The 63,404-nt window shown below is 42.1% G+C and overlaps 1 protein-coding gene across 1 annotated transcript; it reads right to left on the reverse strand.

Annotated features, from left to right (window-relative positions):
- Nucleotides 1–17,333: 17,333 nt before the first annotated feature.
- LOC106604155 (tetraspanin-17) lies at nt 17,334–60,649 on the reverse strand. The gene is made up of 8 exons (XM_014198571.3): nt 60,144–60,649; nt 39,831–39,881; nt 32,787–32,933; nt 27,200–27,370; nt 25,617–25,742; nt 25,447–25,494; nt 20,527–20,643; nt 17,334–19,299 (listed from the first exon to the last, which is right to left on the reverse strand). Exons 1-8 carry the CDS (start codon nt 60,243–60,245, stop codon nt 19,234–19,236), a joined length of 828 nt encoding a protein of 275 aa, XP_014054046.1. The 5' UTR covers nt 60,246–60,649; the 3' UTR covers nt 17,334–19,233.
- Between the last annotated feature and the right edge of the window lie 2,755 nt (nt 60,650–63,404).

The raw sequence follows: 63,404 nt of genomic DNA on the forward strand, positions 1-63,404 counted from the left end.
AAAAAAAAAATAATAATAATAATAATATATATATATATATATATATATATATATTATTATGGTTTGGGATGAAAAAAAAAAATAATAATAATAATAATAATAATAATAATAATAATAAATATATATATATATATATATATATATATATATATATATATATATATATATATTATTATGGTTTGGGATGAGTTAAAAAAAAAAAAAAAATAATAATAATAATAATAATAATAATAATATATATATATATTTAACCTTTATTTAACTAGGCAACTCAGTTAAGAACAAATTCTTATTTTACAATGACGGCCTACCCCGGTCAAACCCAGACAACGCTGGGACAATTGTGCACCGCCCTATGGGACTCCCAATCACGGTTGGATGTGATACAGCCTAGATTCGAACCAGGGACTGTAGTGACGCCTCTTGCACTGAGATGCAGTGCCTTAGACTGCTGCTCCACTGCAGAGTGAAGAAAAGCAGCCAACAAGTGCTCAGCATATGTGGAAAGTCCTTAAAGACTGTTGGAAAAGCATTCCAGGTGAAGCTGGTTGAGAGAATGCCAAGAGTGTGCAAAGCTGTCATCAAGGCAAAGGGTGGCTAAGTTGAAGAATCTCAAATAGAAAATATTTTAATTTGTTTCTCACTTTTTTAGTTACTACGTGATTCCATATGTGTTATTTCATAGTTTTGATGTCTTCACTATTATTCTACAATGTAGAAAATAGTAAAAAATAAAGTAAACCTTTGAATGAGTAGGTGTGTCCAAACTTTTGACTGGTACTGTAAGTGTCTGTTTCAGGACTAAACTTCTGCTACAAATAATAACGTTGGTTATATAGGGTTTCTATTCATGTAGTAAAAATAGCAAAGTTATTTGAAGTTGGAATGTTGACGCTAAAAAGCCACAGTGACCAATAACAACAATGAAGCTTCACCACTACATTCTGGAACGTTCTTTCAAGCCACTCAACTGCAACTGTTACTAAGTAACATGTTCTCCGCAAACACAACCTGACCTAGTCCTTATACTGTATGAACCCTGGCAGACCTAGTCTAGTCTTTTCTAAGCATCAGCCTTGTCAAAACCAATAACTTCTTCTTGTCCCTCTCATATTCCCTCTTCTTTTTATTATGCTGCCCTGGTTAGTTACGGTTCAGAAAGAAAATGTATTTTCAATAACAAATCTCTCTCTCTCTCTCTCTCTCAGCCCTTTAGTTATCTCTCCATATATAAAGCAGGGGTTTACTGGCATCATGTGATGGCTGCATCTCCCAGCTGAATGACGCAGATGTGACGACACACAGATTGAATGGGTGCGCTCCGCCAGGACGCTACAAGCTGCTCACAGATAAATGAACTGGTTTCCAGATCAACACGGTAATGACCATGGTTCTCTCTCTGCTGGGGGCCATTTTAACTCCCCTGAGGGTCCCTGCTTTCTTTGGATGGGTCTCAAATCACACCCTATTGCTCTTACAGTATAGTACAGTGTTTATTAATCACGATCCTGGGGACCCAAATGGGCTACGGTTTTATATTTGCCTGGATTTACATGGTGATGAGTTGATTAGTTGAATAAAGTTTATCAGTGCTAGGGCAAAACCAAAAAAGTGCACTACTTTAGTCCAGAGCCCTATTCCCTGTTCACCCTGTTACCCATAGTGCACTACTTTAGTCCAGAGCCCTATTCCCTGTTCACCCTGTTACCCATAGTGCACTACTTTAGACCAGAGCCCTATTCCCTGTTCACCCTGTTACCCATAGTGCACTACTTTAGACCAGAGCCCTATTCCCTGTTCACCCTGTTACCCATAGTGCACTACTTTAGACCAGAGCCCTATTCCCTGTTCACCCTGTTACCCATAGTGCACTACTTTAGACCAGAGCCGTATTCCCTGTTCACCCTGTTACCCATAGTGCACTACTTTAGACCAGAGCCCTATTCCCTGTTCACCCTGTTACCCATAGTGCACTACTTTAGACCAGAGCCCTATTCCCTGTTCACCCTGTTACCCATAGTGCACTACTTTAGACCAGAGCCGTATTCCCTGTTCACCCTGTTACCCATAGTGCACTACTTTAGTCCAGAGCCCTATTCCCTGTTACCCATAGTGCACTACTTTAGACCAGAGCCCTATTCCCTGTTCACCCTGTTACCCATAGTGCACTACTTTAGTCCAGAGCCCTATTCCCTGTTCACCCTGTTACCCATAGTGCACTACTTTAGACCAGAGCCCTATTCCCTGTTCACCCTGTTACCCATAGTGCACTACTTTAGACCAGAGCCCTATTCCCTGTTCACCCTGTTACCCATAGTGCACTACTTTAGTCCAGAGCCCTATTCCCTGTTCACCCTGTTACCCATAGTGCACTACTTTAGACCAGAGCCCTATTCCCTGTTCACCCTGTTACCCATAGTGCACTACTTTAGACCAGAGCCCTATTCCCTGTTCACCCTGTTACCCATAGTGCACTACTTTAGACCAGAGCCGTATTCCCTGTTCACCCTGTTACCCATAGTGCACTACTTTAGACCAGAGCCGTATTCCCTGTTCACCCTGTTACCCATAGTGCACTACTTTAGTCCAGAGCCCTATTCCCTGTTACCCATAGTGCACTACTTTAGACCAGAGCCCTATTCCCTGTTCACCCTGTTACCCATAGTGCACTACTTTAGTCCAGAGCCCTATTCCCTGTTCACCCTGTTACCCATAGTGCACTACTTTAGACCAGAGCCCTATTCCCTGTTCACCCTGTTACCCATAGTGCACTACTTTAGACCAGAGCCCTATTCCCTGTTCACCCTGTTACCCATAGTGCACTACTTTAGTCCAGAGCCCTATTCCCTGTTCACCCTGTTACCCATAGTGCACTACTTTAGACCAGAGCCCTATTCCCTGTTCACCCTGTTACCCATAGTGCACTACTTTAGACCAGAGCCCTATTCCCTGTTCACCCTGTTACCCATAGTGCACTACTTTAGACCAGAGCCCTATTCCCTGTTCACCCTGTTACCCATAGTGCACTACTTTAGACCAGAGCCCTATTCCCTGTTCACCCTGTTACCCATAGTGCACTACTTTAGACCAGAGCCCTATTCCCTGTTCACCCTGTTACCCATAGTGCACTACTTTTGACCAGAGCCCTATTCCCTGTTCACCCTGTTACCCATAGTGCACTACTTTAGTCCAGAGCCCTATTCCCTGTTCACCCTGTTACCCATAGTGCACTACTTTAGACCAGAGCCCTATTCCCTGTTCACCCTGTTACCCATAGTGCACTACTTTAGACCAGAGCCGTATTCCCTGTTCACCCTGTTACCCATAGTGCACTACTTTAGTCCAGAGCCCTATTCCCTGTTCACCCTGTTACCCATAGTGCACTACTTTAGACCAGAGCCCTATTCCCTGTTCACCCTGTTACCCATAGTGCACTACTTTAGACCAGAGCCGTATTCCCTGTTCACCCTGTTACCCATAGTGCACTACTTTAGTCCAGAGCCCTATTCCCTGTTCACCCTGTTACCCATAGTGCACTACTTTAGTCCAGAGCCCTATTCCCTGTTCACCCTGTTACCCATAGTGCACTACTTTAGACCAGAGCCCTATTCCCTGTTCACCCTGTTACCCATAGTGCACTACTTTAGACCAGAGCCGTATTCCCTGTTCACCCTGTTACCCATAGTGCACTACTTTAGTCCAGAGCCCTATTCCCTGTTCACCCTGTTACCCATAGTGCACTACTTTAGACCAGAGCCGTATTCCCTGTTCACCCTGTTACCCATAGTGCACTACTTTAGACCAGAGCCCTATTCCCTGTTACCCATAGTGCACTACTTTAGACCAGAGCCCTATTCCCTGTCACCCTGTTCCAATTTTTACCCCCATTTTTTTTCTCCACAATAACCTCAAACGCAACAACAAAGCAGTCTTGAAGGAGTTCCCACATATGCTGAGCACTTGTTAGAGGCTTTTCCTTCACTCTGCGGTCCAACTCATAACAAACCATCTCAGTTGGGTTGAGGTCGAGTGATTGTGGATTGCCAGGTCATCTGATGCAGCACTCCATCACTCTCCTTCTTGGTTAAATAGCGCACCCTAAAAAAATTACATATTAGTAAAACTGGGTATTTTCTCCATACAGATCTACATTTTTTGTTGTTGTCAGACGCTCTTATCTAGAGCAAATTATCTAGAGCAACGTAGCGAGTGCAATACATTTCCGTTTGTACTGGTCCCCTGCGGGAATCGAACCCACAACCCTGATTGTTCTACTTTGAAGCTGCCCCATAAAAGAAGCTTGATGTTGATGAAATGTCAGCAAAAAATATACATTAAAAACAAAACAATGAGACTACAGAGGACAATTCGCACAGCACAGCACAGTGATAAAGACAATTCACTCATTTGATTCAATTACATCCATACGATCTACACAGAATGGCATGTGAAGTTTTAAAAGTAATATTTGAGAAGATTGGGAAAAATGCCAATCATTTATAACCAATTTGTAACTTGAGTTATAGACTTTTACATGAAAAATGCAGTGATGTTGATTTGGGTGTACCATACAGTATCTTTAGTTAACCTGTTAGGGCTAGGGGGCAGTATTGACACGGCTGGATAAAAAACGTACCCGATTTAATCTGGTTACTACTCCTGCCCAGTAACTAGAATATGCATATAATTATTGGCTTTGGATAGAAAACACTCCAAATTTTCTAAAACTGTTTGAATGGTGTCTGTGAGTATAACAGAACTCAAATGGCAGGTCAAAACCTGAGAGATTCCTTTACAGGAAGTGGCCTGTCTGACCATTTATTGTCTTTCTTTGACATCTCATTCCATTACAAAGGATCTCTGCGGTAACGTGACACTTCCCACGGCTCCAATAGGCTCTCAGAGCCCGGGAAAAACCTGAATGTCGTCATTCCAGCCCCAGGCTGAAACACATTATCGCCTTTCTCAAGTGGCCGATCAAGGGACTGTGGGCTTAGGCGCGTGCACTGGCCGCCCCCGTCTTTGTGTTTTTTCCTCTGTTTACCAAAAAGGAGATTCCCGGTCGGAATATTATCGTTTTTTTACGAGATAAATTGCATAAAAATTGATTTTAAACAGCGGTTGACATGCTTCGAAGTACGGTAATGGAATATTTAGAATTTTTTTGTCACGAATTGCGCGTGACCCTGATTTACCATTTCGGATAGTTTCTGGAACGCACGAACAAAACGCCGCTATTCGGATATAACGATGGATTATTTGGGACCAAACCAACATTTGTTATTGAAGTAGAAGTCCTGGGAGTGCATTCTGACGAAGACAACAAAGGTAATAACATTTTTGTTATAGTAAATCTGATTTTGGTGAAGGCTAAACTTGCCGGGTGTCTAAATAGCTAGCTTGTGATGGCTGGGCTATGTATTTAGAATATTGCAAAATGTGCTTTCACCAAAAAGCTATTTTAAAATCGGACATATCGAGTGCATAGAGGAGTTCTGTATCTATAATTCTTAAAATAATTGTTATGCTTTTTGTGAACGTTTATCGTGAGTAATTTAGTAAATTGTTAGTAAATTCCCCGGAAGTTTGCGGGGGGTATGCTAGTTCTGAACGTCACATGCTAATGTAAAAAGCTGTTTTTTTATATAAATATGAACTTGATTGAACAAAACATGCATGTATTGTATAACATAATGTCCTAGGATTGTCATCTGATGAAGATCATCAAAGGTTAGTGCTGCATTTAGCTGTCTTCTGGGTTTTTGTGACATTATATGCTAGCTTGAAAAATGGGTGTCTGATTATTTCTGGCTGGGTACTCTGCTGACATAATCTAATGTTTTGCTTTCGTTGTAAAGCCTTTTTGAAATCGGACAGTGTGGTTAGATTAACGAGAGTCTTGTCTTTAAATAGCTGTAAAATAGTCATATGTTTGAGAAATTGAAGTAATAGGATTTTTAAGGTATTTGAAAATCGCGCCACAGGATTCAACTGGCTGTTACGTAGGTGGGACGAATTCGTCCCGCCTGCCCTAGAGAGGTTAAAAGGGTAGAGAGACATTTTGGCAATTAAGTCCTTTTTTCTACTTACCCAGAATCAGGTCAAATCATAGATACCATTTTAATGTCTTAAATGAGTCATACTGAGTTTCCAAAATCTTTTCCAAATATTTATGGGAGATGGCATCACTTTCTTTTTGGACTACATGACTTTACCCAGATGAACACCCCATTCCATAGAGGCCTTTATACTACATGACTTTACCCAGATGAACACCCCATTCCATAGAGGCTACATGACTTTACCCAGATGAACACCCCATTCCATAGAGGCTACATGACTTTACCCAGATGAACACCCCCATTCCATAGAGGCCTTTATACTACATGTCTTTACCCAGATGAACACCCCATTCCATAGAGGCCTTTATACTACATGACTTTACCCAGATGAACACCCCCATTCCATAGAGGCTACATGACTTTACCCAGATGAACACCCCATTCCATAGAGGCCTTTATACTACATGTCTTTACCCAGATGAACACCCCATTCCATAGAGGCCTTTATACTACATGTCTTTACCCAGATGAACACCCCATTCCATACAGGCCTTTATACTACATGTCTTTACCCAGATGAACACCCCATTCCATAGAGGCCTTTATACTACATGTCTTTACCCAGATGAACACCCCATTCCATAGAGGCCTTTATACTACATGTCTTTACCCAGATGAACACCCCATTCCATAGAGGCTACATGACTTTACCCAGATGAACACCCCATTCCATAGAGGCCTTTATACTACATGACTTTACCCAGATGAACACCCCATTCCATACAGGCCTTTATACTACATGACTTTACCCAGATGAACACCCCATTCCATAGAGGCCTTTATACTACATGTCTTTACCCAGATGAACACCCCATTCCATAGAGGCTACATGACTTTACCCAGATGAACACCCCCATTCCATAGAGGCTACATGACTTTACCCAGATGAACACCCCATTCCATAGAGGCCTTTATACTACATGTCTTTACCCAGATGAACACCCCATTCCATAGAGGCTACATGACTTTACCCAGATGAACACCCCATTCCATAGAGGCCTTTATACTACATGTCTTTACCCAGATGAACACCCCATTCCATAGAGGCTACATGACTTTACCCAGATGAACACCCCATTCCATAGAGGCCTTTATACTACATGTCTTTACCCAGATGAACACCCCATTCCATAGAGGCTACATGACTTTACCCAGATGAACACTCCATTCCATAGAGGCTACATGACTTTACCCAGATGAACACCCCATTCCATAGAGGCCTTTATACTACATGTCTTTACCCAGATGAACACCCCATTCCATAGAGGCTACATGACTTTACCCAGATGAACACTCCATTCCATAGAGGCTACATGACTTTACCCAGATGAACACCCCATTCCATAGAGGCTACATGACTTTACCCAGATGAACACCCCATTCCATAGAAGTCTTCATTAGTGCAGACACTTCAAAATGACTCATAACATCTATGTTGAAATCAGACCTGGGTTTGAAAACTATTTGAAATATTTGTAAAGCTTTTGTTGTTTGTCAGATGAGAAGAGTTTGCCGTTTTGGGACACTTTTATTGCAACAGTCAAGCTCAATTTAAGCTCAGGTAAAGTAATTAACATTAATTCAAATTAATAAAAATAATATTTGAACCCAGGTCAAATCAAATCACATTTTATTTGTCACATGTGCCGAATACAACAGGTGTAGACCTTACTGTGAAATTCTTACTTACAAGCCCTTAAGCAACAATGCAGTTTTGAGAAAATAAAGTTAAGAAAATATTTACGAAATAAACTAAAGTAAATAAATAAATACAAATAAAAAGTAACACAATAAAATAACAATAATGAGGCTATATACAGGTGGTACAGATACCAAGTCAATGTGTGGGGGTACAGGTTAGTCGAGGTAATTTGTACATGTAGGTAGAGGTAAAGTGACTATGCATTGATAAACAGCGAGCAGCAGCAGTGTAAAATAGTCTGGGTAGGCCATTTGATTAATTGTTCAGCAGTCTTATGGCTTGGGGGTAGAAGCTGTTAAGGAGCCTTTTGGACCAAGACTTGCCGAGTAGCAGAGAGAACAGTCTATGACTTGGGTGACTGGAGTCTTTGACAATCTTTATGGCCTTCCTCTGACACCGCCTGGTATGTAGGTCCTGGATGGGAGGAAGCTTGGCCCCAGTGATGTACTGGGCCGTACGCATTACCCTCTGTAGCGCCTTACGGTCAGATGCTGAGCAGTTGCCATACCAGGTGGTGAAGCAACCGGTCAGGATGCTCTTGATGGTGCAGCTGTAGAACTTTTTGAGGATCTGGGGACCCATGCCAAATCTTTTCAGTCTCCTGAGGGGGAAAAAGTTTTGTTGTGCCCTCTTCACAACTTTCTTGGTGTGTTTGGACCATGATAGTTCGTTGGTGATGTGGACACCAATGAACTTGAAACTCTCGGCCCGCTCCACTGCAGCCCCGTCAATGTTAATGGGGGCCTGTTTGGGCCGCATTTTCCTGTAGTCCACGATCATCTCCTTTGTCTTGCTCACACTGAGGGAGAAGTTGTTGTTGTCTCTGACCTCCTCCCTATAAGCTGTCTCGTCGTTGTCGGTGATCAGGCCTACTACTACTGTGTCATCAGCAAACTTAACGATGGCGTTGGAGTCAAGATTTGCCATGCAGTCGTGGGTGAACAGGGAGTACAGGAGGGGACTAAGCACACACCCGAGGGGCCCCCGTGTTGAGGATCAGTGTGGCAGAGGTCTGGGTGAAACCAGAGGAAGGCCAGTGTCCTGTGTTGATATTGGGTCTAGGTCTGTGTTGTAAAGAGAAATCCACTTAGATGACTTGCTATCGGATGGAACAGTAATTCACAGTGTGTTACATAGAGAGTTTCTTCAGTCTTCCCAATACGACTTATGGACTGTGTCCCAAATGGCACCCTATTGCCTATATACTGTATTCCCTACACCCTATTCCCTATGGACCATAGTCAAAAGCAATGCACTATATAGGGAATAGGGAGCCACTTGGGATGCATCCCTAACCATCTGTGCAGAAAGCAGAGAAGGTGTGTGTCCTGTGTTGGTCTTGTCTCCAGGTCTGTGTTGCATTACAGATCTGATTCAGATCACAACTGACTCAATGGACATAAACAGGAAATGGCTCCGTTCCTTCAAGAGAAAGAGAGCATAAACAGGAAATGGCTCCGTTCCTTCCTTCCTTCAAGAGAAAGAGAGCATAAACAGGAAATGGCTCCGTTCCTTCCTTCCTTCAAGAGAAAGAGAGCATAAACAGGAAATGGCTCCGTTCCTTCCTTCCTTCCTTCAAGAGAAAGAGAGCATAAACAGGAAATGGCTCCGTTCCTTCCTTCCTTCCTTCCTTCCTTAAAGAGAAAGAGAGCATAAACAGGAAATGGCTCCGTTCCTTCCTTCCTTCAAGAGAAAGAGAGCATAAACAGGAAATGGCTCCGTTCCTTCCTTCCTTAAAGAGAAAGAGAGCATAAACAGGAAATGGCTCCGTTCCTTCCTTCCTTAAAGAGAAAGATCTTTCCTTCCATCTCATTGGCATTCATACTGCAACCCCACCAGTTTATCCATCAAATGAAATGATCTAGTCTTCGTCTGTCGGCTGGTGGATCTATAATAATGAAATGATCTAGTCTTCGTCTGTCGGCTGGTGGATCTATAATAAACTGATCATATTTTAAGAACAAATTTGTTTACATCCCTGTTAGTGAGCATTTCTCCTTTGCCAAGATAATCCATCCACCTGACAGGTGTGGCATATCAAGAAGCTGATTAAACAGCATGATCATTACACAGGTGCAACTTGTGCTGGGGGACAATAAAAGGGCACTCTAGAATGTGCAGTTTTGTCACACAACACAATACCACAGACGTCTCAAGATTTGAGGGAGTGTTCAATTGGCATGCTGACTACAGGAATGTCCACCAGAGCTGTTGCCAGAGAATTTAATGTTCATTTCTCTACCATAAGCTGCCTCCAACATAATTTTAGAGAATTTGGCAGTTCGTCCAACCGGCTTCACAACAGCAGACCGTGTGTATGGCATCGTGTGGGCGAGCGGTTAGCTGATGTCAACGTTGTGAACAGAGTGCCCCATGGGGTTATGGTATGGGGCAGGCATAAACTACAGACAATGAACACAATTGCATTTTATCAATGGCAATTTCAATGCACAGAGATACCGTGATGAGATCCTGAGGCCCATTGTCGTGCCATTCATCCACAACCATCACCTCATGTTTCAGCATGATAATGCACTGCCCAATGTCGCAAGGATCTGTACACAATCTCTGGAAGCTGACCATTTCCCAGTTCTTCCACTGCGTGCATACTCACCAGGATATGTCATGTTTGGGATGCTCTGGATCTGTGTGTTCAACAGTTTGTACCAGTTCCCGCCAATATCCAGCAAATTCACACAGCCGTTGAAGAGTGGGACAACATTCCACAGGCCACGATCAACTCTATGTGAAGGAGATGTGTTGTGCTGCATGAGAAAAATGACAGGTTTTTTAAGGTATCTGTGACCAACAGATGCATATCTGTATTCCCAGTCATGTGAAAATCCATAGATTAGGGTCTAATGAATTTATTTCAGTTGACTGATTTCCTTATATGAACTGTAACTCAGTAAAATCTTTGAAAATCTTTGTCTTCCGTATATATTGCTTCTGAAGCTAAGCAGGGTTGGTCCTGGTCAGTCCCTGGATGGGAGACCAGATGCTGCTGGAAGTGGTATTGGAGGGCCAGTAGGAAGCACTCTTTCCTCTGGTCTAAAAATAATATCCCAATGCCCCAGGGCTGTGATTGGGGACAATGCCCTATATAGGGTGCTGTCTTTCGGATGGGACGTTTGTCCTGACTCTCTGTGGTCACTGAAGATCCCATGGCACTTATTGTAACAGTAGGGGTATTAACCCCGGTGTCCTGGCTAAATCCCCAATCTGGCCCTCATACCATCACGGCCACCTAATCATCCCCAGTTTACAATTGGCTCATTCATCCCCCTTCTCTCCCCTGTAACTATTCCCCAGGTTGTTGCTGTAAATGAGAATGTGTTCTCAGTCAACTTACCTGGTAAAATAACAGTAAAATATGTAAAACAATATGTAAAAAAAATAATAATAATAATAATAATTAAACTACAAAGAAATGAACTCTTGCACCGAGCCTATGGCCTATCTGGGAAAAGGGAGCTAATTTAATGCAGAATGTATGCAGAATGCAGGGTGTAGAGGTCAGACATGTTAGCTGGGTATCTTCTGGCATGTTTAGTCTCACATTGCCACACTTCCAAATGGTGTTAACTCTGGTTCAGAGTGAAATCTCTCAAAAGTTTTTTTTTTTTCTCTCCCCTTTCACCTCTTGAACTCAAGGTCTCTAAAGCATTTTCACCTAAATAAACCTATCGACATGACCAGACAAAGACCGTGTCTGTCAAAACATTGTTTATGTCCTGCCTTGGTTTAATTTAAAGATCCCTTATAACAAAAAACAAACAGACATGGCTCTTCTCTATAGAGGCTCTTCTATTTAACTCCTCTGCAGAGTTGAATGTGTGCAAAACGCAATGCAAACTCCACAAGGTTACCACCCCACAGGTCCTATTTAAAAACAGCTAAACACACCCTGTCACAGCATTTAATCCAAGTCTGCAAAAGTGTCATTCTTAAAAAAATTCTTTCACCTTGTAAAACCCTTTACTAACATCAGCCCCTACATCCTGATTCAGGATCAGTTTTACCTGATCAGATTACATGACCAGGGGAGGGAGGACATGGTCCTAGATCAGCGCTCCTACTCTGACACACGCTGCATACAGTACCACCTCAGCCGAGCAGAGCTATTCTTTAAGTGTCGCCCTCTAGTGGCACATTTAAGACATTTCATTTAAAATAAACCTACATTCTGGTTAATACCGCCTAGCATTTCTCTCTCCAAGCCAATAAATAAACAGACAGACTGTACATGCATAAAGACATAAAATGATGTACAGTATCTCACAAAAGTGAGTACACCCCTCACATTTTTGTAATATATTTGAGTATATCTTTTCATGTGACAACACTGAAGAAATGACACTTTTGCTACAATGTAAAGTAGTGAGTGTACAGCTTGTATAAGAGTGTAAATTTGCTGTCCCCCTCAAAATAACTCAACACACAGCCATTAATGTCTAAACCGCTGGCAACAAAAGTGAGTACACCCCTCACATTTTTGTAATATATTTGAGTATATCTTTTCATGTGACAACACTGAAGAAATGACACTTTTGCTACAATGTAAAGTAGTGAGTGTACAGCTTGTATAAGAGTGTAAATTTGCTGTCCCCCTCAAAATAACTCAACACACAGCCATTAATGTCTAAACCGCGGGCAACAAAAGTGAGAACACCCCTAAGTGAAAATGTCCAAATTAGGCCCAATTAGCCATTTTCCCTCCCCGGTGTCATGTGACTCGTTAGTGTTACAAGGTCTCAGGTGTGAATGGGGAGCAGGTGTGTTAAATTTGGTGTCATCGCTCTCACACTCCCTCATACTGACTGGTCACTGGAAGTTCAACATGGCACCTCATGGCAAAGAACTCTCTGAGGATCTGGAAAAAAAGGATTGTTGCTGTACATAAAGATGGCCTGGGCTATAAGAAGATTGCCAAAACCCTGAAACTGAGCTGCAGCACGGTGGCCAAGACCATACAGCGGTTTAACAGGACAGGTTCCACTCAGAACAGGCCTCGCCATGGTCGACCAAAGAAGTTGAGTGCACGTGCTCAGTGTCATATCCAGAGGTTGTCTTTGGGAAATAGACGTATGAGTGCTGCCAGCATTGCTGCAGAGGTTTAAGGGGTGCGGGGGGTCAGCCTGTCAGTGCTCAGACCATACGCCGCACACTGCATCAAATTGGTCTGCATGGCTGTCGTCCCAGAAGGAAGCCTCTTCTAAAGATGATGCACTAGAAAGCCCGCAAACAGTTTGCTGAAGACAAGCAGACTAAAGACATGGATTAGTGGAACCATGTCCTGTGGTCTGATGAGACCCAGATACATTTATTTGGTTCAGATGGTGTCAAGCGTGTGTGGCGGCAACCAGGTGAGGAGTACAAAGACAAGTGTGTCTTGCCTACAGTCCAGCATGGTGGTGGGAGTGTCATGGTCTGGGGCTGCATGAGTGCTGCCGGCACTGGGGAGCTACAGTTCATTGAGGGAACCATGAATGCCAACATGTACTGTGACATACTGAAGCAGAGCATGATCCCTCTCCCTTCGGAGACTGGGCCGCAGGGCAGTATTCCAACATGATAACGACCCCAAACACACCTCCAAGACGACCACTGCCTTGCTAAAGAAGCTTGAGGGTAAAGGTGATGGACTGGCCAAGCATGTCTCCAGACCTAAACCCTATTGAGCATCGGTGGGGCATCCTCAAACGGAAGGTGGAGGAGTGGAAGGTCTCTAACATCCACCAGCTCCGTGATGTCGTCATGAAGGAGTGGAAGAGGACTCCAGTGGCAACCTGTGAAGCTCTGGTGAACTACATGCTCAAGAGGGTTAAGGCAGTGCTGGAAAATGATGGTGGCCACACTAAATATTGACACTTTGGGCCCAATTTGGATATTTTCACTTAGGGGTGTACTCACTTTTGTTGCCAGCGGTTTAGACATTAATGGCTGTGTGTTGTGTTATTTTGAGGGGACAGCAAATTTACACTGTTATACAAGCTGTACACTCACTACTTTACATTGTAGAAAAGTGTCATTTCTTCAGTGTCGTCACACATGAAAAGATATATTCAAATATTTACAAAAATGTGAGGGGTGTACTCACTTTTGTGAGATACTGTATGTTGACACATCGATGGAGGCCAGATGTTTTTAATAAATCATTTTTTATTTAATATGAAAAATAAGTATATTTGTAACACAATGTAAAGTGTAAGAAACCATGTCCCACAATCAGTCATTTTACTCGTTTTCAGCATTTCTTTACAATATAACCCTTCAAGATGTTAACAAGTTGAAAATCAAAACCTTGCTTAAAAAAAAAATCAAATGAAGGGTAATGTAAGGAGTTCTGTTACTCGTTTACATTCCAGCTGTATTGATGACAACATGGAATTCAAGAAATGAAGACAAAAAAGCATCTTCAACATTTCTCCCATCAAAAACACATGAATGCTACATTTTTCAACATAAGAAGAAGAGCATGATACAGGAAATATCCTTTTGAATTATCTTAAATGGAATGGCTATGGTACTGTCACTGCGGTGATAGAAATTACACACAATGCCATTTTCCAGTTCAGGACAAACTTTTCACTTATAAAACCTTAATCGCCATACTGTAACTTTTCATTGAAACTATGTTCTCAGAAAGTACAAATAAAACTATGACCTACTGGCTTTCTGTCATGGCGCTGTTACAGGTATTACCAAACTGTTAAGAGATTCTCTGCACCTCTCAGCGTCTTTCTGACAGGCGACGGAACATATCCAACCACTAGCTTTAAAAGGACATCTCTCTAAGATGGAGGTAGACTCCGGAAATGTTCCAAGCTATGAGGGGAACGTAAAATAAAATATCTTAAAAAGGCTTTCAGATAAAATTAAAAACTCCCAACAAACTGGTTAGTTACAGACGGCAGTAACCACAGACAGCCCTTTATGTTATAAAACAGAGAAAGAAATCAGTCATGTTCTGTGAAAACACCAGACACCACCAACCCAGTGTGTACTAGAAATCCTAAGAATCATTGATAAAATGCACATTTCGGGTTCGCGAACTTAAAACACGAAGACAATATTGTGTATCTTTAATAGATCAGTCTTGTCTTATGAGGAGAAGACCATAGCTGACATCCGGAACTTGGGTAGACATAGAGCCTCACTCAGGCCTAGACACGCTTTGAAATCGACCAATCACTCATGAAGCAGTTGTGTTGTAATAAAATGTGAAAAGCACCAAAATGTTGCAGATTCATTTATCTGAGATGAAGTGGTTGGAAAAGACAATGCACATACACAGGAAGTAACACGGGATGTAACACAGGAAATAACACAGGAAATAACACAGGAAGTAGCACAGGAAATAACACAGGAAGTAACACAGGAAATAACACAGGAAGTAACACAGGAAATAACACAGGAAATAACCGGAAGTAACACGGGATGTAGCACAGGAAATAACACAGGAAGTAGCACAGGAAGTAACACAGGAAAGAAAGGAAGTAAATCAAACCCCTTGAAAATGGAATGTAACTCTTTGATATGGAGCCTCTATATAGTTTCCTGTCTACCCATCCACATGGCTCCAGCCAGACGCCACACCCACCAAGGTTTCTTCTCCACCATGAGTCTGGCTTCCTCCCAGAGGACTTCTCAAACGCAAACACATTCAAACCGTTCTGATTGGTCCAAGAAACCGATGGGTTGAACCCGAGCTGGCCTACATGAATTATAAATCGCGTCATTTTAACGTCAGCACAGACTCATTTGATAGAGAGAATAACGGCTGCATTGAAACTTTAAAACAAATATCCTGTTCTAATATCAACTGTAATCTTTCATTTTGTCTACATAAAAACCTGGCCTGGCACACTAATTGACAGTTGTCATATTCAGGCAAACCATCGAGGAACTGATTGGTAAAGAAATAGCCGTTAGCTATAGTCTGGTTGTCATTATCAAGGCGATACCCTGATGGTTGTCATATTCAGGCCAACCATCGTTCGAGGCTACTTGAAGAACGACAGTAGTGTTCCTTAAAAACACCCAGGGCCCATGCTGCTGGACTGCAGCATATAAGAGTGGGACATGGAGTTTGTCTGACAAGCAGGGACGTAAATGACACAGAATCAAGCCTGTTATTACAACAATCAACCAACTAGGGAGAATCCCAAAAAGAGGAGTTACAGGCTCCTACATATAGGCCTTGTATATACCACAGGAAGAGCGAGACCTTGGTAGGGTGTAGCTAGGGGACCCTGACCACTCCCGAAGGCTACCACAAAGAGGAGGCTATAAATGGGTAGAAAGAGCTGACATTTTGGGTGGCTACTGGGACGAAGACGGACGCTGCAGGGAATGTCTTCACGCCAGACAAATCCCAGTAAATACAATGAATTCAATGTAAAACATATACTGCTACAAATCTGATAATGTGCTGAAAAATGTACTGGGATGCACAGTGTAAACTCTGTATGAAAAATGTACTGGGATGCACAGTGTAAACTCTGTATTGAAAATGTACTGGGATGCACAGTGTAAACTCTGTATTGAAAAATGTACTGGGATGCACAGTGTAAACTCTGTATTGAAAATGTACTGGGATGCACAGTGTAAACTCTGTATTGAAAAATGTACTGGGATGCACAGTGTAAACTCTGTATTGAAAATGTAATAATAAAAATCAGAATAATAACAATTTACATGTCACCATGGTTACTGATAACGTACTGTACTAACAGGGAATGAAACATTCTGTTAACTTTCCCAGAAATCCCAGTTGGAAGATTCCCAGAATCAGGAAGGAATAGTCAGGAAATACAGTATCCTACAACCAGGATTCATGGAAAACATGGGAAATGTACCCGGAAACTCTACTTACTAATAGAAATCCTCTAAGAAGCAAAAATGATAAAGTAGCATTCATGTCATATTGAGAAAATGTGTTAATATTTCAATATAAAGATATTAACAAGTATTTGTTATTTCATATAAACAAATGAAAAACCAGTCCAACGAAGACAGACAACAAACACAAGGAGATTTTTTTTAGTTTTTGTTGATGAGACATAAGAATAACAACAGGGGTGTAATGTAATTCAAGCTTCCAAAAGGTGGGATTCCAGAAGAGACAGAATAAACGCATCAAACGGAATAAACGCATCAAACAGAATAAACGCATCAAACGGAATAAACGCATCAAACAGAATAAACGCATCAAACGGAATAAACGCATCAAACGGAATAAACGCATCAAACGGAATAAACGCATCAAACCAACCTCCGTATAACAGAGATTCAACCTCAGCATAACAGAGATTTAACATCAGTATAAGGTTAAAGTTTAGATCAAGTAAAAGGTCCAAAGCTTCAAGAACGCTGGGAGAGAAACATAATCTCTCCATATTTGTCTGTCTGTCTGTCTGCTGTTTGATTAAACTCAAAACGTCGACAGACAGACTGAAAATAAATTCATATATATATATATATATATATATATATATATATATATATGTTTGAACATGCCGTTCAAAAACAGGCGGTTAAAGACATGCATCCGTAGCAAGGCCTTGCTAACCTGAATTTTCTGAACGTGAAATGGAATACTCCCATTTCCTTACTTTGCGCTAACAGGAAGTGCGCTTTATGTCTTTCAGTGGTCATAGAATAATGGAAAAAACGCCACCCTGTCAGCCAGCCAGTAGGTCAGTCAGCAGCCCACTCTGCGTGGGATAGTAGGTATCTAACAAGCAGCTCTGGAAGGCCTTTCTGAAGGGGTGATTTGAAATCCTAGTGGTAGTAGGGTTGAAGTGACACCAGGTGAAATAGACTGATACTGTATGTGACTGAATAAAATAAGAGAGTTGTATATATATATATATATATCTCTCCTCTCATCCTCTTCTCAGCTTTGAGAAGACTGGATGCAGTCTATCACAGTGCCATCCGTTTTGTCACCAAAGCCCCATATACTACCCACCATTGCGACCTGTATGCACTCTTTGGCTGGTCCTCGCTTCATACTCGTCACCAAACCCACTGGCTCCAGGTCATCTACAAGACCCTGCTAGGTAAAGTCCCCCCTTATCTCAGCTCACTGGTCACCATAGCAGCACCCACCTGTAGCACGCGCTCCAGCAGGTATATCTCTCTGGTCACCCCCAAAGCCAATTCCTCCTTCGGTCATCTTTCCTTCCAGTTCTCTGCTGCCAATGACTGGAACGAACTGCAAAAATCCCTGAAGCTGGAGACTCATATCTCCCTCACTAGCTTTAAGCACCAGCTGTCAGAGCAGCTCACAGATCACTGCACCTGTACATAGGCCATCTGTAAACAGCCCATCCAACTACCTCATCCTCATACTGTATTTATTTATTTGTCTTGCTCCTTTGCACCCCAGTATCTCTACTTGCACATTCATCTTCTGCACATCTACCACTCCCAGAGTTTAATTGCTATATTGTAATTACTTCCCCACCATGGCCTATTTATTGTCTTAACTTACCTCATTTGCACTCACTGTATATAGACTTTTTGTTTTATTTTGTTCTACTGTTTTATTGACTGTATGTTTTGTTTATTCCATGTGTTACTCTGTGTTGTTGTATGTGTCGAATTGCTGTGCTTTATCTTGGCCAGGTCGCAGTTGTAAATGAGAACTTGTTCTCAACTAGCCGACCTGGTTAAATAAAGATGAAATAAAAATGTTAAAAAATAAAAGCTTTTACCCAGGTCCTCTATCTGTTTATTTGTCTTTCTATTCATCTCCCCAGCCAATGGGTGCATCTTCCTGGAGCAGGTAAACACACCCAGTGGAATTAAAGTGTAAACAACAGAGAGTCCAGTTTCTCAAGTCAGATCAGTTGAGCTAGACATCCGCATGAGTCCCCTGTGTGTCCATATGTACTTGTGTGTGTAAGTCCCCAGACCAGAGTGGTAATAAACGGTGTGTGTGTGTGTGTGTGTGTGTGTGTGTGTGTGTGTGTGTGTGTGTGTGTGTGTGTGTGTGTGTGTGGGACAGTAAACAATGTTTTGTGTGGTAGCTCCCGAGCCCGGCAGGTCCAGAGGTAAACAGCTGTTTGTGTTTCCACCTCTCAGCCCGGCAGGACCAGAGGTAAACAGCTGTTTGTGTTTCCACCTCTCAGCCCGGCAGGACCAGAGGTAAACAGCTGTTTGTGTTTCCAACTCTCAGCCCGGCAGGACCAGAGATAAACAGCTGTTTGTGTTTCCAACTCTCAGCCCGGCAGGACCAGAGGTAAACAGCTGTTTGTGTTTCCAACTCTCAGCCCGGCAGGACCAGAGGTAAACAGCTGTTTGTGTTTCCATCTCTCAGCGGTTCAGCGGGAGGTGAGCTGGATGTTGGGGGTCAAAGGTCAGAGTACGCCCCCCCCCCCCCCCACCAAGGTCCTGGGGTCACCAGTTGGCCTTCACGGCCTTGACGTCACTCACCAGGTTCTGAGCCAGGCAGATCCCAAATATCTAAACAGGAAATGACATCACAGGTTAGCTAAATTCCATTTCCTCTCTGCCAGCCTCTGACACATAGCTGACATTTATAGCATAGGTTCTCTGATTTAGAGCGACACACAGAGAAAAGGAAGTAATCATGATTCTCGCCAGCAGATGGCAGTCTCAAACTAAATGGACACTCCCAGCAGGGTTTCCTTTAGGAAAATGTCGGGGCAAACCGTAACCGGGAAGATTTTGATTTAACAGCCATTTGAGAAATTTACCGGACCCATATGCAGTGGGTGGATAACCAATTAGGGCGTCCACCACGGTGCTCATAATGACAGAAATCACATTTACAATATGGTAATGATATGAAACAGAACATTTACATTATGGTAATGATCTTAACAGAACATGCAACTCATGTAATAAAGCAGCCAATAAAACGTCATTTTCAAACATTCGCCAAAATGCAACTCTGTGGGAAAACACCACTTTAAACAGGGCTCCTGGAAAGAACAATGGAAGTTATAGGCCTACTGCTGCATTGGCCTATAGGCTATGAGTTCCATGAGCTAATTTCTTTAGCTGCCACTGGATCACAGTGTATCAATGTGTTTATATGGCAAAGACTGATGACCTCACATTAGTTGAATTATAACTTTTCCCGATTTTTATCATTTTAATTCAGATTTTTTTTTTATTAATCGCGTGATAGAAACAAAAAAACGTTATTGAAATAAAACTGTTCCATGAAAATACGCATATGAATATCATAACTGGCAAGCAGAATGGTAAAAAATGGCAGGATAAATTGTAAGCTTCCCCATTGTAAGAAATCCCGCTCGAAATAGGCTCTTCTATATGCTGTGCGCATGTAATAGACGTGTAGGATAAATAAGACACATGATGACTAACGAAAATACACACAGACCAGTTTGATTACACTATATTATGCTAATTAACCTATAGACCAATAAGCATGACGGTCAAATGTATTTCCATCAATTCATAAAAAGTATAATTTTGCAATGAGATTTTTTTTCTCCTGGTCATTTTGGCCCGGCAACCGTTTTATTTATGGGATTACATTTTTGGGGTATATGCCAAAAGCCGGTAATGGTCAGCTAGCAGAAACCCTGACTTCCTGTCATGATGATGACAGCAAATGCAGACATAATTTATCTGATTCACACAAAGCTGATTCTTTAAATATACATTTGTTAAATAAATGTCTTTGGAAGTCCTCCTTACCTGTAAAAGTGCAATGCCCACAAAGACCCCGGCTACAATGATCAGGTTGTCCTGAAGCCACCTCTCAAACTGGCCCACACAACCCTTAGTGTGGATGTACTTCTGCTGGTCCAACTCCTGGGAGAAGGAAATGGGAGACATGTTTTAAATACAGTGTTTCTCCCAACCAACAGTTTGAAAAAAAACCTTTTTAACACTGAGTTAGCCAAACCAAACCACTGTCCATTAGACTATGACTCACAGAAAAATGAAGGATAAAAAAAAAAAGATATATATACTATTTGATTCCCAAATGACACTGCCATTTGGGATGAATTCACTGTGTCCCCTCTGGCATAGATAGTGTAGTATTAACATTATGCCAAGTGTACAACACTTCATAGGAGGTCATGAGAGCAGCAATAAACTTTGTGTCTCTATTAGGGCTGTGATAGTCTTGGAGGGGGGGGGTTGGTGCATATCAGAGGGGGGATTGGTGCATATCAGAGGGGGGGATTGGTGCATAACAGAGGGGGGGATTGGTGCATAACAGAGGGGGGGATTGGTGCATAACAGAGGAGGGGATTGGTGCATATTAGAGGGGGGATTGGTGCATATCAGAGGGGGGGATTGGTGCATATCAGAGGGGGGATGGGTGCATAACAGAGGAGGGGATTGGTGCATATCAGAGGGGGGATTGGTGCATATCAGAGGAGGGGGGGTTGGTGCATACAGTATCTCACAAAAGTGAGTACACCCCTCACATTTTTGTAAATATTTGAATATATCTTTTCATGTGACAACACTGAAGAAATGACACTTTGCTACAATGTAAAGTAGTGAGTGTACAGCTTGTATAACAGTGTAAATTTGCTGTCCCCTCAAAATAACACAACACACAGCCATTAATGTCTAAATCGCTGGCAACCATTATTACTGAAACAGAAAACAGGTGGTAAATATAAAGATCCAGTCCATTAAAAAAATTGGAGGCCCCTTACACTTCAGTGTTGCGATGCAAAAATTCTAACAAATTGCACAGCACATAGAATTAAAAAAGTATTTAGGGATATTATTAATCCTAATTTTACGATATATTGGAGATAATATAAGACAAGTACAGGAAACAATAAAACACTTTGAACAACAAGATCATTAGATAACTTGTTTTGGTTCTGCCCATATGTAGCTTGTTTTTGAAGTGTTTTTCCCCATATCTAGGAAATACCAGAAATATTCATATATAAACTCAGCAACAAAAAAAAGAAACGTCCTCTCACTGTCAACTGTGTTTATTTTCAGTAAACTTAACATGTGTAAATATTTGTATGAACATAACAAGATTCAACAACGGAGACATAAACTGAACAAGTTCCGACAGACATGTGACTAATAGAAATGGAATAATGTGTCCCTGAACAAAGAGGGGGGGTCAAAATCAAAAGTAACAGTCAGTGGGTGAAGCTGTGTGTGTGTGTATACTGTGGAAGAAGCTGTGTGTGTATAATGTGGATGAAGCTGTGTGTGTATAATGTGGATGAAGCTGTGTGTGTATAATGTGGATGAAGCTGTGTGTGTATAATGTGGATGAAGCTGTGAGTGTATAATGTGGATGAAGCTGTGAGTGTATAATGTGGATGAAGCTGTGTGTGTATAATGTGGATGAAGCTGTGTGTGTATAATGTGGATGAAGCTGTGTGTGTATAATGTGGATGAAGCTGTGAGTGTATAATGTGGATGAAGCTGTGTGAATGTTTTGTCAAGCTCGTCTTTTATTCTTTTCCCATATAAATCTAGTGAAGCACAGGTCCTGTTGAGCCCCAGCAACAAAAAGGCTCTCTCCCACAAAGCTCGTCTTTGTCTCTCTACAGAGACACTCCACCAAGGATTCCTTCGGTCCAAAGCTAAAACCTGTAACACGACTCTCCACCAACGGGAGAAAATAGAATCCCTGGGCGTTCAATGAAATGTTTCAGATGGTGACTGAACTTCCCCTAGAGCCATTTCAGTTTGTCTCGTCTTTGTTAAAGCGCTCCTATCCTCTCACTCTCTGCTATTCTCTCCCTCTCTCACTCTCTGCTATTCTCTCCCTCTCTCTGCTATTCTCTCCCTCTCTCACTCTCTGCTATTCTCTCTCTTTGTTTGTGAACAGAGCCCCAGGACCAGCTTGCTTAGGGAACTCTTCTTCAGGTTCATCTCTCTGTGATGGCTTTGTTATGGAAGTTTTGGGATTCGCTTCCTTTCAGATAGTTGTAGAATTTAACGGCTCTTTTCCGGATTTTGATAATTAGCTGGTATCGGCCTAATTCTGCTCTGCATGCATTATTTGGTGTTTAACGTTGTACATAGAGGATATTTTGCATAATTCTGTATGCAGAGTCTCAATTTGGTGTTTGTCCCGTTTTGTCAATTCTTGGTTGGTGAGCGGACCCCAGACCTCACAACCATAAAGGACAATGGGTTCTATAACTGATTCAAGTTTTTGTAGGGAGATCCTAATTGATATGTCAAATTTTATGTTCATTTTGATGGCATAGAAGGCCCTTCTTGCCTTGTCTCTCAGATCGTTCACAGCTTTGTGGAAGTTACCTGTGGCGCTGATGTTTAGGGTGTCAGTGGGCTGACTGTGAACGCTCTGAGAGACTCTGGGTTGAGGTCAGTGATAAAGTAGTCTACAGTACTACTGCCTAGATATGAGCTATAGGTGTAACTACAATAGGTGTCCCCTCGAAGCCTACCATTGACTATGTACATATCCAGCGTGCGACAGGGGTTTGTGTTGGTTATGTTTTCGTAGTTGTGCCTAGGGGGTGATATGGGGGAGGGAATGCTGTCACCCCAAGTAGGTGTTTGTCCCCCTGTGTGCTGAGGGTGTCAGGTTCTTGTCTGGTTCTGACATTTAGGTCACCACAGACTAGTCTCTCTATCCCCCCCCACCCCACCCCAAACAAACTCCACAGGAATTGTGTACATTAAATGGCTTGTTTCAATACATTTTTCAAGGCAAAGACTACAAGGCTGTATACAGTAGGGAAAGCTAACTGTACACAGTAGGGATTGCTAACAGTATACAGTAGGGAAAGCTAACTGTATACAGCAGGGAAAGCTAACTGTATACAGTAGGGAAAGCTAACTGTATACAGTAGGGATTGCTAACAGTATACAGTAGGGATTGCTAACAGTATACAGTAGGGAACGCTAACAGTATACAGTAGGGATTGCTAACAGTATACAGTAGGGAAAGCTAACTGTATACAGTAGGGAAAGCTAACTGTATACAGTAGGGAAAGCTAACTGTATACAGTAGGGATTGCTAACAGTATACAGTAGGGATTGCTAACAGTATACAGTAGGGAAAGCTAACCGTATACAGTAGGGAAAGCTAACTGTATACAGTAGGGAACGCTAACTGTACACAGTAGGGATTGCTAACAGTATACAGTAGGGAAAGCTAACAGTATACAGTAGGGAAAGCTAACAGTATACAGTAGGGAACGCTAACAGTATACAGTAGGGAAAGCTAACTGTATACAGTAGGGAAAGTTAACAGTATACAGTAGGGAACGCTAACAGTATACAGTAGGGAGAGCTAACAGTATACAGTAGGGAAAGTTAACAGTATACAGTAGGGAACGCTAACAGTATACAGTAGGGAGAGCTAACAGTATACAGTAGGGAACGCTAACAGTATACAGTAGGGTAAGCTAACAGTATACAGTAGGGTAAGCTAACAGTACAGTAGGGAACGCTAACAGTATACAGTAGGGAACGCTAACTGTATACAGTAGGGAACGCTAACTGTATACAGTAGGGAACGCTAACTGTATACAGTAGGGAACGCTAACAGTATACAGTAGGGAAACGCTAACAGTATACAGTAGGGAACGCTAACAGTATACAGTAGGGAAAGCTAACTGTATACAGTAGGGAACGCTAACTGTATACAGTAGGGAAAGCTAACTGTATACAGTAGGGAACGCTAACTGTATACAGTAGGGAATGCTAACTGTATACAGTAGGGAACGCTAACAGTATACAGTAGGGAACGCTAACAGTATACAGTAGGGAAAGCTAACTGTATACAGTAGGGAAAGCTAACAGTATACAGTAGGGAACGCTAACAGTATACAGTAGGGAAAGCTAACTGTATACAGTAGGGAAAGCTAACAGTATACAGTAGGGAACGCTAACAACATTTCAGCACATACAGTCATTTGGGGCTTCACAACATAACAGTATGCATAGCAACAATGCTCTGGTTGAGATCTGTATTGCGAGTACACACACACACACACACACACACACACACACACACACACACACACACACACACACACACACACACACACACACACACACACACACACACAGCATAGGGAGGCATAACCCACTTAATCCCCAATTATAGAGTGTAGTGCTGTGATGCTTCCCAGGGCTATAACTGGAGTCTAATCAGCACTTTTAGAGAAACACACTGTTATTAAGGAAGAGAGGAGGACAGAGGAGAGGAGTCTGAACACTAGCTAGCTAGGAAGAGGACAGAGGAGAGGAGCCTGAACACTAGCTAGCTAGGAAGAGAGGAGGACAAAGGAGAGGAGCCTGAACGCTAGCTAGCTAGGAAGAGAGGAGGACAGAGGAGAGGAGCCTGAACACTAGCTAACTAGGAAGAGAGGAGGACAGAGGAGAGGAGCCTGAACACTAGCTAGCTAGGAAGAGAGGAGGACAGAGGAGAGGAGCCTGAACACTAGCTAACTAGGAAGAGAGGAGGACAGAGGAGAGGAGCCTGAATGCTAGCTAGCTACTAAACCCCTAACTACCATGGCTGGCTAGATGTTCAGAGGAAAGGTTGAAATATCAGCCGTCTCTCTCTCTCTGGATAACGACCAGCATGGTTTTAAAGACTGATTGGGTCTGATAGCAAAACACAAGAGAAAAACCAACCCCTTGAAGTCTCACGTCGTAGCCACACTGTGTGTTAAGGACATCTTCCTGAAACGAATGAAAGCAAAACAATCATGAGAATAGAAGAAAGTGAATATGTTCATGTGTTAATAAACTGAATTAAGTCTGAGGTTTATAATGTAGTTCTATAGCCCAGTAAGGTATCTTACGGCAGGATCTTTGACGCAGCAGGAGAAGGGGACGCCACAACGCTCTCTACTGGGGTTAAACTCAGTGCAGTTGAAGTAGATATTCAGGTTCCAGTCATTAGGACCGTGGGCTCCACAGCACGACCACTAAAACACACACACACAGACAGGTATAAGGCTTTGTTACATGTTATAACCACCTATGAGCTTTTATAAAGTGTTACTACAACCAAGTCTGCTATGATAAAGAGGCTGGCTCTGGTTGGCTTCAGCATTTTGTACAGTTATCTAATCAGGGTTAAGACGCCTGTACAGTGCAGCTAAAGGTACAATACATGTACCTTTTGCATTGGAGGTTGGTCCGAACTACAGATCTAGGGTCAGATGCAGCTATGTAATGACACTGGGTCCTTGAGCAAGGCGCTTAACCCCTCAAATGCTCCAGGGACACTTTTCTACTACTCACATACAGTTGAAGTCTGAAGTTTACATACAGCTTAGCCAAATACATTTAAAAACTCAGTTTTTCACAATTCCTGACATTTAATCCTAGTAAAAAAAAATTAAGAATGTGAAATGTCAGAATAATAGTAGAGAGAATGATTCATTTCAGCTTTTATTTCTTTCATCACATTCCCAGTGGGTCAGAAGTTTACATACACTCGATTAGTATTTGGTAGCATTGCCTTTAAATTGTTTAACTTGAGTCAAACATTTCAGGTAGCCTTCCACAAGCTTCCCACAATAGGTTGGGTGAATTTTGGCCCATTCCTCCTGACAGAGCTGGTGTAACTGAGTCAGGTTTGTAGGCCTTCTTGCTCGCACTCGCTTTTTCAGTTCTACCCACACATTTTCTATAGGATTGAGGTTAGGGCTTTGTGATGGCCACTCCAATACCTTCACTTTGTTGTCCTTAAGCCATTTTGCCACAACTTTGGAAGTATGCTTGGGGTCATTGTTCATTTGGAAGACCCATTTGAAACCAAGCTTTAACTTCCTGACTGATGTCTTGAGATGTTGCTTCAATATATCCACGTAATTTTTGATGGCGGTTTTGGAGCAGTGGCTTCTTCCTTGCTGAGCGGCCTTTCAGGTTATGTCGATATAGGACTCGTTTTACTGTAGATATCTTTTGATTTCTTTTGATTTTCCCATGATGCCAAGCAAAGATGCACTGAGTTTGAAGGTAGGCCTTGAAATACATCCACAGGTACACCTCCAATTGACTCAATTAGCCTATCAGAAGCTTCTAAAGCCATGACATCGTTTGCTGGAATTTTACAAGATGTTTAAAGGCACAGTCAACTTAGTGTATGTAAACTTCTGACCCATTGGAATTGTGATACAGTGAGTTATAAGTGAAATAATCTGTCTGTAAACAATTGTTGGAAAAATGACTTGTGTAATGCACAAAGTATATGTCCTAACCGACTTGCCATAACTATAGTTTGTTAACAAGAAATTTGTGGAGTGGTTGAAAAATTTGTTTTAATGACTCCAACCTAAGTGTATGTAAACTTCCGACTGTATTCCTGTTAACTCTATAACATCTAGTACTACTGACACATCCCTGTGTTAACTATATAACATCTAGTACTACTCACATATTCCTGTGTGAAGTCTATGAGGTTCTGCAGGTCGATGTCGTCGCGGTAAGCCTTGACGTTGTTGTTGATGAAGAAGTTGAGCTGGTCTTTGATCCAGTCTTTAAACACAAAGGCCAGGATGCCTGCTGTCAGCTCCAAGAAGAAGATCAAACCCAGGAACACTGAGAACTAGAACACAAGAGAGAGAACATTTGAACATGTGAGAAAATAGGACATACGTATATTTCAGTGCTGTTCTAGAGATATCCGTAAACTAAAAGAGCATATCTATAATACTGTACTGTTCCGGAAATAGGTACCTTTGTAGCCTGACTGGCTGGCTGGCTGGCTGACTGTCTCAGAGCAGCAGTGAGACGCCTCAGGCCTGACTGAGGGATTGACTCGGAGCAGCGTTGAGATGCTTTATGTCTTCTCTCTCTCCTCTACTGTATGATGGTCAGCCAGGAACTATGTATTCTCTCTCCTGACTGGCTAGGAGCAGCGTTGAGATGCCCCAGGCCTCTTGTGTTTCATTATATCATTCATTCACTGTAAACACTGAGGAAACAGCAGAGCCACATCAGCTCTGGAGTACTGTAGACCCAGCTATGAGCTATTACTTCTGTCTCTCCTCTTCTGTAGGATGTGCAGCCAGGAGCTCTCGCTCTTCTCTCTTTTCTTCTGTAGGATGGCCAACCAGGAGCTACCTCTCCTCTTCTGTAGGATGGCCTACCAGGAGCTACCTCTCCTCTTCTGTAGGATGTCCAACCAGGAGCTCTCTCCTCTTCTGTAGGATGGCCAACCAGGAGCTACCTCTCCTCTTCTGTAGGATGTCCAACCAGGAGCTCTCTCCTCTTCTGTAGGATGGCCAACCAGGAGCTACCTCTCCTCTTCTGTCGGATGTCCAACCAGGAGCTCTCTCCTCTTCTGTAGGATGTCCAACCAGGAGCTACCTCTCCTCTTCTGCAGGATGGCCTACCAGGAGCTACCTCTCCTCTTCTGCAGGATGGCCTACCAGGAGCTACCTCTCCTCTTCTGCAGGATGGCCTACCAGGAGCTACCTCTCCTCTTCTGTAGGATGTCCAACCAGGAGCTCTCTCCTCTCTCCTCTTCTGTAGGATGGCCAGCCAGGAGCTCTCTCTCCTCTTCTGTAGGATGGCCAGCCAGGAGCTCTCTCTCCTCTTCTGTAGGATGGCCAGCCAGGAGCACTCTCTCCTCTTCTGTAGGATGGCCAGCCAGGAGCTCTCTCTCCTCTTCTGTAGGATGGCCAGCCAGGAGCACTCTCTCCTCTCTCCTCTTCTGTAGGATGGCCAGCCAGGAGCTACCTCTCCTCTTCTGTAGGATGGCCAACCAGGAGCTCTCTTCTCTTCTGTAGGATGGCCTACCAGGAGAACTCTCTCCTCTCTCCTATTCTGTAGGATGGCCTGCCAGGAGAACTCTCTCCTCTTCTGTAGGATGGCCAACCAGGAGCTACCTCTCCTCTTCTGTAGGATGGCCAGCCAGGAGAACTCTCTCCTCTCTCCTATTCTGTAGGATGGCCAACCAGGAGCTCTCTCTCCTCTCTCCTCTTCTGTAGGATGGCCAGCCAGGAGAACTCTCTCCTCTTCTGTAGGATGGCCAGCCAGGAGCACTCTCTCTTCTGTAGGATGGCCAACCAGGAGCTACCTCTCCTCTTCTGTAGGATGGCCAGCCAGGAGCACTCTCTTCTCTTCTGTAGGATGGCCAGCCAGGAGCACCCCCCTCCGGGTGGCCGCCGGGCCTCGCCTCTCCTGTAGGATGGCCAGCCAGGAGCTATCTATTCTCTCTCCTCTCCTGTAGGATGGCCAGCCAGGAGCACTCTCTCCTCTTCTGTAGGATGGCCAGCCAGGAGCACTCTCTCCTCTTCTGTAGGATGGCCAGCCAGGAGCACTCTCTCCTCTTCTGTAGGATGGCCAGCCAGGAGCACTCTCTCCTCTTCTGTAGGATGGCCAGCCAGGAGCACTCTCTCCTCTTCTGTAGGATGGCCAGCCAGGAGCACTCTCTCCTCTTCTGTAGGATGGCCAGCCAGGAGCACTCTCTCCTCTTCTGTAGGATGGCCAGCCAGGAGCACTCTCTCCTCTTCTGTAGGATGGCCAGCCAGGAGCTCTCTCCTCTCTCCTCTTCTGTAGGATGGCCAGCCAGGAGCTACCTCTCTCCTCTTCCTGTAGGATGGCCAGCCAGGAGCACCCTCTCTCTCCTCTTCTGTAGGATGGCCAGCCAGGAGCACTCTCTCCTCTTCTGTAGGATGGCCAGCCAGGAGCACTCTCTCCTCTTCTGTAGGATGGCCAGCCAGGAGCACTCTCTCCTCTTCTGTAGGATGGCCAGCCAGGAGCTCTCTCCTCTCTCCTCTTCTGTAGGATGGCCAGCCAGGAGCTATCTCTCTCTCTCCTCTTCTGTAGGATGGCCAGCCAGGAGCACTCTCTCCTCTTCTGTAGGATGGCCAGCCAGGAGCACTCTCTCCTCTCCTGTAGGATGGCCAGCCAGGAGCACTCGCTCTTCTCCTGTAGGATGGCCAGCCAGGAGCTATCTATTCTCTCTCCTCTCCTGTAGGATGGCCAGCCAGGAGCACTCTCTCCTCTTCTGTAGGATGGCCAGCCAGGAGCACTCTCTCCTCTTCTGTAGGATGGCCAGCCAGGAGCACTCTCTCCTCTTCTGTAGGATGGCCAGCCAGGAGCACTCTCTCCTCTTCTGTAGGATGGCCAGCCAGGAGCACTCTCTCCTCTTCTGTAGGATGGCCAGCCAGGAGCTCTCTCCTCTCTCCTCTTCTGTAGGATGGCCAGCCAGGAGCACTCTCTCCTCTCCTGTAGGATGGCCAGCCAGGAGCACTCTCTCCTCTTCTGTAGGATGGCCAGCCAGGAGCACTCTCTCCTCTCTCCTCTTCTGTGGGATGGCCAGCCAGGAGCACTCTCTCCTCTTCTGTAGGATGGCCAGCCAGGAGTTAATGGACAGAGTAGTGGAGGTAATAGCCACTGGGGGTGACAGCTGGCTATGAGGCCCAGTTTGTCTCTGTCCCTCAGACTCCATTGTCAACGTTGAACCTGACATAACTTCTCTGAACGATGTCAATTGTTTTCAAGATGCTTAGAGAACATGTTTAGTTCTCAGTAATGGATGTTTCAGGCTTTTATAAAACAAGTGGTTACTTATTTCCCATCTAGATCAATACCAATCCTACGTGTTCATTCATGGTAAGTAGCCAAGTGCTATGACATTTACATTACATTTTAGTCATTTAGCAGATGCTCTTATCCAGAGCAACTTACAGTAGTGAATGCATACATTTCATACATTTTTTATTTTTTTCCTGTGCTGGCCCCCCGTGGGAATCGAACCCACAACCCTGGCGTTGCAAACACCATGCTCTACCAACTGAGCTACTGAGCTTTCAGATCAAACGAAGCTAGAGTTATTTTTGTGAATCAATCTAACATGTACTTTCTACTGACCGACCTGCCTGCCTGCCTGCCTATCTAGTGCCTTCACACTCCTTGACTTTTCCCATATTTTATTTTGTTTTGTTACAGCCTGAATTTAAAATAGATTACATTTAGATTTGTCGTCACTGGCCACGTTGTTATTTGTAGCAGCAGTTTCAACACCAAACAGAACCTTATGTTCACCACACACAACCTTCTCAGACTGCTAGCTAACACAAAACAAATATTATTATATCAATCGATCAATTGATATTTGTGTTTTTTCATCAGAAATGATTGCTTATGGGTTACAGATTTTAATGGTTGTGATATGAGAAAACTAAGGATGGTTCAACAACATTGTAGTTACTCCACCATAAAAGCCAAATTGACAGAGTGAAAAGGAAGCCTGTACAGAATAAAAAATATTCCAAAACATGCATCCTGTTTGCAACAAGACACTAAAGCAGTACTGCAATTAATGTTTTGTCCTGAATACAAAGTGTTATGTTTGGGGCAAATCCAATACAACACATTACTGAGTAACACTCTCCATATTTTCAAGCATAGTGGTGGCTGCATCATGTTATGGGTATGCTTGTAATCGTTAAGGACTGGGGAGTTTATCAGGATTTTTTTTTAAAGGAATTTAAGCACAGGCAAAAATCCTTGAGGAAAACCTGGTTCAGTCTGCTTTCCACCAGACACTGGGAGATGTCTGGTGGGAGACTGGGAGATGTCAACAACTTAAAACACAAGGCAAAATCTAGAATGGAGTTGCTTACCAAGAAGACCATGAATGTTCCTGAGTGGCCGAGTTACAGTTTTCACTTAAATCTACTTGAAAATCTATGGCAAGACCTGAAAATGGTTGTCTAGCAATGATCAATAACCATTTTGACAGAGCTTTAAGAAATTTGAAAATAATAAAATGAGCAAATGTTGCACAACCAGGTGTGGAAAAGTCTTACAGACTTACCCAGAAATACTCACTGCTGTAATCGCCTGCAAAGGTGCTTCTACAAAGTATTGACTCAGGTGTGTGAATAATAATGTAAATTAGATCATTCTGTATAGTTTTTTAAAATCAAATTATTATTTTTTCACTGTCATTATGGGGTATTGTGTGTAGATGGGTGATGAAAAATCCACTATAAAAAAGTGACGAAAAACTAATTGTATATACTAATAGTATGTATATTTTTGGGCTATGTACAGGGGGAACCGGTACCGAGTCAATGTACGGGGGTACAGGTTAGTCAAGGTAATTTGTACATGTAGGTAGGGGTAAAGTGTCTATGCCACCAGGGTGTGAAAAAAGATGTGGATAGCAGAGCTGAAGGTAGAAATTAGATTAACCATGAGGTTCCACATGTTATCGCCCAAGGCCACAGCCTTACTATCCACAGAGAGATTAAACTAAGTAGGCTATATAAGAAATACATAGCTGAACTCTAATAGGCTGACCACACCGCTTGCGTCGCGTACGCGAGCATTGCAAAATACATTTTGAAATCTATGTTATTCAATTACTGCTCGCGCACGTCAACGAGCGTCTGCGTTGCCAAGGGCTAAAATAGAACTCCTTTCTATTTCTGACGCAGATCGCACTGCAAGTCCTGCCTCTCCCATCTCCTCATTGGTTTATAAAAGCAGGTACCCACGTGCCATAGCCTCATTGGTTATACCCACGTGGGTGACTGAAAAACGAACGAGGTCAGTGGCGGTAATGCACGCAATTTATGAAAGTTGCCAATCGCAATATAAAGTCAAGAGAAGAAAAAGCCTGGAAGGAAGAGAGATGACTAGAAACAATTCGGTTGACTGTTTTATGTGTGGATTAATTGGTGGAGTAGAGGACCTTGTGCATTTTAGGTAAAATAACAACTCAATGTTTATATCCCAGGACAAATTAGCTAGCAAGTGCAAGCTAACTAGCTAAAGTGCCGTAAATGTTTAATGCTTTTCAACCTGTCCCCAAATTAATATAATTGGTTCAGAGTTTGTTTTGATATTTTAACCTGTGTGTCGTCATCGCGTTTTGTGTGGGGGGGACACAATAAATGTATGCACGATGGCGCAGGATGGTGCACGCGCACAGCCGGTTTGGGTTCCGTGTAAGGATGAATAAAGCATAATTCATTAAAAGTATAAACTTAATTTAAACTCACAAATTTGAGCAGCAAGGTGTTTTCCCGTAACGCCCCAATGCAACCAGCGAATCCCAGGATGAACATGACTCCTCCCACTACGATGAACAGCCACACAGGGTCGAAGCCTCCCAGGTCTGTTATGGACGCCATGTTGGACAGCACCCCCTGGAGGACAGGAGGACCAAGGGTGTTATTACAGATATACAGCACCCTAACCTCCCAGGTCTGTTATGGAGGCCATGTTGGACAGCACCCCCTGGAGGACCAAGGGTGTTATTACAGATATATTGACAGACAACGCCCCCTGGAGGACAGGAGGACCAAGGGGTTATTACAGATATATAGACAAAATGACCACAGAAAGCGTAAGAGTACAAAAAAGAAGAAGAAATGCAGGTGAAATTTATGTAAGAAAGCAGTGTTGCGCAACCTCTTCTTTGGCATGATATAAAAAGCCAATACAACAACACACCTTACTGTGAGAGACTAGGCCTTCCCTTCCAGGACAATAAATACAGACGAACAGGCAGTCCCCTCCCCCTACTTCCCCTAACACACGACCTCCCTTAACACCCTGTTCATTTTATGACTGTTTGTGTCTTTTTGGTCACGTCTCCTTCCCTCCTATGCTGTGCACCTTCCCACTCTCATACACCAAGCCCCTCCCCCTGCAACCAAGCCCCTCCCCCTGTAACTCACAACAAAGAAGAAAGATAACTTATTTTGACAACAAGCAGTTTAAACTCACCATTTGCATTTGAGGTTTGGTTCAACATAAATGGGTCATATGGACACCGAAACATAGACACATTATTTGACTGTCTCAGCCTCCAGTATTTATGCTGCAGTAGTTTGTGTCGGGGGGCTAGGGTCAGTCTTATATCTGGAGTATTTCTCCTGTCTTATCCCGTGTCCTGTGTGAATCTCTCTCTTTCTCTCTCTCTCTCTCGGAGGACCTGAGCCCTAGGACCATGCCTCAGGACTACCTGGCCTGATGACTCCTTGCTGTCCTCAGTCCACCTGGTCGTGCTGCTGCTCCAGTTTCAACTGTTCTGCCTGCGGCTATGGAACCCTGACCTGTTCACCGGACGTGCTATCTGTCCCAGACCTGCTATTTTCAACCCTCTATCTCTACCGCTCCTGCTGTCTCTACTCTGAATGATCGGATATGAACAGCCTACTGACATTTACTCCTGAGGTGCTGACCTGTTGCACCCTCTACAACCACTGTGATCATTATTATCTGACCCTGCTGGTCATCTATGAACATCTTGGCCATGTTCTGTTATAATCTCCACCCGGCACAGCCAGAAGAGGACTGGCTACCCCTGGCAACCCCCAGCCTGGTTCCTCTCTAGGTTTCTTCCTATGTTCCGGCCTTTCTAGGGGGTTCTTCCTAGCCACCGTGCTTCTACACCTGCAGTTGTTGTAAGACGGGCATTATAAATACATTTGAATGATTGATTGATTCGTTAACCCTTATTATGTTTCAACTCCCCAAATTTAGAAAAGACCCTACTAAGAACGGGATGAAAATTCATGCTCAGTTTCTGTCGCGGTACCACGTACCCCTAGAAGGATTATAGCTAGACTGTTACATGCTAGCTGTCTAGTCTGTGTTTTTATAAAATGTGTAACGAGCATAAAAATATTCATATCTATAAGGAATTCGCTTCTCATTCCAATTCTGAGAAATAAGCATTATCTTATCCAGGTAGGCCACTGGATTTCAACATCTACATGGCTCAGTTGGTAGAGCATGGTGTTTGCAACGCCAGCATGGTGTGTGCAACGCCAGGGTTGTGGGTTCGATTCCCACGGGGGGCCAGTACAAAAACAAACAAAATAATGCATGAAATGAAATGTATGCATTCACTACTGTAAGTCGCTCTGAATAAGAGCGTCTGCTAAATGACTAAAATGTAAATGTAAAATGAACGGGCCGTGTTGTTCAAACAGTTAGAGAAGGACAGGAGGGTGTATTCATAACGGTACAACTGTTCTACCTTATTAGCAAGACAAGTTGGCTAGACTCTAAATATAAAGACTAGCTGGATACTCACTAGCAGGTGAGCTTGTGTTTGAGAGATTGTTTGAGACCTGTTCATTTCTTCTCCCAGAAGTTGGTTGTTATTAGTTGATGTGCGTTGTCCATAGCTCTGGTTAAATTTGTAACAACAAAGGGCATTTTCATAGGCAGACCTGAAAGCCAGATGAGTGACTATTGCAAAAAAAGCAGTTTAAACTGTTTTATTTAAATAAAATAATAACATTATTGATGGGCCTTCTGGTTGAAGACTTATATTTATCCTAGGTATCATTTTACAAAGCCCTGAATTCATTTGATTATTGCTGACTGTTTTAAATGCGGTGTATTGACCTTTGATTGTGCAACAAAGCTTATTTAGAATAAAAACAAACATGTTTCAACCTTTATTTAACTAGGCAAGTCAGTTAAGAACAAATTCTTATTTACAATGACGGCCTATATAGAGAGGGAGCGAGAGAGATGAAGAGACAGAGGTAGAGAAAGAAGCAGAGACAGAGAGAAGCAGACAGAGACATAGAGAAGCAGACAGAGACAGATGTAGAGACAGAGGTAGAGAGACAGAGGTAGAGAGACAGAGAGACAGCGAGAGAAGCAGACAGAGGTTGAGAGAGAAGCAGACAGAGGTAGACAGAGAGAGAAGCAGACAGAGAGAAGCAGACAGAGAGGGAGACAAGAGAGGGAGACACAGAGACAGACAGAGAGAAGCAGACAGAGAGAGACAGACAGAGAGAGACAGACAGAGAGAGACAGGGGTAGAGAGACAGGGGTAGAGAGACAGGGGTAGAGAGAAGCAGACAGAGACAGAGAGAAACAGACAGAGAGAGACAGACAGAGAGAGACAGACAGAGAGAGACAGGGGTAGAGAGAAGCAGACAGAGAGAGAAACCGAGAATCCACAACGTTATTACCCAGACTGACATTAAAATATGTAATCTAATCTATGTTATCAGCCGTCTATGTTAGACAGACGCTGTCCTAGATACAAAGACATAAATAATACATCTGATTAAGACAAATGCCTCTGAAATTAATTTATAATGTAAAGCATATGGTTTCTCATCGTGGCTGTGATGGTGGTCTTGGTTGTTGTGGGATGCACACAATGACAATTCCCCATTATTATGGCCATTTTTAAAAGTAAATGTAATTGGAATGTAAATGTGATTTTTTGTGTTTAGCCACCCGTAGCTGTTAGCTAACATGGTTCTTTATTACAGAGGGAGGTTGAGGTAAAGGCAGAGTGCTGGGCTGTAAGGCTCAAACGCTGAGTTACACAAGCAGCCCAATTCTGATTCCTCTTTTGACCAAAAAGATCAGGTCTTCTGCAAATAATTGGGCATAAATATCCAAATTGTGCTGCCTGTGTAAACGCAGCCTTAGACCGGTAAAGATGTGTGCTGTAGGAGACAGAGCAATATATTTACAGGGATATACACAGCTCTCGATAGTATACCACTACAGGCTAGGGATGGGCATGGTGAATTAAATAGCCAGATATCTGAACAGACACTAGCATTCGATTAGGAGTAAAAATGTATTTTTTTTTTTTTTTTAAGCTTAAAAAAAAAAAAAAGCTTTGTCTAAATTCAATTATCCTTTCATGGATATATGACATTTGAAAATCTTAATTTAATAAAAACAACAAAGGAAATCAGTCAACTGAAATAAATTCATTAGACCCTAATCTATGGGTTTCACATGACTGGGAATACAGATATGCGTCTGTTGGTCACAGATACCTTAAAAAAACAAAAAGGTAAGGGCGTGGAACAGAAAACCAGTCAGTACCTGGTGTGACCATCATTTGCCTAATGCAGCGTGACAAATTAAATCAAATTCCTCTGACACCCATCCAGAAGTCCTGGATGGCAGAAAGTGATGTACTGGGCGTGATGTACTGGGCCGTACGTACTACCCTCTGTAGTGCCTTGCGGTCAGGAGGCCGAGCAGTTGCCATACCAGACAGTGATGCACCCAGTCAGGATGCTCTCGATGGTGCAGCTGTAGAACCCTTTGAGGATCTGAGGACCCATGCCAAATCTTTTCAGTCTCCTGAGGGGGAACAGGTTTTGTCATGCCCTCTTCACGACTGTCTTGGTGTGCTTGGACCATGTTAGTTTGTCGGTGATGTGGACACATCTCCTTCGTACAGAGTTTAATTTTATTTATTTATTAAATGGGGGGGGGGGGGGGGGGATCAGGCTGTTGATTGTGGTCTTTGGAATGTTGTCCCACAACTCTTCAATGGCTGTGCGAAGCTGCTGGATATTGGCGGGAACTGGAACGCGCTGTCGTACACGTCGATCCAGAGAATCCCAAACATTCTCAATGGGTGACATGTCTGGTGAGTACGCAGGCCATGGAAGAACTGGGTCATTTTCAGCTTCCAGGAATTGTGTACGGATCCTTGTGACATGGGGCCGTGCATTATCATGATAATACATGAGGTGATGGAAGCGGATGAATGGCACGACAGTGGGCCTCAGGATCTCATCACGGTATCTCTGCGCATTCTAATTGCCATCGATAAAATGCTACTGTGTTAGTTGTCCGTAGCTCGTTGTCCTAGCCCATACCATAACCCCACCGCCACCATGGGGCACTCTGTTCACAACGTTGACATCAGCAAACTGCTCACCTACACGACTCCATACCACTTCTCTAGCGTGCCAGTGGACATCAAAGGTGAGGAAGTCGATTACAATGCAGAACTGCAGTCAGATCAAGACCCTGGTAAGGACGAACACGCAGATGAGCTTCCCCGAGACAGTTTCTGACAGTATGTTCAGAAAATCTTCGTTTGTGCAAACCCAAAGATTTATCAGCTGTCCGGGTGGCTGGTCTCAGACGATCCCGCAGGTGAAGAAGCCGGATGTGAAGGTCCTGGGCTGGCCTGGTTACACCTGGTCTGCGGTTGTGAGGCTTGATGGGCGTACTGCCAAATTCTCTAGAACGACGTTGGAGACAGCTTAAGGTAAGGTAGAGAACTGAACATTAAATTCTCTGGCAACAGCTCTGGCGGACATTCCTTCAGTCAGCATGCCAATTACACACTCCCTCAATACTTGAGACATCTGTGGTATTGTGTTGTGTGACAAAACGGCACATTTTAGAGTGGCCTCCCCAGCACAAGGTGCACCTATGTAATGGTCATGCTGTTTAATCAGTTTCTTGATATGACACACCTGTCAGGTGGATGGATTATCTTGGCAAAGGAGAAATGCTCACTAACAAGGATGTAAACAAATTTGAGCACACAATGAGAGAAATAAGCCTTTTTTGTGTATGGAAACCAACACTTTACATGTTGCATTTATATTTTTCTTCATTGCACTTTTGGTGCGTTGAGCTACTGCTGCGTATTTATCCCTCCAGGCTACCCTGACATCAGTATGTATTAATCCCTCCAGGCTACCCTGACATCAGTATGTATTTATCCCTCCAGGCTACCCTGACATCAGTATGTATTAATCCCTCCAGGCTACCCTGACATCAGTATGTATTTATCCCTCCAGGCTACCCTGACATCAGTATGTATTTATCCCTCCAGGCTACCCTGACATCAGTATGTATTAATCCCTCCAGGCTACCCTGACATCAGTATGTATTTATCCCTCCAGGCTACCCTGACATCAGTATGTATTTATCCCTCCAGGATACCCTGACATCAGTATGTATTAATCCCTCCAGGCTACCCTGACATCAGTATGTATTAATCCCTCCAGGCTACCCTGACGTCAGTATGTATTAATCCCTCCAGGCTACCCTGACATCAGTATGTATTAATCCCTCCAGGCTACCCTGACATCAGTATGTATTTATCCCTCCAGGCTACCCTGACATCAGTATGTATTTATCCCTCCAGGCTACCCTGACCTCAGTATGTATTAATCCCTCCAGGCTACCCTGACCTCAGTATATATTAATCCCTCCAGGCTACCCTGACATCAGTATGTATTAATCCCTCCAGGCTACCCTGACATCAGTATGTATTAATCCCTCCAGGCTACCCTGACATCAGTATGTATTTATCCCTCCAGGCTACCCTGACATCAGTATGTATTAATCCCTCCAGGCTACCCTGACACAGTATGTATTAATCCCTCCAGGCTACCCTGACATCAGTATGTATTTATCCCTCCAGGCTACCCTGACATCAGTATGTATTAATCCCTCCAGGCTACCCTGACATCAGTATGTATTAATCCCTCCAGGCTACCCTGACCTCAGTATGTATTAATCCCTCCAGGCTACCCTGACCTCAGTATGTATTAATCCCTCCAGGCTACCCTGACCTCAGTATGTATTTATCCCTCCAGGCTACCCTGACATCAGTATGTATTTATCCCTCCAGGCTACCCTGACCTCAGTATGTATTAATCCCTCCAGGCTACCCTGACCTCAGTATGTATTAATCCCTCCAGGCTACCCTGACATCAGTATGTATTAATCCCTCCAGGCTACCCTGACATCAGTATGTATTAATCCCTCCAGGCTACCCTGACATCAGTATGTATTAATCCCTCCAGTCTACCCTGACATCAGTATGTATTAATCCCTCCAGGCTACCCTGACATCAGTATGTATTTATAACCTCCAGGCTACCCTGACATCAGTATGTATTTATAACCTCCAGGCTACCCTGACCTCAGTATGTATTAATCCCTCCAGGCTACCCTGACCTCAGTATGTATTAATCCCTCCAGGCTACCCTGACCTCAGTATGTATTTATCCCTCCAGGCTACCCTGACATAATATTTATCCCACTTCAAATAGAAATCACAGGTGCTCACCTGCAAAATATTCAACAAGAAACATTTATTGTAACAGAATCAGTTCTATCATGGTGAAAAATAAGACTTCTCTTTTTGCTGTTGCTGTTAGCCAAAACTACTGGAGAAAGGCAGTATGTTCGCTGTTTATTGTTGTAGTTGTTGTTGAGAATTCTGACTATCTGGAAAATCCAAAAACAATGTCATGATAACATTTGAATAGTAATGTTTTTCCTTACCTTCTCGGCCCATGCCCACAGCCCTATGCCCAGGAAGGCTGCGCCTAGTAACTGTTGAATAAAACACACAAACAAAAGGTTAGATGAACACTACTCATACTCCCTCAAAGTACATATAGTGTGTGTGTGTATATATATATATAAATAATATACACATAAAGTACACTGACTGTAGACACATATAGTCTTAATGCTGGACTAGTGGACATAGTGAGCCCTGTGAGTGAATGGAGGGTTGCCTGTCTTGGCCTAGTTTGAAATGATGACAGTTGGAATAAAGTGGTTTCTTCACACAGCTTCTGTACGTCAGAAAGTCCGTTACTAATGCTGAAGAGTCTCTGGAATATATAATATATTCAGGGTTACCATAGTAGCCCGTAGCTGTAGAGGCCTCATTGGCATAAAGATCATACAATGACTAGCCATAATTATTACAGGATTCATCTAAAAGGTCAATTCCACTTAAAATGTATGCCAAAGTAAAATCATTGATTTTAACTCTATGAACAAGGACTACTTTTAACCATTTATTGAACATTTTACAAAAAAACACACGTACTGGAAGAACTGTGCAGATGCTAAATTTGGTAACAGATTTTCGGTTAAATCTCCATAAGTTTTTGTGATGTGACCACGTTTTCCAACAACTCTTAAAAAATATCTGCTCCGAATTAATATTCAAAGATGTCTGCAGAAAGAATGTCAGCTATGACATCTTGAGTTTGAAAAAAATATATATTTTTGGTTAATGAACTACTGTAAGTGAAGTGGATTTACACCCGATAACAGAATTTAAATTTTCGGTCCCTGATCTGTACTAAAAAGAAATGCATAATTATGGATATGTTTGTCACTCTCTTCCTGGTGGTGTATCCTAAATAGGTAGCCTACACAACAACAAAAAAAGGTAGGAATATGCAATATCATCCTTTGTTTATTTGTTTTATTATTCAATACACTGGATATTATTTTAATTATCTCCACCACCAAACAAGATCAATTTCGGAATGATCTGAAACAAACCAAATGTAAACCAATGTCTATGTTTCACAAGTTTGTAGATAAAATTACAAAACAGTAGAACTCAGTAAATTACAGTAGAGTTCAGCTCAGTAAATTACAGTAGAGTTCTGCTCAGTAAATTACAGTAGAGTTCTGCTCAGTAAATTACAGTAGAGTTCTGCTCAGTAAATTACAGTAGAGTTCAGTATAGTCAAGTAGAGATCATAGTTCAGTAACGTAGAGATCAATACAGTAGAGTATAGTTCAGTATAGTAGAGTTCAATACAGTACAGTAGAGTATAGTTCAGTATAGTAGAGTTCAATACAGTACAGTAGAGTATAGTTCAGTACAGTAGTGTCCAATACAGTACAGTAGAGTATAGTTCAGTACAGTAGAGTCCAATACAGTACAGTAGAGTATAGTTCAGTACAGTAGAGTCCAATACAGTACAGTAGAGTATAGTTCAGTACAGTAGAGTCCAATACAGTACAGTAGAGTATAGTTCAGTACAGTAGAGTCCAATACAGTACAGTAGAGTATAGTTCAGTACAGTAGAGTCCAATACAGTACAGTAGAGTTCAGTACAGTAGAGTATAGTTCAGTACAGTAGAGTATAGTTCAATACAGTAGAGTATAGTTCAATACAGTAGAGTATAGTTCAATACAGTAGAGTATAGTTCAATACAGTAGAGTCCAATACAGTACAGTAGAGTATAGTTCAGTACAGTAGAGTTCAATACAGTAGAGTATAGTTAAGTACAGCAGGGCTCAACACTAACACTTGTCTGCTTGCCTGGGGAAAGTAAAAAGATTTTTGGACATGAAGAATATAGATTTAAGTTGTCTGATTGGAAAGGTAAATTATTTTTGTTATTTTTTTTTATCACGCTAAAATCACAATATCAAACAATTAGGCTACTCAAACAAGTAGGCTACTCCGACCAGAATTGTATCAGTGTCTTCCAGATGTAATGTGTTACACACTGTCCTCGCATCACTGTATAATTATTGCAGGCCTGCATTGACAGGCACAAGTGGCTTTCAAATCATCCAGTCATGAGATTCGTTTGAGATCAAATCAAGCACATTTGTTGATATTCATTGGTAGTTAGTGAGTTATTAGCCCAGTTATAGATCATTTTTTTGGTCAGCAAAACAAATCCTAGAAAAATCATGGTGTGTGAGTCACCTGCTTGTGAAGGGCTATGGTTGGTCACAAAATTAGGTCAGCCGGCGATTGTCAAGCAAGTAACTGTCGGTCTCATGGTAATTGACCTGTTAATTAACATAAACACATGTAGCATCTCCTGGCTTCAACACACAGTCTACCAGTCACTGATGCAGACCTTTTGGAACATCTACATTTGAAAAAGTCTAATAAATCCATGTAATATAGTCTACACCATCACAATAAATCCATGTAATATAGTCTACACCATCACAATAAATCCATGTTTCTGTAATATAGTCTACACCATCACAATAAATCCATGTAATATAGTCTACACCATCACAATAAATCCATGTTTCTGTAATATAGTCTACACCATCACAATAAATCCATGTAATATAGTCTACACCATCACAATAAATCCATGTAATATATTCTACACCATCACAATAAATCCATGTAATATAGTCTACCTACACCATCACAATAAATCCATGTAATATAGTCTACACCATCACAATAAATTCATGTAATATAGCCTACACCATCACAATAAATCCATGTAATATAGCCTACACCATCACAATAAATCCATGTAATATAGCCTACACCATCACAATAAATCCATGTAATATAGCCTACACCATCACAATAAATCCATGTAATATAGTCTACACCATCACAATAAATCCATGTAATATAGTCTACACCATCACAATAAATCCATGTAATATAGCCTACACCATCACAATAAATCCATGTAATACAGTCTACACCATCACAATAAATCCATGTAATATATTCTACACCATCACAATAAATCCATGTAATATATTCTACACCATCACAATAAATCCATGTAATATAGTCTACACCATCACAATAAATCCATGTAATATAGCCTACACATCACAATAAATCCATGTTTCTGTAATATAGTCTACACCATCACAATAAATCCATGTAATATAGTCTACACCATCACAATAAATCCATGTTTCTGTAATATAGTCTACCTACACCATCACAATAAATCCATGTTTCTGTAATATAGTCTACCTACACCATCACAATAAATCCATGTAATATAGTCTACACCATCACAATAAATCCATGTTTCTGTAATATAGTCTACCTACACCATCACAATAAATCCATGTAATATAGCCTACACCATCACAATAAATCCATGTAATATAGTCTACATCATCACAATAAATCCATGTAATATAGTCTACACTATCACAATAAATCCATGTTTCTGTAATATAGCCTACAGCATCCCAATAAATCCATGTTTCTGTAATATAGCCTACAGCATCCCAATAAATCCATGTTTCTATAATATAGCCTACACCATCACAATAAATCCATGTAATATAGTCTACCTACACCATCACAATAAATCCATGTAATATAGTCTACACCATCACAATAAATCCATGTTTCTGTAATATAGCCTACAGTATCACAATAAATCCATTCTTTATTTTAGACAGATATAAAGAAGCATGATATGAATAAAATGTAGTCTGTTTCAGAAGAACAGAATATCACACTTGTGAGTTGTTCTTATGCCCTAATTGTGGTTTTACCAAATGGCTGTGGGCTATACTAGTTCATTCAGCTGACAAGAATACAATTGAACAAAGCTGAATAAAATAGAAAGGCTATTTTCTCCAAAGGATTTGAGGGAGTCCGCACATGCGGCTATTCTGTGTGGAACGGTTAACAAAGAAATAGGTATTACTACAGTTGAAGTCGGAAGTTTACATACACTTAGGTTGGAGTCATAAAAAAAAAAAAATTAAACCACTCCACACATTTCTTGTTAACAAACTATAGTTTTGGCAAGTCGGTTAGGACATCTACTTTGTGCATTACAAGTATTTTTCCCAACAATTGTTTACAGACAGATTATTTCACTTATAATTCACTGTATGACAATTCCAGTAGGTCAGAAGTTTACATACACTAAGTTGACTGTGCCTTTAAACAGCTTAGAAAATTTCAGAAAAAGATGTCTCTGCGAAAAGTGCAAATCAATCCCAGAACAGCAGCAAAGGACCCTGTGAAGATGCTGGAGGAAACAGGTACAAAAGTATCTATATCCACAGTAAAACAAGTCCTATATCGACATAACCTGAAAGGCTGCTCAGCAAGGAAGAAGCCACTGCTCCAAAACGGCCATCAAAAAGCCAGACTACGGTTTGCAACTGCACATGGGGACAAAGATCGTACTTTTTGGAGAAATGTCCTCTGGTCTGATGAAACTAAAATAGAACTGTTTGGCCATAATGACCATCATTATGTTTGGAGGAAAAAGGGGGAGTCTTGAAAGCCAAAGAACACCATCCCAACTGTGAAGCACGGGGGTGGCAGCATCATGTTGTGGGGGTCCTTTGCTGCAGAAGGGACTGGTGCACTTCACAAAATAGATGGCATCATGAGGCAGGAAAATTATGTGGATATATTGAAGCAACATCTCAAGACATCAGTCAGGAAGTTAAAGCTTGGTCGCAAAAGTGTCTTCCAATTGGACAATGACCCCAAGCATACTTCCAAAGTTGTGGCAAAATGGTTAAGGACAACAACGTCAAGGTATTGGAGTGGCCATCACAAAGCCCTGACCTCAATCCTACAGAACATTTGTGGGGAGAACTGAAAAAAAGTGTGTGCGAGCAAAGAGGCCTACAAACCAGGCCAAAATTCACCCAACTTATTGTGGGAAGCTTGTGGAAGGCTACCTGAAATGTTTGACCCAAGTTAAACAATTTAAAGGCAATGCTACCAAATACTAACTGAGTGTATGTACACTTCTGATCCACTGGGAATGCGATGAAAGAAATAAAAGCTGAAATAAATCACTCTATTATTATTAAAAACTGAGTTTAAATGTATTTGGCTAAGGTGTATGTAAACTTCCGACTTCAACTGTATATGCTTCATTTAGAGTTATTAATGTAACTTTAGTTATTCTAGAACCTTTGGGCTATATGTTTTGATTTTAAATACATTCTAAGGCTGCATGATGAGACTCTAATGATGACTTGAAAAAAGTTGCTTGAAAGGCATGAGCTCTGCTTAGTTTTTTTGAGCAAGCAGGCTGTACACACTACATCAGTCTCTCATTCACAATTTGACAAGCACTTGATAAGGTCTATAATTTAATGACCGCATCCCCTTAGTGTGGCCGCAATGCACCCTAAAAAAATCCATGCCTTTTGCGGCCAGCGGCCCTTGACCCAGAGTGCTGCGTTCTGCCCTTCTACCTGAGTGCTGGGTGCTCTGAATCACCTCTCACTCACATGGCTCTCCATCACGGGATCGGGTCTTTCTCACAGGCTACAAGTGAAGACAGACCCATCGGGGACACAACTGCCCGCGTCCTTATCCAATCCCGAGTTGCATATTGAAAGAAGTTGGAAGAACTGTCCACATTTACTTTACGTCAGTCAACAAGATGAGTAGGCCTAACGAACAGCAAAAGCACTAGCCTATGTCAATCTACTATCCTCCATAGTACCACAGTTGACATTCTGTGTGAGAAATAAATATTCCAAAACATAGTCTGGGACAGTTGTGGGATGGGGATAGATCCCAAATGAATACAACCACAGGCACTTTAGTTGTGACACAAGACTATGATTCGAAAAAGTCTGGGGGAAAAAGTATTGTTTCTTATGCTCTACATCATTCACAAGTGATAATATATAATTCACAAGTGATAGGCTAATATTGTCACTTATCAGACTATTCTTGATTTAATCTAGTATTTCCATATACGTGTGAATTTTGTTTTGATTTACAATGGACCATTTATCATGCACCTGTATCAAAACGGGGGCAGCGGGAAAAAAAATTATATGTCATCTATGCACTTAAATAGCGAATGGAGGACGCTTTCCTGTGGTTCATGTTCATGCCAGCCAGGTAGGCTATACTCCTGTTGTAAACATAAGCAATGTGCTTAATATTAGGAAAGTTGAGAAATAAATATAGTAGGCCTAGCCTATAGAAAGCTGATGGGGGTTCTCCTCTTTTTAGTAGAGGCCATCACTTGTGCAATTTCAAACCCTCTAGAAATGTTGCGCAACATGAGCTCTCATGAAGTGTTTGATTAGATTTTTGATTACATTTGTCAGAATGTCGGAAACATCAACTTGCTTGAACATGCTGTAGGTCACGTAACTGTTTTGTGGACTTCACCGGACAGAAGTTGCTCTCCAATTTTGTGATGAAATAAAAAGGTGTGGTTGAATTTATTCTGCCACTGTGTCATCTTATTGTCTCAGCCTTTAGGCCTTTATATATCACGGTCGCAAGGCATATGAACTAACAGGTTATAAAGCAGACAAGGCAATTATCACAACACATAGGTTCAAATATGGCTTCTTTTTTTTCTGGCTTCCCCAGAGATTTTACCCACACACTGCAACTGGCTCCTATAAAAATTCACATGTTGGTGTTCATGGGTCCTTTTACATGGAAATGACCCTAAGCATGTTGTTATTGATTGCCTCTTAGAGTAGACTTAGATCTGTTGTTGCCACTTCCCTTTCAATTAGCAACATATCACCATCACCCCTTCAATCACACACAGGCAGACAGACAGGGAAACGATGGGGGAGGGACGGAATTCTTTCTTTCTTTTGTTATTCAGGATGCCCCTGGGACCTGGGATCTGGCTGTGACTGGGGAGTACAACAGAGTGCGAGTCCAGGTAAGGTATTAGTTGGAGATCAGTGGAGGTCTGGGCCGTTTAAGATTAGGGAGGACAATTATAATGGTTTCATGAGCATGGCCTTAATTCTATTACAGCATATTGGTTGACTGTCCTTCATATTCCATTCACCCAGTTCAATGTAACAACAATAGGTTTAGGCTATTACATGATACATGATAATGTTTCCTGTACCCATCATGAAGTTGCTACAACCTAGCCTATGAATGAAAGTTTACAATGCAAGTGCACAGGTCGCGAGAAATTTCAGTAATCAAGGTAACAGACATTGACATATTCAATATTGCCTTGCACACGCTTGTCTGCATCTAGCTGACATAGAGCGTATTCATGAGTCCAACAGTTGCAAACAAGAGTTTATATTGGATACATTCAGGTATGTTTCTCTCATTTTGTTCCGTTTGTTTCCGTTTAAGAAACATTTTTCAACAGAATTGGCGGAATGAATACACCCCTGATCACACACAAACACATTTCACTTTCATAGCAGCCACGTAACAGCGAGATCCCTTTGATCGTTGTATTCTTCCTCACATCTACATGCACTCCTCCTCTCCTCTTCGCTTAGCTTGTGGACTACAGTGCGCAACACATCAGCTTTCTCTGACTAGGCGGAAAAAAAAATCTTTACAAACCAAAACTTCAAATCATAACCACTAACGTCTACACACAGCCTACATCGTTGTCACCATATTTGCGTCATAGGTCACCATAGCTACTAGAACTAACACGTTAGAAAAACTTGCTACAATTATGCAGTACAGTGTTTGCAAGCAGTTTAGCAGTTACACCGGTAGGCCCCGGTGGCAATAAATTAATAAGACTAAAAGCTTAACTTGACTTGGAAGAGTTTCAGTGTTGTGTTGGATAGCCATAGCCAGCTAGCTAACATAACATCTCTCTGTTTGAGCAGGGTGTTTCAGTAGGCTAAACTAACTAGCTGCATTCGCTAGCTAAGTGAAAGTAAAAAAAGAAAAAAGAAAAATTAATAATATATAGCTCTCTCTCAAGCTCCTTCATTTTTAAGAAATTAATTTGTTCAAAACTGTTCAATTAATGTCTTCTCTCTCTCTCTTTGAGTAAACTACTCACCACATTCAATGCACTGCAGCGCTAGCTAGCTGTAGCTTTTGCTTTCAATACTAGATTCATTCACTGATCCTTTGATTGGGTGGACAACAGGTCAGTTCATGCAGCAAGAGCTCTGATAGGTTGGAGGACGTCCTCTGGAAGTTGTCATAATTGTAAGTCTATGGAAGGGGGTGAGAACCATGAGCCTCCTAGGTTGTGTATTGAAACCAATGGACGTAGAGGAGGATGGAAGCAAGCCGTCCTCCGGCTACACCATCGTGCTACTCTACAGAGTGCTGTTGAGGCTACTGTAGACCTTCATTGCACATTAATGTATTTAGTAACGTTTTATTTTAAAAGGATAACTTTTTTAAAATATATTTCAATATTTTATTTTTATGAAATTCACTGAAGAGGATGGTCCTCTCCTTCCTCCTCTGAGGAGCCTCCACTGTTAGCGATCAGAGGTTAATGTAATCCCATCAAACTAATCCAGGAGGATTAGAGAGATAGAGACGATCAACTGCTGTCTCCCACTGCCCCCCTCCGGGTGTATGTATCATAATCACACTGCGGCTAGGGATTCCATCCTATCTCCATGTGGACAGTAGGATTATAGGCACTTGGGGAGAAGGCACTCCTTTAATCCATGTGATCCTGTTAACCTCAGATAGTGAGAGTGTGTGTTAATCTCAGCTAGCCCAACCTTAAACCTAGCCTACACAGCTCAGCGCTTTAGATAAGCTTGGGAATGGTCTATACTAGAGACACTCAAAGCCCTCTCATTCATCGGCGACATACTCTGCTGATAATATGACACTAAATCGCTTGGCTCTGGTAAAAAGATTCACACATTCCCAATTCACCACATCCGATGCGGTGTAATCGATGTAGGGCCTATCAAATTATGTGTTATCTACGGTGCAACAAAACCACACAACTGCCTTTCCCAGGGACTAGCCTATATTAAGATATTAATTAACAGAGTTGTATAATGTTACAGTGGAGACCAGATATTAACAGAAGTGATCGGTCCAGAGGGGTTCCAATCTATGAGGTAGTGTAAACAGAGGAAGAGTCGGCTTTTCAAGTTGCAAAATTCAAAATGATATATTTAAATTGTACAGGAGGTAAAGGGGAAGTCAGTGGAAAATACTGGAGATCAATGAAAACTGTTTTAAAATTATTTATTTTTAAATAAAGGTAAGGAGCAAGCGCTGCGTTCATATTATGTATGCCAAACAGGTGCTGTACAGATTACAATATAACTTTTCTGACCGTTTGGAACAATGTAAACACTAAATACATTATAAGCGTACCAAAGAGTCTGTTGTAACATTATTTTTTTATTTTATTTTTTAATCCTTTATTACAGCAAAGACTAAAAACAGTCACATTAAAGCGTGACTGCAATTTCCCAAAATGGAACGGTTTAGGTCTACTCATTGTTTACAGTAATTATTTAACGGTCACTTTGGTAATTTATTTGAAAACTAAAATGCTTGATTCCATTTAAAATCATGAATGACTTGTATGCTGTGTGATGACATTAACTAATAAATTATTGATTGATACACTAGCCTATATTTGAAAAGTAAACTCAGCAACAACAAAAAAAAAGAAACGTCCTCTCACTGTCAACTGCGGTTATTTTCAGCAAACTTAACGGGTAAATATTTGAATGAATATAACAAGATTCAACAAGTGAGACATAAACTGAACAAGTTCCACAGACATGTGACTAACAGAAATTGAATAATGTGTCCCTGAACAAAGGGGGGGGGTTTGGGGAGGTCAAAATCAAAAGTAACAGTCAGTGTATGGTGTGGCCACCAGCTGCATTAAGTACTGCAGTGCATCTCCTCCTCATGCATTGCACCAGATTTGCCAGTTCTTGCTTACCCCACACTTCCACCAAGGCCCCTGCAAGTTCCCGGAGATTTCTGGGGGGAATGGCCCTGATGTTACCCCACTCTTCCACCAAGGCACCTGCAAATTCACTGCCATTTCTGGGGGGAATGGCCGTAGCCCTCACCCTCCGATCCAACAGGTCCCAGGCGTGCTCAATGGGATTGAGATCCGGGCTCTTCGCTGGCCATGGCAGAACACTGACATTCCTGTCTTGCAGGAAATCACGCACAGAACGAGCAGTATGGCTGGTGGCATAGTCATGCTGGAGGGTTATGTCAGGATGAGCCTGCAGGAAGGGTACCACATGATGGAGGAGGATGTCTTCCCTGTAACGCACAGCGTTGAGATTGCCTGCAATGACAACAAGCTCAGTCCGACGATGCTGTGACACACCACCCCAGACCATGACGCCCCAGACCACCCTGGTGAGACAAAGCCGTGACTCCTCAGTGAAGAGCACTTTTTGCCAGTCCTGTCTGGTCCAGCGACGGTGGGTTTGTGCCCATAGGCCACGATGTTGCCGGTGATGTCTGGTGAGGACCTGCCTTACAACAGGCCTACAAGCCCTCAGTCCAGCTTCTCTCAGCCTACTGCGGACAGTCTGAGCACTGATGGAGGGATTGTGCGTTCCTGGTCTAACTCGGCCATCCTGTACCTGTCCCGCAGGTGTGATGTTCGGATGTACCGATCCTGTGCAGGTGTTGTTACACGTGGTCTGCCACAGCGAGGACGATCAGTTGTCCATCCTGTCTCCCTGTAGCGCTGTCTTAGGCGTCTCACAGTACGGACATTGCAATTTAATGCCCTGGCCACATCTACAGTCCTAATGCCCCCTTGCAGCATGCCCAAGGCACGTTCACGCAAATTAGCAGGGACCCTGGGCATCTTTCTTTTGGTGTTTTTCAGAATCAGTAGGACCTTAATGTGACCTTAATTACCTACAGTCTGTAAGCTGTTACTGTCTTAACGACCGTTCCACAGGTGCATGTTCATTAATTGTTTATGGTTCACTGAACAAGCATGGGGAAACCGTGTTTAAACCCTTTACAATGAAGATTTGTGAAGTTATTTGGATTTTTACACATTATCTTTGAAAGACAGGGTACTGAAAAAAAGGATGTTTATTTTTTTGCTGAGTTTATTTCGACCCCTTGACTTTTTCCACTTGTGACCCGATTCAGGAAACTAGGTGTATGACGCAAGTCACGACTTCACAGGAGAGCTGTTTGAACATAAAAAGTGTTTTTTGGCAGAAATGCCTTCTCTAACATGTGAACTTTCATGTGCCTTAATATCAAACTTGTATGCCATTTGCAAATACGAATAAAATTGTTAAATTACGAGCCTAGTTGGTATACCCACAGAAAGTGAGCCACCTTCCCGCTAGCCATGATTGGCTGAGATAATGAGTGGGCTGGACATACCGAGAGATGAGTTTGGATTGGTCTACCATATAGCATGCGTATGTCTATTGGAGCTGGTCAGTATGTTTAGGTAATTGTGTCGAACGTGGCTTTAAAAAAAATATATATATATAGCGTAGTAAAACTGCATAAACCTGATGTCAAGTTAAAGTGTACTGTTAGCTAGTTAACGTTAGCTGGATGGCTCGCTAGCTAACGTTATGTATGATCTCCATTTTCTGTTATACAAGTTTTGAAATCAGTGGAATTCGAGTATGATAGCTAAGGAGATGGAGAAAACACTAGTCTGGATTACATTGTCAAACTAAGGCAACCATGCATGGCATCAGACAGGAGACGCGTCCAACCATGATGTATACTGGTAAGATTTTCAGAAATGACACGTTTCTTACTTGACAGAAAGTGGTTTCATTTCAAGTGTAATGTCTGGGTCGCTAGCTAACATTATGTGTATGATCTTATTCTTCGTATCTCAGACACATTTGCTTGACTAGTTATAGCCATAGAACCTGGTTGGTTAGCTACCTGCAGATTCATGCAGGGTAGTAATGTCATGAGATGTGATTATGGTCCATTGTTTAGCTCGCTAGCTTGCTGGCTAGCATGTCTTAACAAAAGACTCTACTCTAATTCTGACGAAGTATTTTCATTTAAATTTAAAGTATACTGTTAGCTAGCTATCTAACGTTAGCTGGCTGGCTTGCTAACTAACATTACATCATGGTTGGGATTCATTGTTCACCTAGCTAGCTATCTAGCTACATTTCTTAACAAAAGACTCTAGTCTTAGTGTGCCAGAGCTCAGAATAGCTGATGCATTTTTGAACGCTCAACACGTGATGAATATGTCCAGTGTCAATAAACGTCGCCAACAAAGCGTAATTCAATTGTTGCCGGCAGCACAGTTACAGTCACTAATGCTCTGGATAACATGAAAAAAGCCTAACCAGCTCTGCTAGGGAGAGTTAAATGGTCAGAGAGAGGTGTTCTCTCATTATGTGTCTGGAAGTAGCTAGCCAATGTTAGCTTGGGTGCTTGATTGTAGTTGTGAGGTCAGAGCTTTCAGAACAACCCTACTTATTGGCCAGAGCATCCAGTCTGCGCTCTGAACGCGAAACCACAGATAGGGCAAGTTATGTTCAGTGAGGTGTTTTCTCTCTCTTAGATGTCTGGAAGTAGCTGGCAAGTTAGTACAGAACGGTTGGATCAACCCTTAAAGAGATGGGTGGGGCTAAGGCTTAAGAGCGTGTGAACAATGCTGAATGGGTGTAGACAAAGAAGGGCTCTCCAGTAGTAGTACCAAAACATTGAAAGAAGGTTTTCTCAAAAGTGAGTTTACAAGTTTATCAACTTTCAAAGCAGAATTACTTTCCCATTGTTTCCTCAAATGTAGTGTATGATAGACCATTTTGTAGCTCTGTCTCTACTTTTATCCAATGTAAAAAACAGAAATTCAAATGTTGCTACATAAGACCGAATCCAGGTGGTGAGTCACATTTTGTTACGTTACAGCCTTATTCTAAAATGGATTTTAAAAAAAAATGTTGCTCATCAATCTACACACAATACCCCATAATGACAAAGTGAATACAGGTTTTTAGAATTTCTTCCAAATGTATTTAAAAAAATATATACACAAATACCTTATTTACATAAGTATTCAGACCATTTGCTATGAGACTTGAAATTGAGCTCAGGTGCATTCTGTTTCCATTGATCATCCTTGAGATGTTTCTACAACTTGATTGGAGTCCACCTGTTGTAAATTGAACATGATTTGGAAAGGCACACACCTGTCTATATAAAGGTCCCACAGTCGACAGTGCATGCCAGAGCAAAAACCAAGTCATGAGGTCGAAGGAGTTGTTCATAGAGCTCTGAGACAGGATTGTGTCGAGTCACAGATCTGGGGAAGGGTACCAAAACATTTCTGCAGCATTGAAGGTCCCCAAGAACACAGTGGCCTCCATCATTCTTAAATGGAAGAAGTTTGGAACCACCAAGAATCTTCCTAGAGCTGGCCGCCCAGCCAAACTGAACAAATCAGGTGAGAAAGGCCTTCACAAGGAGGTGACCAATAACCAAATGGTCACTCTGAAAGAGCTCCAGAGTTCCTCTGTGAAGATGGGAGAACCTTCCAGAAGAACAACCATCTCTGCAGCAGTCCACCAATCAGGCCTTTATGGTAGAGTGGCCAGACTGAAGCCACTCAGTAATAGGCACGACAGCCCGCATAGAGTTTGACAAAAGACACCTAAATGACTCTGACCATGAGAAACAGCATTCTCTGGTCTGATGAAACCAAGATTGAACTCTTTGGCCTGAATGCCAAGCGTCATGTCTGGTAGAAACCTGGCACCATCCCTACAGTGAAGCATAGTGGTGGCAGCATCACACTGTGGGGATGTTTTTCAGCAACAGGGACAGGGAGACTTCTCAGGATCAAGGCAAAGATGAACAGAGCAAAGTACAGAGATCCTTGATGAAAACCTGCTCCAGAGTGCTCAGGACCTCAGACTGGGGCAAAGGTTCACCTTCCAACCTTCCAAAGGTTCACCTTGTCCTTGAGGGGCCCAGCCACAGCCTGGACTTGAACCCGATCGAACATCTCTGGAAAGACTTGAAATAGCTGTGCAGCATTGCTCCCCATCCAACTTGACAGAGCTTGAGAGGATCTGCAGAGAAGACTGAGAGAAACTCCCCAAATACAGGTGTGCCAAGCTTGTAGCGTCATACCCAAGACGACTCGAGCCTGTAATTGCTGCCAAAGGTGCTTTAACAAAGTACATTGTTCTCAACATAAAAAAAAGCTGGTTAACGTTGAATTTATGCACGTGTTTCAACACCACGGTCCAACACGGAGGAAAGTGCGTTTGTTATAAAATTATATTTTTAATGATAACCATATGCAATTTCAGTAGCACATGTCTTAAACTGATGGACTGTGCCATCCCCATGGCCTACACAATGGATCAGTCCACTCAGACTGGGGGGCCAATCAGTCTTTTACACCATGATTAAAAAAAAAAAAAGAAATTGTTACTGCACGACTGAAGATATCTCGGTCGACCAAACAATGAACCAGTCGACTACATGGGCACAGCCCTTACACACCTTAACATTATATTATGTGAACTAAACATCCAAAAAAAAAAATATAGATAAACCTTTTCCTTAAAGTATAATTTTTTGACATTACTAATGTTACTGTCCACACTGCAAAAAAAATAAAATACTGTAATTTCAAACAGTGAATTGAAATATTGTAGAATTCCATTCCTATGGAGGACTGCTGATACTGAGATATGGCCGACCATCAGCAATCTAGGGTTTAACTACATCATTGGTAGCGCCTTGCGGTCGCTCTCACACACGCAGTTCAGCCGCACTCTAGCTAATAAAAAATAAAAAAATTCTCCCCATCTTCTGAATCAAGCTGGTAACGTCAGTACAGTAACCTATGGTAACGTCAGTACAGTAACCTATGGTAACGTCAGTACAGTAGCCAATGATTCAGAGGGGGGAGGGACATGCAGCCTAAACACATACAGGCAAATATTTTCAGCTTGCAGGCAGACACTGGAATACACTGCATTCAGAAAGTATTCAGACCCCTTGACTTTCTACATTTTGTTACGTTACAGCCTTATTCTAAAATGGATTAAATAGTTTGTTTTTCCCCCCTCACCAATCTACACACAATACCCCATAATGACAAAGCAAAAAATATATATATTAAAGATAAAAAAACGGAAATATCACATTTACATACACAGCCGTTCAAAAGTTTGGGGTCACTTAGAAATGTCCTTGTTTTTTAAAGAAAAGCAAAATTTTTGTGCATTAAAATAACATCAAATTGATCAGAAATACAGTGTAGACATTGTTAATGTTGTAAATGACTATTGTAGCTGGAAAAGGCAGATTTGTATGGAATATCTACATAGGCGTACAGAGGCCCATTATCAGCAACCATCACTCATGTGTTCCAATGGCACGTTGTTTTAGCTAATCCAAGTTTATCATTTTAAAAGGCTAATTGATCATTAGAAAACCCTTTTGCAATTATGTTAGCACAGCTGAAAACTGTTTTGATTAAAGAAGCAATAAAACTGGCCTTCTTTGTACTAGTTCAGTATCTGGAGCATACATATATAGAATCTGTCGGTTCGATGACATGCTCAAAATGGCCAGAAACAAAGGACTTCCTTCTGAAACTCGTCAGTCTATTCTCGTTCTGAGAAATGAAGGCTATTCCATGCGAGAAATTGCCAAGAAACTGAAGATCTCATAGAACGCTGTGTACTACTCCCTTCACAGCTCAAACTGGCTCTAACCAGAATAGAAAGAGGAGTGGGAGGCCCCGGTGCTCAACTGAGCAATCGGACAAGAACATTAGTGTCTAGTTTGAGAAACAGACGCTTCAAGTCCTCAACTGGCAGCTTCATTAAATAGTCCCCGCAAAACAACAGTCTCAACGTCAACATTGGAGAGGCGACTCCGGAACGCTGGCCTTCTAGGCAGAGTTGCAAAGAAAAAGCCATATCTTAGACTGGCCAAAAAATATATAATATTAAGATGGGCAAAAGAACACAGACACTGGACAGAGGAATTCTAACACAACATGCCATTGGAACACAGGAGTGATGGTTGCTGATAATGGGCCTCTGTACGCCTACGTAGATATTCCATTAAAAATCAGCCGTTTCCAGCTACAATATTCATTTCCAAAATGAACAATGTCTACACTATATTTCTGATCAATTTGATGTTTTTTTTAAAAACTTTCTTTCAAAAACAAGGACATTTATAATTGACCCCAAACTTTTGAACGGTAGTGTAAGTATTCAGACCCTTTACTCAGTACTTTGTTGAAGCACATTTGGCAGCGATTATAGCCTTGAGTCTTCTTGGGTATGACGCTACAAGCTTGGCATACCTGTATTCGGGAGTTTCTCCCATTCTTCTCTGTAGATCCTCTCAAGCTCTGTCAGGTTGGATGGGAAGCGACACTGCACAGCTATTTTCAGGTCTCTCCAGAGATGTTAGATCGGGTTCAAGTCTGGGCTCTGGCTGGGCCCCTCAAAGACATTCAGAAACTTGTCCCGAAGCCACTCCTGCGTTGTCTTGGCTGTGTGGTTAGGGTCTTTGTCCTATTGGAAAGTAAAGAGCATGATGCTGCCACCACCATGCTTCACCGTAGGGATGGTGCAAGGTTTCCTCCAGATGTGATGCTTGGCATTCAGGCCAAAGAGTTCAATCTTGGTTTCATCAGACCAGAGAATCTTGTTTCTCATGGTCAGAGTCCTTTAGGTGCCTTTAGGCAAACTCCAAGCAGGCTGTCATGTGCCTTTTACTGAGGAGTGGCTTCCGTCTGGCCACTCTACCATAAAGGCCTGATTGGTGGAGTGCTGCAGAGATGGTTGTCCTTCTGAAAGGTTCTCTGGAGCTCTGTCAGAGTGACCATCGGTTTCTTGGTCACCTCCCTGACCAAGGCACCTCTCGCCCCGATTGCTCAGTTTGGCCAGGTTGCCAGCTCTAGGAAGAGTCTTGGTGGATCCAAACTTCTTCCATTTAAGGATGATGAAGGCCACTGCATTCTCTTCAACGCAGCAAAAAAATGTTGGTACCCTTCCCCAGATCTGTGCCTTGACACAATCCTGTCTCGGAGCTCTACGGACAATTCCTTCGACCTCATGGCTTGGTTTTTGCTCTGACAAACACTGCCATTATGGGGTATTTTGTGTAGATTGAGGAGGAAAATGTTTTACTTTATACATTTTTAGAACGAGGCTGTAATGTAACTAAATATGGAAAAAGAGAAGGGGTCTGAATACTTTCAGAATGCACAAAATTTCTGAGTGACAGACTGAGGGCATAGGCGCTTTGTTGAGTTTTGTTGTGGGACTAGAAAAAAAATGCCTGGAACGTAAATAAACAATATTAACTGGTTCACATGCTTTTAAAATAACAGTCCGGAACAGTATGGATCACTTTCGTTCCAGTTTCCATTTCCCGTTTGTTGAAAAATGTATTTATTTTCCGGTTTGCGGTTCTGTTCCCTGAACCGGTTCTAACCACTGCTTGTAAACCCATCGATTTTCAGAAGCTAATGCCATTGTAAGTACTGGAATGTGTCAGTTTACATCTCACAGTTGATTCTTATATCAACTATTGATTCTAATGAGCAGAGTGTGCTGTACTATTGATGTCAGGGATTGAAATAAACTGAGGGAAATTACTTATAAAGATGCAGGGTTATGGTAAGGAGGAAGAAGAGGAGTGCATGTGGATCCTATCTGGTAGAAGAACCGTTGTAGGAGTCGTGGGACACAGCGTCTGGGAACTATACTGAGCAAATATTAAAACGCAACATTTTATTTATTTATTTCACCTTTATTTAACCAGGTAGGCAGGTTGAGAACAAGTTCTCATTTACAACTGCGACCTGGCCAAGATAAAGCAAAGCAGTGTGACAAAAAACAACAACACAGGAATAAACAAAAGTATAGTCAATAACACAATAGATAAAATCTATGTACAGTGTGTGCAAATGGCGTGAGGAGGTAAGGCAATAAATAGGCCAATAGTAGCGAAGTAATTACAATTTAGCAATGGAGTGATAAACGTGCAGATGATGATGTGGGGTTACACTGCTTGAACAGCAGTGTAACCCTAGTGTTAAGGCCATGTTAGCCTATCCAGCACAGCAGTGTAACCCTAGTGTTAAGGCCATGTTAGCCTATCCAGCACAGCTGTGTAACCCTAGTGTTAAGGCCATGTTACCCTGTCCAGCACAGCAGTGTAACCCTAGTGTTAAGGCCATGTTAGCCTATCCAGCACAGCAGTGTAACCCTAGTGTTAAGGCCATGTTAGGCTGTCCAGAACAGCAGTGTAACCCTAGTGTTAAGGCCATGTTACCCTATCCAGCACAGCAGTGTAACCCTAGTGTTAAGGCCATGTTAGCCTATCCAGAACAGCAGTGTAACCCTAGCGTTAAGGCCATGTTACCCTATCCAGAACAGCAGTGTAACCCTAGTGTTAAGGCCATGTTACCCTATCCAGCACAGCTGTGTAACCCTAGTGTTAAGGCCATGTTACCCTGTCCAGCACAGCAGTGTAACCCTAGTGTTAAGGCCATGTTACCCTATCCAGAACAGCAGTGTAACCCTAGTGTTAAGGCCATGTTAGCCTATCCAGAACAGCAGTGTAAACCCAGTGTTAAGGCCATGGATAAACTAGTTTTAGGGTGTCTGTGATTGTAAGATTGCAAACTAGCACTACATGAATAGACTAGCATCCTGTACAGGAGGTAGGCTCCTGATATATGGGCCATTCTGTCTCAGACAAGGTTACTTAAGCAATAAGGCATGATATCCTGGGAATTATTGTGTGAAAAACTCCAGACTAAGGGCTATTCTTAATGCCCGGGGGCGAACCCAAGGAGCTCTTAGGAAGGTGTTTTTCTCAATCATTCCTGAGATCGAGGGCCTTATTGCTTTTATAAAACGGTTGCCAACATATTAAAAAAAAGATCAATGACATGTTTTATTAAAAACATTATATTGAGTAAATCTGTTTTATTTCATCCATCCATCATACAAAATAGTCTGTGGCAAAAGCCAGTCATTAGTTACAGGATTCTGAAGTTACTAGCAAAAATGGGCAGGTCGTTCCTTCTATCCATTCTATTTGCAATGGTTGCTATGCTAAACAAATCCTTGGTATCAAGCTATGCAAGCTAGCTACTTCTCATTCGCTAGCTAACTAACTAAAGCTAACACACAATCACATCAAGCAGCCGAAAGGACAACAAAACTATGTGCACTTTCGTTTGTTTACCTTTGTGTTTCTATTGCCATTTCTCTGGACATATCTATTGTAATGATCCTGATAAATGAATTTGCCTTGATCAGAGAAGCTGTCTGCCTCTTCACACTCATATTTGCACTGTGGAGATCACAAAAGAAAACTGCTAAATTTTTCGACAGGTCGGTAAGGCAGACAGCAAGGTTTAGACAAACCCCAAATGTGGCAAATAGAATGCTAGTCTAATAGCAAGGGGAGATATTGTCTAGACACTTTTTTCAAGGGGAGATGAAGTATATAAATTGACTGGCTGGGATGTGGGACATTGTTAAATCTACTGGAACAGGTATTACCCAGAGGGTGTTGGGGGGGGCGGCAGGTAGCCTAGTGGTCAGAGTGTTGGACTAGTAACCTGAAGGTTGCAAGATCAAATCGCCGAGCTGACAAGGTTTAAAAAAAAAAAAAAAACGGTCGTTCTGCCCCTGAACAAGGCAGTTAACCCACTGTTCCTAGGCCGTCATTGAAAATAAGAATTTGTTCTTAACTGACTTGCCAAGTTAAATAAAAGGTGAAAAAAAAAGATCAACCAATCAGCATTCTGGATCCAAAAAACACCTTTTATAATTACTACTTAGGCCTGCAACATACAATAACCCTGGCAGCTTCTTGTGTGTGATAATGACAGTGTTGCTGCACTGACTCAGTGGCTACCATGCACTGTACACTAGTTCACACTAAGCCATGCTTTAACAGGTGTGTAAGGGCAGAGTAGGTTAGCTCAGAGTGAGAGTAGCCATTATATGGAGGTTAACAGTCAACGATAGGACAGGCATTAAATATAAACACACACAAAATATTGCCCAATGAGTCAAATAATAAGCAGATGGGCGATGGAGAATTAAACAACTGGTTTTATAAAACTTTACAGAGGAAATGGGAATATTGACCGTTTCAAATCACTTAATGTTGGGATACATACGTCAGGGACTAACTTACTGTAAAGTATTTTACAGTACAGTAGGATTGTTCATTAAATAATATCTGAATGTAATAGTTTTAAACTTACTTAGCTTAGCTAAGTTAAGAGTTTAACTTCTCTCCTCTATTCGGGCAGCACTAGAAAAACTCATGTTTAGAAGAAATGCATGCCACGTGTGAGATACAAATGTAAGTTACTTACCCAGAATATGATGTTAAATCCAAACAAGAAGTATTTGACACAGCCGCTCACTTCGACTGCTTTAAAAAGCTGGTGTTGTTTTCGACTGCTAACGCTATTCATCCTGTAAATGTCTAGTTAACTACAGTAACAATGTACTGGTTAGTTAACTTGTTTACTAACCTACAATCACGGCAGTGACAAAATAGCTATTTATTTTAGTTTTTGTAGCACATAGACTACCTAACTCTATAAAACAACTTGAAACTATCAGCTAGCTAGTCAGCCAAATCACAAACACATCGCCATCTAGCTATAATGTTATATAATGTTAGCTGTATACTCTCCCTAACTAATCAGAAAGTTGAAAGATAAATCCAATTAAAGCTTGTTCTTGTTGATACATTCTGGATTTCCTCCCGTTTCATAGGGTTTGATTGTTTTTTTGCATTCCACCTTTCTTGTTATTAACAACAAACCTCGCTGTCATTTGCAATGAGGTGAGGAAACCCATCCTGACAAATGTATGGAAGATTTATTTTTTAAGAGTGACCTCTACTGGAACTATTCACTAACAACACTGCTGGTGTACTTCTTCCTGCTGCAGTGCACAGACCAAACAGAACAATGGGAAGTGATGAAGATACCCTGTGAAAACAATTTAGGTGTTTGAACAACATAAATACATACTTACCAGGTAAGAGAGACTGGCAATTCTTCTTGCATTTTGTTATTTGACAGTTTAAAGTGTGCCTTTTTTTTGTTGTGACATGTAAACCTTGTACAACGACTAAACTAAAACTAAAATGGATCAAATGAAGCAATACAGGATAAGACAACAATTGACAACATTAAACTTAGGTGGGGGGCAGATTGTGCTGTGCTGTATCAATGTGCTGTGGCTGTAAATATATCAGTGATAGTCTGGCTAACACCTAACTCTCAAAGTCCTCCTGACTTAAGTCTGGAATGGCCCTATGACGTTGTCAGCACAATGCATCCATAATGAAAGGGGTGCTGTGATTTTACTGGTTGGCTCTCAGTGTCTTTTCTCAGTCACACACACACACAGCCTCCGAGCGAGCGCCTCGGCGTTCCATTACAATGGTTGGGATTTTCAAATCCAAACAACACCAAGTCTTAACCAATTACATTTACATTTAAGTCATTTAGCAGACGCTCTTATCCAGAGCGACTTACAAATTGGTGGATTCACCTTATGATATCCAGTGGAACAACCACTTTACAATAGTGCATCTAAATCGAGGGGGAGAGGGGGAGAGAAAAAAAATTGAGAGAACCAATCAAACCCGTTCCTCAATTTCTGAGCGAATATTGTTTTAACAAACGGCCTCCTTTCCAGACCATTGTGTCACAGCTCTCCCTGTGCTGTGAGTCTCGTGAGGCTATATCCGTGATTCCTGACCTGTCCATATCTACCGAAAAGCATTGCAAATAATGCTCTCTCTCCCAGTTTGATTCAAGGTCTGATTACATTAATCGCTAAGCCCAAGAAAGACTTGCTTCTCCTCGATAATTGGCGTCCAATATGTCTGCTCAATAACAACTACAAAATAGTATCCTCTATATTTGCAAAAAGAATGAAGGCAGTATTGGACTCAATTATAGGAGAGACCCAATCTGGCTTCATGAAGAATAGACATATATCTAATAATATCTGACTGGTGTTAGACCTTATTGACTATTCTGATCTAATATTCCAAGATCGTTTTATTGTCGTCTTAGACTTTTATAAACCCTTCGATACAGTGGAACATGAGTTTCCATTTCTCTCCCTTGAGAAATGTTTTTTGGGGAATTATTTTGTAGTACTATTAAAACTTTGTATATGAATTGGAACAGTTCCATTAAATGAAAGCATGGCACTTCTCCTAGATTTGATTTGAAAAGAGGAATTAGGCAAGGTTGCCCAATTTTGCCTTAGTGTAACAGTGTAGGTTCCGTCCCAACCTGGGCTCGAATCAGGGACCCTTGCACACATCAACAACTGACACCCAAGAAGCATCGTTACCCATCGCGCCACAAAAGTCACAGCCCTTGCAAGTTTTGTTACATCCAGTGATATTAAAATGGATCTCTATTACTGACAGAGATGTTAAAATGGATCTCTATTACTGACAGAGATATTAAAATGGATCTCTATTGCTGACAGAGATGTTAAAATGGATCTCTATTGCTGACAGAGATGTTAAAATGGTTCTCTATTGCTGACAGAGATATTAAAATGGATCTCTATTGCTGACAGAGATATTAAAATGGATCTCTATTACTGACAGAGATATTAAAATGGATCTCTATTACTGACAGTGATATTAAAATGGATCTCTATTGCTGACAGAGATATTAAAAGGGATCTCTATTGCCGACAGAGATATTATCATCAGTCAGCTTGCAGATGACACCACCCTCTTTTTGAAAGATGCTGACCAGATTCCTAGAGCAGTCGATGTGATACATATTTTTTCCAAAGCATCTGGTCTTTGCTTAAACCTTAATAAGTGTGAATTGTTTAACGTTAAATACTACCCTCTATATTCAATATTCCAGTCAAGGAAAAAGTAACATACCTTGGGATTACCATATCTAAGGATCAACAGGAAAGATGCTTATTACATTTCATACCTATTATTGAAAAATAACTAAAAGAAGTTGATCCATTGGCTGCAGAGGGATTTATCCTTGAAAGGTTGAGTATTGCTTTCTAAAGCTGAAGGTATCTCCAGACTTACTTATGCAGTCCAGTCCCTACATACAGCCCAGTCCCTCCATACAGCCCAGTCCCTCCATACAGCCCAGTCCCCTCCATACAGCCCAGTCCCTCCATACAGCCCAGTCCCTACATACAGCCCAGTCCCTACATACAGCCCAGTCCCTACATACAGTCCAGTCCCTCCATACAGCCCAGTCCCTACATACAGCCCAGTCCCCTACATACAGTCCAGTCCCTACATACAGTCCAGTCCCCTCCATGCAGTCCAGTCCCTCCATACAGCCCAGTCCCTACATACAGTCCAGTCCCCTCCATACAGTCCAGTCCCCTCCATACAGTCCAGTCCCTCCATACAGTCCAGTCCCCTCCATGCAGTCCAGTCCCCTCCATACAGCCCAGTCCCCTACATACAGCCCAGTCCCCTACATACAGTCCAGTCCCCTACATACAGCCCAGTCCCTACATACAGCCCAGTCCCTACATACAGTCCAGTCCCTACATACAGTCCAGTCCCCTCCATACAGTCCAGTCCCCTCCATACAGTCCAGTCC

Source organism: Salmo salar, chromosome 05, assembly GCF_965601325.2.
Source record: "Salmo salar chromosome 05, fSalSal1, whole genome shotgun sequence".
Lineage (NCBI taxonomy): Eukaryota > Metazoa > Chordata > Actinopteri > Salmoniformes > Salmonidae > Salmo > Salmo salar.

Excerpts from the sequence above, each read along its gene's own strand:
- LOC106604155 (XM_014198571.3), bottom strand. The coding sequence starts at position 60,245 with ATGAATAGCGTTAGCAGTCGAAAACAACACCAGCTTTTTAAAGCAGTC. Across the intron at positions 20,644-25,446 it reads ACGACGTGAGACTTCAAGGG|GAGTTGGACCAGCAGAAGTA; the intron begins GTTGGTTTTTCT and ends TCCTTCTCCCAG. Across the intron at positions 19,300-20,526 it reads TGGGCATTGCACTTTTACAG|ATATTTGGGATCTGCCTGGC; the intron begins GTAAGGAGGACT and ends TTTCCTGTTTAG.